Raw genomic sequence first — 72,089 nt, 5'->3', positions numbered from 1 at the left:
ATACATTAATACTTTTTCTGAAATTGATAGGCACATTGAGATCGAGGTTGAGCGTAAAAAAATGTTTAATCCTTCTAATGTGCTGCTTGTTACCCATGGGGTCAAACCCAAGGGAAACAAGCCTAATCGTGCAAACAATTTAAGAAAGGTCGGTGCCCCTTTTAAGCTAATGGACCTAAAGGTGGTGTGACCAAACAGCATAAGGCTAAGGCTCGTAAAGAAAAAAATGAAGTGCGTATGAAGCGCTATAACTCCGACAACAAGGGTCACTTCGCTTGTGATTGTTCTAAGTTGAAAATGGTACACTTATCTATTTTGTCTCTTGATTAATTTGTTTGTTACCATGCATTAGTTGCTAGTTCTTTTCTTAATTGGATTGTAGAAACGGGAGCAATCAAACATGTGGTTTAAGATCGAACTAGATTCGTGGACTATTATCGTGTCCCGATGGGTTCGCAAACTATTGTATTGGGCAACGACAGTAAAGAGGATGTCCTTAGAATCGAAACATAACAGATCAGACTACATTGAGGAAATACTTTATGTAACGGCCTCAGAAATTCAGAATGAAATATGTGTATTAAAAATGTCAAATGCGGAAGCGTAATAAAAATTTTGATTAACATCCCTTACACTAAAACAAAAAACGTGCTCAAAGTATAAAAAAACAAACTAACTAAAAGAGATACTCAAAAATAAGAACTGTAAGTATAACTACGGAGTCCTTAGGCGTCCCCTTTGCCGTCTTCCTGCGGAACGGGCTCGGGAACAACGTCTTCCTGATCTGAAATGGTTAAATAAGGAGTGAGCTACACCAGCCCAGTAAAGACATCACACTATCTCACCGCCACGGAAGTAAAGGTGGGTAGAAAACTCAAAAGACCAATGGAGCATAATTTATAGTAAACTCGTTTATTAACATAAAAACCTTTACTGTCCACTTACCTCGGTGAAGTTCATAAAACAACATGTGAAAGCAATAACATTATCATCATCATGAAATCATATGAACTGTATAACAAAATACTTACCACGCCTTTACATCTCAATCATTAAACAATACATTTTCCTCATTTACCACCCTACTAGTATCCATGGGGATCCATAGGGGTCCGCTACCCGTGAACCCTTAACATTTATAACCTGATTCCAGAGCCGTCCCCATACCCCGTCCGGTATGGGCGCCAAAACACATAAGGTCTCCATACCCCGTCCGGTATGAGAGACCACGCTCCCGGTAGGGTTCCCTACGGACTCGGTCCGTTCACCATCTCCCAGGATATCTAGTCAGGCTGTCTACATTATCCATTTATCAATTCACGTAACCTTTTATTCCCTTTTTCCTCAGTCACCATCATCAAATCACACACAAACATGCAAACCAATAGTTTATGCCAAACAAGACAACACACAACATCGGGTTCTCAGTCATTCAACCCATAATCAATAAAACAGTGATATATGCACACGAAACTATGAAATAAAAACATCAGACCTCATACTGTATTTAAAACTGTAAAATAGAACAAACAACAACTGACCGACAAATACACCAGACTCGGGCTCCATTAGCGACCTTAAACAATTTCACACATCTATTGATTCATGAAATACCGTTTTATCATTTATTGAACTTTAATAGTGTGATAGGAAATAGGGTGAGGGGTCCTTACTTGTTTCGGGGTCTGAATACGGCTCTACAGTGCGCCTACAGGCTGTCCCTAATTTTTTCTGAATTTTTTTCCCGGGGAGCTGAAACGCACTATTAGTACCTGCACGTGTCCCAAAAAATCCCACATTAAACCTAGGGCCCATTTCGACCAATATTGCAATTCCGGCACGGCGGCTCCACCGTGCTCCGGCGACGGCGCCGCCGCTTGCGGCGGCGATTTGCCTTGGGTTGGCTGTTTTTGGCCGTTTCCAGCCGAATTCGGCCACACTTGCATCGGTCCCTGCGATAAAACAACCCTGGGGCCCTCGGTGGGCCAAAAAATCACGAAAAACCGAAGCTTACCGGCGGCGGTGCTCTCAGATGCGGTGGCTCTCCGGCGTGAATCGTGTTTTGGTGATTTGGCTCCAATCAACCTGTAGAGAAAAGAACGGTGATCACAGTGGTATAAAATTTGCATCGAACGGAGGCCGGGAAGGGCCTCATCAGGGGAAAAATCGAGGAGGGACGCGGCGGCGCCGCTGGGTTTTGGCTGAGTTTTTCGGCCGTTTGACTGGTGGTTTGGCTCCAGTTTGACCATAGGCGGACTCAGCGTCGAAAAACGAGCAAGGGGGAGAAAAATTACCTCGATCTGCGGTCGAAAATTTCCCCAGTGCGGCGGCGGGTGGCGGCAGCCGGCTCCTCCGGTGACTGTTTCTTCTTCTCCGGCGAGCATTGGCGGATAGGGTTTCTTTGGTCAGGTGTGGGTGGGGGTATTTATACCCTTCGCCTTTTAATCTTGACCGTCCATCAAGATTGAATCTGGACCGTTCGATCGCGATTTAATTGGGATTAAATCTGGGTCGTTCATCGCGATGCAATCTGGGCCGTCCGTGCCTGATTGAATCTGGGCCGTCCGTGCGCGTGAATCTGGGCCGTCCGTGCGCACGTTTGATCTGGGCCATCCGTGTGTGCGGGAACGGATCTGGGCCGTCCGATCGCGCGCACGCGGATCGCCCTCGTGGCCCGTCCTTGCCACGCAGTGCATCCTGGTTGGCCGGGGCTGCTGACCGGGCCGCTGACGTGGCTGCTGACGTGGTGCTGACGTGGCACAACTTTTTTAAATTACGTTTTGACCCCCGGTTTTTGATTTTCTTTTCAAAAATACCCCCATAATCTAAATTTTCACCCCTTTTTCCCAAAATCAATTTCAATTAAATCCAAATAATATTTTTACCCAATTTTATCATTATTATTATCTTTATTTCCATTAAATTAAATTAAATTAAAAAAAATCAATTAAAATTTCAATAATTGCAAAATAAACTAAATAAAAGAAAATAAAAATTAATAATAATAATAATAATAATAATAATAATAATGGGCGTTACACTTTACTCCTTCATGATACTCTCTATGTACCCAGGGTGCGATGTTGTTTACTTTCAACTGTTTCCTTATTGAGATTGGGTTTTTCTTTTAATTTTAAGCCTAGTACTTTAGACATTTTATATTATAGCAATGTATTTGGTCATGAGTATTTAAGAAACAATTTCTTTGTTCTTGACTTTGATGATAGTATATATAATAATTCTATGTTTGCTTGTGTTTCTCACTTTGATTGTAATTCTAAATATGTTATATGACATGCTAGACTTGGCCATATTGGCAAAGATCGAATAAGTAGATTGGCTGAAGAAGGTCTTTTAAACCGGGTTACTAAGGTTAAATTGCCTAAATATGAGTCATGCTTAGCCGGTAAAGTAAGTAAGAAGCCTTTTGGTAAGGTTTCAAAGTCGTCAAGTCCCTTAAAATTAATCCATTCTAATATTTGCGGGCCTTTAAATATCAAAGCATGTCATGGTGCCGTATACTTTCTCACTTTTATAGATGACTATTCACTATATGGATATGTATACCTAATTTCTTACCGCTATGAAGCATTAGATATGTTCAAACATTTTTTAGGGAAAGTAAAATATTAAATGGATCGAAGAGTAAACACTCTTCGAATCGATTGTGGTCATTCTGATATGTTCAAAGAATATTGTGAGAAAAAAGGTATAAGTAGGCAACTTACAATTCCCCATACTCTGCAACAAAATGGTGTTGCAGGGCAAAATAATCGTATATTACTATACATGGTTAGATCAATGAAGGCACATGCCAACCTCTCTAATAATTTTTGGGGAGATGCGTTGGTTACAAAAACCTACATCCTTAACTGTGTACTAAGTAAAAGTGTACCCGTCACTCCATATGAGTTATGAAATAGTAAGAAACCCATTTTGGATCATTTACATCATTAGGAGTCGGTAGACTATGTGTATAACCCAACCCACAAGCACAAAAAACTAAGTTTGAGAAAAACTAAGATGATATTCATAAGATATCCCGAACATTCAAAATGATATGTAGTGTTTAGAGAACACCCAAATGGTGGCATGACCAAAGTTAACTCCTGAAATGTTGATTTCCTTGAGGATGAGTTCCCAAGCATTAGTGAAATAAAAAGGAATCTCGAACTATATGAGTTATAGGAGGACATGCAACTATCTATTGGTGAGAGGGAGGTATTGAGAACCTATCAAGTCACTAAAGATAGTGATTTTCCACCAAATGAAAGAGATAGTGGTAGTGATCGTACTATTCTAAATGGTGGAAACTTGCCTACAAATGATAACCACCAGAAAATGGTGTTAGTCCTCAAGATCTGAGCTTGGAACATGAGATTAGTCTTCAAATTCCAAATCTCACGCCAAGGGATAGTGGGAGAGATTTATCATCTAGTTAGGTAGGTGATGAAGGTCCTAGAATTTGAAGTAGTGAACGTGGAAAAATTCCACGACGATATCTCCAAATCGAAGTAGAAATTTTCATATGCACTCCTTCAGAACTTGAGGAACCCATCACCTTTAATGAGGCTATGAACTCACAAAATAGTGAAGAGTGGATTGATGTCATGAGGGATGAGATGGACTCAATGATAAGAAATAAGGTTTGGGAACTAGTTGATCTCCCTCCTCAATGTAAATCAATTGGAAACAAATGGATTTTAAGATAATATGTGGCGTGGATGGATCAATTGAAAAATTTAAGGTCTGAATAGTGGCAAAAAGTTTTACCCAAATTGAGGGTATAGACTATGAAGAGACTTTTTCTCCTATAATGAGAATTGTCTCTATTCGACTCCTTCTAGCCCTGGTTTCCCATTTGGATTTAGAGTTATTTCAAATGGATGTTAAAACTGTTTTCCTCAATGGTACATTTGAGGAAGAAATATATATAGATCAACCTATTGGGTTTGTCTCAAAAGGTCAAGAAAACAAAGTTTGTTATCTTAAAAGATTTGTATATGGTCTCAAGCAATCTTCCAGACAATGGTATTTCAAATTCCATGAAGCGATTATTTCGTTTGGCTTGTCCATGGTAGATGAAGACCATTGTGTGCATGTCAAGAAAACAACATGAGGGATTATATTTCTCTTCTTATACGTTGATGACATATTATTAGCTAGAAACAACATGAAGATGATCAATGCCACTAAGTAGTGGTTGTCCTCTGTTTTTTAGATTAAGGACATAGGTGAAGTCAGGTTTATCCTTGGTGTGGAAATAATGAGAGACCATCCTAAGAAGCTTATAGAACTATGACAAGAAGCATGGATTAAGAAAATATTGGAACGATTTCGGATGCATTACTCCAAATTTGTTATATTCTTCCTGAGAATGGTCTAACCTTAAGTTCTGATCAATGCCCAAAGACAGATGAAGAGAAAAAGAAAATGAGCAATCTTCCTTATGCTAGTGCAATAGGTAATTTGATGTATGTCATGTTGTGTACACATTCAGACATTTGTTTTGCAGTTGGTTTGGTAAGTCATTATCAAAGTAACCTGGACTTGCTCATTGATAAACAGTCAAGAGAATCTTGTGCTACCTTCGTGGTACAAGTGACCTAGTCCTCTGTTATCAAGGAACAGACTTAAGGTTGAAAGGATATTCAAATGTGGACTGGGGTAGTGACTGGGATGAGCCTAAGTCAACCTCAGGATATGTTTTTGCCTTGGTGGAGGTACCATCTCTTGGTGTAGTAAAAAACAAGAATGCATTACTTTATCTACAATGAAAGTGGAGTATGTTGCTAGTTGTCTTGTTGTACAAGAGACAATTTAGTTGAGAAACTTTCTGCAAGATCTCAACATCACCCCCTAAAGTTGATGAAGCTATAGAAATGCATTATGACAACACTACTGCTATCCAATATACTCGAGATCTAAAATTCCATAAGAAAATCAAGCATATTAAGAAGTGTTATCACTTCCTTCGATGGGCCATCAAAAAAGGGGAAGTTGTTATTAAGTATATATCCATTAGTAAAATGGTTGCTGATCCTTTGACTAAGCCCATACCTAGAGATGCTTTTTGGGGTCATGTGAAGAGTTTAAGTTCGTGTAGGCTTTAATTTTTGAGTAGGATTTGATACATAATGGACATATGTTTTTTGCATATTGATCATTTATGAAATAACACTTGAATAGCGGGTAGGATAGACTAACTCATATTGGCATTAAGTATGTACAATATAGACTATCTTTATACTTGTGTTGTATTAATGACAAAATATTAAAATTTTATACTCACTTTAATATATCTAATATGAGACACTAGAAAGTTGAGTATGAAATAAACTCGATTTCATACTAAAGCTTTAGAGCTGAATATCGAGTGTCAAGTCACACATTGAGTATGTTGATCAAGCGGCTCAAGTTAAATACTTGAGTAGTACCTGGACTTATGATTCGCACAACTGATGCGGAACCCCAAGACCCTTGTTTGAACCTTAAAACTTTATTTGTGTTTACATCATTTGAAATTTGCTTTAAGTCACGTTTTGATGCTCTTTGAGTATCTTGTGTTTTTTTAGTCTTGTTTGCATCATTCAACCTCCCCTCAAAAGGATTCGTCCTTAAATCAATTCCTACATCAATATCAAAAGGGGATAAATCAGATATGTTAAATATAAGCCGAAATACTATACTCACCTGGTAGGTCCACTTTGTAGGCATTTTCATTGATTTTGGGTATGATTTGAAATGGACCATCCCCACAAGCATCTAACTTAGATTTCTGTTTTGATGGAAATCGTTCCTTGCGCAAATGAACCCACACCCAATCTCCGGGTTCAAATGAAATCTTGCGCCTTCTTTTATTGACATGGGATGCTACTTGTTCATTTTTCTTTTCAATGTTCTGCCTTGCTTTTTCATGAATTGCTTTAACCATTTTTGTTTTCTTATGTCCATCCAAATTAGAAATGTCACTTATAGGAATAAACAACAAATCAAGTGGAATTAAGAGATTAAAACCATACACAATTTTAAAAGAAGAAAACCTAGTAGAAGAATGTATACTCTGATTATAAGCAAATTCAACAAATGGTAGCATATCTTCTCAAGTTTTAACATTCCTTCTAATTAAAGCACGTAATAATGTACCAAGTGTTCTATTTACTACTTCAGTTTGACCATCCGTTTGTGGATGTGAAGTAGTAAAAAATAAAAGTTTGGTCCCAAGTTTGGACCACAAAACTCGCCAAAAGTGGCTTAAAAACTTAACATCCCTATCGGACACAATGGTTTTAGGAATGCCATGCATTCTAACAACTTCGTAAAAAAACAAATCCGCTATGTGTGTGACATCATCTGTTTTGTAACATGGTATAAAGTGTGCCATTTTAGAAAAACGATCAACAACAACAAATATTGAGTCTCGATTTTTTCTAGTCCTAGGCAAACCTAACAAAAAGTTCATAGAAATATCAACCCAAGGATGTGTAAGAATGGGTAATGGCATATATAATCCATGTGGTTGAACTCTAGACTTAGCTTGTCAACATAAGATGCATTGTGCACAAATTTTCTCAACATATTTGCGCATATTAGGCCAAAAGAAATGTTCATGTAAAATGCTCAAAGTTTTGTCAATCCCAAAATGTCCCATTAAACCACCATTATGTGCTTCATGAACAAGCAACTCCCTAATAGAACTTTTAGGCACACATAATTTTCCTTTTTTAAATAGAAAACTATATGATTATAAAAGACTTGAAATGCCGCATGTTCGCAAGCCACATAAACATTTGAAAAATTACTATCATGCACATACAATTCTTTGAAATGTTCAAATCCCAACAACTTTGTAGAAAGAGTAGAGATAAGATTGTACTTTCTTGAAAGCGCATCAGCTATCACATTTTCTTTTCCTTGCTTATATTGGATCATATATGAGAAGGACTCTATGAATTCTACCCATTTTGCATGTCGTTTATTAAGCTTGCCTTACCCTTTCAAATGCTTCAAAGATTCATGATCGGTGTGAATCATAAATTCTTTTGGTAACAAATAATGCTGTCGTGTCTCTAATGCTCTTACCAAAGCATAAAACTCTTTGTCATAGGTGGAATAATTCAATTGTGCACCATTGAGCTTCTTATTGAAATAAGCAATGAGTCTTTTATCCTACATAAGAACAACACCTATCCCAAGCCCAGAAGCATCACATTCAATTTTAAAAGTTGAATCAAAATTAGATAATCTTAATAAAAGTACATTACATAACTTTTCTTTCAATAAGGAAAATGCATGTTCTTGTTCTTTTCCCCAAACAAACCCTTTATCTTTTTTCATGATTTCAGTTAAAGGGGCAGCAATGGTGCTAAAATCTTTTACAAATCTCCTATAGAAACTTGCTAAATTATGAAAACTATGCACCTCACTTACACTTTTAGGTGTCGGCCACTCTTGAATAGCCTTTACCTTTTCACTATCTACCTCGATTCCTTTTGCACTCATGACAAATCCTAAGAAAATGATGCGATCAATGGAAAATGTACATTTCTTCATGTTAGCATATTGTTGAAATTTGTACAATGTGTCAAACACTTGCCTCAAATGCACGACATGCTCATCAATAGATTTGCTATACATAAGAATGTCATCGAAGTAGACAACCATAAAATTTCCAATAAATTCACGTAAAACATGGTTCATTAAACGCATGAAAGTACTTGACGCATTAGTTAAGCCAAATGGCATAACCAACCACTCATATAACCCTTGTTTTGTTTTAAAAGTAGTTTTCCATTCATTTCATGATTTCATATTGTTGAAATTTGTACAATGTGTCAAACACTTACCTCAAATGCATGACACGTTCATCAATAGATTTGCTATACATAAGAATGTCATCGAAGTAGACAACCATAAACTTTCCAATAAATTCACGTAAAACATGGTTCATTAAACGCATGGAAGTACTTGGCGCATTAGTTAAGCCAAATGGCATAACCAACCACTCATATAACCCTTGTTTTGTTTTAAAAGTAGTTTTTCATTCATCTCCTGATTTCATATTGTTGAAATTTGTACAATGTGTCAAACACTTGCCTCAAATGCATGACATGCTCATCAATAGATTTACTATACATAAGAATGTCATTGAAGTAAACAACCATAAACTTTCCAATAAATTCACGTAAAACATGGTTCATTAAACGCATGAAAGTACTTGGTGCATTAGTTAAGCCAAATGGCATAACCAACCACTCATATAACCCTTGTTTTGTTTTAAAAGTAGTTTTTCATTCATCTCTTGATTTCATATTGTTGAAATTTGTACAATGTGTCAAACACTTGCCTCAAATGCATGACATGCTCATCAATAGATTTGTTATACATAAGAATGTCATCGAAGTAGAAAACCATAAACTTTCCAATAAATTCACGTAAAATATGGTTTATTAAACGCATGAAAGTACTTGGCGCATTAGTTAAGCCAAATGGCATAACCAACCACTCATATAATCCTTGTTTTGTTTTAAAAGTAGTTTTTCATTCATCTCCTGATTTCATTTTTATTTGGTGATAACCACTTTTAAGATCAATTTTAGAAAATACACAAGTACCATGCAACTTATCTAACATATCATCAAGTCGAGGTATTGGGTGTCGATATTTTATCGTTATTTTATTGACGGCTCTACAATCAACACACATACGCCAACTACCATAATTTCGACCTTCATTGACCAAAGTAGCTTGGCCATCAAATTCTTCATCCACTTCCTCATCAAAAGGTGGTGTTCTCACCCTCGGATTGGTTTGGGAAGCTTCTCCTCTCATGGAATTTAACTCACGTTGTTGTTTCTCTAGTTTCTCATTCATGTTGCCAATAACAAGTTGAATCCTCTCAAATTGTTGTTGCATTGCTCTGAGGATGAATTCTTGATCTTTTGATGTTCTTTCACTCCCTTGTGGCTCCATCTTCAAATCTGAAATTTTAATGACAAACAAAATAGATTGTAATCTCACAAATCACTCCCTCACGTGTTTACCCTTGTAGTATGGGCACTCGTGTTTCACTCAATTTTGATTTTTACCCTTTTTTGAGCTCACATTCTCTTATTTTTTACCACTGAAGCAATCTTCTATAACTTTATACAAAAGGACCAATTCAAATAACAACTAATTATCACTGTGTACTCAATTTTAATTAAAGATAACAAATAATTCCTAAAGAAACAAGATATACAAATTCAACTCTAGAAGCAAACTAGAATAATCTAAACAATGAAGAACACACACTTGATATAGAAATAAGTGTATGATGATTTTGATGTTAATTAGGCAACAATGAATCAATATTATTACCTCAAGATGTAATGAGAAGCAAATGGGCAGAAATATTAAATGAAAACTAAAGATGTAAGAAAGAAAAATGGTGAATATGAAATTTAATACACGAAAGTTGTAATTCTCTAATAGAACCACAAATTATCACCCAAAACACTCAAATTAAGTGAAACAAACAGTTTTGGATTAAAACAAACTCAATTAAGGTGAGTTGTTTCCAAACAGCTCCAAAAATTATACAAACAATCTCAACCAAACAAACAGCCTTGAAACAAGTTTTTCTTTTAAATTTTAAATGTATTTGAATGTTATATGAGATAAATAAAAGAAAAATAACAGTAGGTGTTTTAATTACATAAGGTCAAATTGATTGAAGTGTGTTTTGCACAATTAAGCAAATTAGGCTAATCTGATTTTTTTTTGGCTGAATATAAATTTGTCTCTTTTTTTTGCAAGAAATAATGAAAATAAAGACAACAAAATAAAGATAGACTAATTTACTTGGTGAACTAATGCTCTGATACCAAATGATGCGGAACCCCAAGACCCTTTCTTGAACTTTAAAACTCTATTTGTGTTTACGTCATTTGAAATTTGTTCCAAGTCACATTTTAATGCTCTTTAAGTATCTTGTATGTTTTTAGCCTTGTTTGCATCAATGATGTAAAAGAGTGACATGTCCAACTTAGTGGGAGGTATGTTGTGACATACATATCATACTCTATGTGCTATATGACGACTGATATAAGGGGTGACAAAATAATTCCTTACTTTGTCACTGTGTGAAACCTATGGACTCTTGTGTCCTCCTTGTATGATACCCTTTGACTTGGAGCTATCACATGAAATCAATATTTGATGTTGTTGCTTTAATATATTTCCAAGGGCCATGACTTATACGGTCTGGTGGAGCATGTTAAGAAAGCAGTCAAGTTGAAATGTATTGTCATAGTGTCCAAGGAAAAATCTTTTTGACATTATCACATAAGCCTGGACAGTTATAGTTTGAATAAAACCAAGTAATATAATTATAGCATAGAGAGATACTGTATGCTAACGGTGATATTTAAATAATCTAGGGTATTATAAATATAAAAGTGTTATATTAGTTAAGCGGTGACTTAATATAACACTACTTGTTGTTTTTAATCGCACACTCCATTTCCTATATGAAGCATGAGAGATATGTTGATATGGTAGTATATTGTTGTTACTGTGATTTGTGTGGCCGAGTGTGAGATGTTGTATAAAATTAGAAACGTCTACAATACCTTTTGTAAAAAGACACGACTCTTCATGAGTCTATAAGAGAGAAACTCTTGTTGTAAAAAGATATAACTCTTGGTGAGTATATAAGAGAAAAAAAATAGTTTCTATTTAATTAAGGAAGCAGATAACACCCAGAAAATACAGATTACTATTCTCTATCTCTCATTGAGTAAAACTATAAACAAACTTGGATTTTGGGGTGTAAAGATTATCCAAAACTCTAGTAGCATCCGGGAGAAAACATTCAAGAGTGTCAATAATTAAGAACTGTTCTCTGTGGGCAGGAAAAAAAGGATTTTTTCCTATCATTACAGCATCAAGGTTAGTCATAATTTTTCTAACAAATATCAATTGAGTTTTTGTGTTAACAAATAATGCATGACCTTAAAAAAGTAGAATAGTCTATAAAAGACCACAATAGTATTAACAACAAGAGAAACAAATTGAATAACAAAATGTAAATTGCTTTTACACTTGTTTATTTTCTATTTAAATTAGGTAACTCATTGTTGAAGGCTTAAAAAGATTTTTTTAAGAAAAGAATCTCCTTGAAAAATTTATTATTATTGTAAAATGAATTTTAAAGAGATAATTTTCTTAAAAATAATTTTTAAAATAAACTTTATATATGGAAGGAATTCTAAAGAAAATAAATTTATTCAAAAAAATTTAAATTTATGTGGTAGTATATGTGATTCTAAGAATCATGTTACTGAACATGTAGGATTTTGTCTTAAGTGGCTTTGTGTTATGAGAAGTGGTTTTGTATAATACTCTCAAAGTACACAAAAATGACACTTTAACGTTAAGGTGTTTTTCTCATATCACAACATGAACATATATTTTTTTTGTCAAAATATCTTTATAAACGTAAAAGTTATTAGAGAATGTGATTTCAATAAATTAGGTAAAAAATTATACTATTTATAAAAAAACTATTTTTTAAAGAAAAGTGTCATATAGGGCATGATCTACAAAATCATATCACCTGAAAATTCAAAATTTCTAAAAAAAATAAATTATAAATTTAGTGCAAAAGCAAAATAAATAATTAGAGTTTACATTCCTTACACAATAACTGAAAGTACCAAATAGGGCTTACGAGAATAACCCTTCTAAAAGAATAATTAATAACCAAGGAAATAAATTAAAAGTAAACGATTGAACGTCCTACTCGCAATTCTCTTGCGGATCGAGCTCTAGATCCTGGTCCTCTTGATCTGAAATGGTTAATGAAAGAATGAGGTACACTAGCTCAGTAAGAATATCACATTACTCACCGATACAGAAATGAAGGTTGGTAGAAATCATAAAAACAACTAATGGAGCTCTTAATTAAGAAAAATCGTTTATCATAATTAAAATAATTTACCGTTTACTTACTGTAGTGAGATTTTTTTAAAAATAATCTATAGAGACAATAACAGAGCACATATTGTTATTTCATATGCAATTGGCTGGAATAACAATTTACTCTTTTATCAGCCCACTGGTATCTATGGGGGTCCATAGGGATGTCCCCACAATGCGTACTAAACAGCAGACGTACTAAACCTCGATACCCCGTCCGGTATGAGGGTGAAACGGATCATCCCCACACCCCGTTCGGTATGAGTGTCAAATTACCAAATCTCGATACCTCGTCCGGTATGAGACAACGTTCACGGTAGGATTCTCTATGTACTCGATCCGTCCATCATCTCTCAGGATATCCAGTACGGCTATTGTTTCATCCATTCACTTAATCAAACAGTTTCACAACTTTCTTTAATTTTCAGTTTCTCAATTTAATCATAATCACATGAAGCAAGCAATATATGTATTCAAACTATAAGATCAATCAATCAAATATTATCATGCATCCTAACTGTAAAATAAATCAACAGAATCAACAATGAATAATTTTTTATTCTAGTTCTATTAGTGACCTGTAATTAATCATGAAAATTTTCTAAACTACCCAAAATACTGTATTATTATTATTAATTACACTTCAATTCCATAACAGAAAATAAGATAAGAGATTCTTACTTAAATTGATACCCGAAATGCTAAACTTGTTAGTTGTGCCTACTGGCAGTCCTCGGGTTCTCTAAATTTTCTTTTGGGGATTATATTTCAAGTACCTAGAAATATCCCAAAAAACCTAAAATTAGTGTTAGAACCCCTTTTTAGCAAATTTCAGAATTCTAACATGGCGGATCCGCAGTGCTCCGGCGACGGCACTACCACCCACAGTAGTGGTTTACCTCGAGTCGATTGTGTTCGATCGGTTTTGTATCAATTCCTGCAAGAAAACACATTAAGAGCCTTGGTTGGCCCAAAAAAAAAAAAATAGAAACTCACCGGCGACGGGGTTCTCCGATGCGACGGCTTCGACGGCTCACCTTTGCGGTTGAGACTTTTTCTTCGGTTAACCTATAGAGAAGAAAACGGTGATTACAATGGTGGAAGAATTACGCAAAATGGGAATCGGGAAGGGACTCATCGAAGGCATTTTTTGTGACGCTGTTTTTGGCCAATCCGCTGATCCTTTTGCTCCGATTTGGTTATGGGGGTGTTTAAAATCGAATTTTGTGTAAATTTTTTTTTTACTTCTTTTAGTGGTTAGAAATGGCTCTAGCACGGTGGTAGTAGCAATCGGCTTCCTTCCCGACGACTGGGTCTTCTTCTCTGGCGGGAGGGTCTGGCGGCTAGGGTTAGCATTTAGTGTGAAGAGGGTTATTTATATCCGTCACCCTTTAATCTGGGTCATCCATCGCGTTTGATCTGAACCATCCGATCGCGATTAAATAGGGAGTGAATCTGAACCGTTCATCGCGATTTAATCTGAACCGTCTAATCGCGTTTAAATAGGAATTGGATCTGGACTGTCCATGTGCGCAGGAATGAGTCTGAACCGTCCGATCGCGGACACGTAGATTGCCAGCATGGCCTCCCACGTGGCACCGCGTAAGCGTCCCTTGCCACGCGACGTACTCCGGTTCGTTGGGACTGCTGACTGGGCATCCTACGTGGCACAATTTCTTTAAATTACATTCTGACTCTCGATTTTCGATTTTTCTTTCAAAAACACCCCCAAAACTTAAATTTTCACCAATTTTTTTCAAAATTATTTTCAATTTCATCCTCCAATTAATTTTCTTTATTTTTTTATTAAAATAAAATCAAAAAAATTAAATAAAAATATATTTATATATTAATTTTAATTATATTAAAATTAATTAATTTAGGGTATTACAATAATCTGCAAAATCATATCACCCGAAAATCGTGCACTTTTGGGTAATGTGTTTTCAGCTTTTTTAAGGATTAGATCTAATTTTAGAAAACTTCTAATAGCTCTATTTGACTTTAGCACATACAATTACTTTCCTAAAGTAAATTTTCTAAAACTTTTTAAGAATCAAATTTGAAAATTAAAAAGAAAAATATCATTCCTTCTTTTTGAGTCTCCATTGAGTTCTAACTATGCTTTTCACTTGCAAAGTAACTATTTGAGAGAGAAAAATATAATATTTTTGTCTATATTATAGAGAATTATAAAAAAAGTTTGTGAAAATCTTTTGAGAGTTTTATTATTGAGGAAACACAAGCGATTTGTAAGACAGACATTAAAAATAATAACATATTATAAGAAAAGTTTGAGAGAATCTATAAGAGTTCTTATATTCTGCATAAGTAATTGGTGAATTAGTCACCAAGAACAACTAACATATTATAAGCTTTTTAAAAATACAATGAAAACTCAAGCAATTAATTTAAAAAAGAGAAAATATGTGCTAGTGGTGTAGATGAACCTTTATAAGAAAGGTTTGCATTATCTTCATTTTTCTTCTTCAATTTATTTTTGATATCCTATTCAATATACCTTATATTGCATCCTAACTCACGTTCCAAATACACACCCGACGATTTGTTTGCAAAGTAAAACACTTTATTGTTATCTGCTCACATCATTATTATTGTCCGGAGAACTTAATGAAAGAAGCACCAGATTGCATTTGATGTTCGAGCTTGAGGGCAACATAGCGGAAGAGAAAATTAGTTTTGTAACAAAAAAAAAAAAAAAAAATCAAGAGAGAAAGGAATCCAGAGAAATTGAACAGCTGGAGTAAGATGCTGGAGAAGAAATGGACGCTGAGCTTTTGAATACTGAAATAGACGGGAAAGAGGACTTGGAAAAGGAAAAATAGTGAGAAGAAAGAGAGGGAGTTGTATGCTAAAAAGGGAAGAAAGTAGAGGGATTTTCAGGTTTGAGGCAGAGGAAATTGGACAATATCCGATTCAAGTTTTCTTCATGAAGCAGTCAGTAATCCATGTGGGTGAATAAGTTTGGTTTTGTTCATATTTTGAGCTGGTGTGGTTGAATAATTTTTGGTTTCAAGTTCGTCTTGATGGAATATGTGAATGATGATGCTTCAACTAATTAATGAAGAACATATGTATGTATATTATTTATACTTCTTACGTAAAACTGATTAGCTTCAATTGATCTGGGTTGTGATTTTCAAGCACATGTGGTGAAGAGATACCAATTCGGTGGAACTTTTTATTATATTTACGTCATGAGATTCTACTTGCTATTTGGTTTAGAATAGAAATATGAATGCTTATTCTTTCTTTATATGTTAATCAATCGTAAGAGTTATTGTGATATATTCAATTGTTATTTTGCCTATAATTTGATAACTGTAAGGAGTATTTATGAGGACGTCCAAGCATTCCCATGACTTGTAAATAATTTTAATTACTTAACTAACTTATGAATGGATGACATTTTCACTTACTTATTACCTGTTTTTTGGGGCTACTTCGGAAAGAAGTCTAAAAGTAATATGAAGTTTCGTTAATTTATAAAAAATGTTAAATTTTTTTAGGTAATTAATTCTATAATTTTTGAAAGACATTTTAATTATAATAATTTTTAATTTTGAGTAGCCTTATGATTAGTTACAAATTCATTAAATTAGTGTCATATTGTTGGATTATTAAAATACAATTTATTATGGTAAAGTTGGCCAAAATGGAAGGAGACAACAATCCCACATTATAGAATCCATCAATGCTCTAATAATTCGAAGGATGAACAAAAATGGGTACAGGATGTAGTTAATGGAGCACACTTTGCGACTAAATTTGAAGAAGCTCACTACTCCCCTGCAACTACAACATTTCCGGTGGGACTGCAACACTATACTAACCAAGTCTTACTCCACCTTAACAGCCTGTAGACATATCGGGACAACCTCTTCTGTTTAGAATTATTGACCTTTACTATACAATTTTGTGCCCAAGTGGGAGCAAAAAGAAATGAAATGACAAAAAGCACCAATACTTATATCTTGTCATCGATGTAGGATTTCCAGCAAAATTTAAAGTACCAAATTTCACCAAATATGATGGGATTGAGTGCCCGTGACAACATTTTAAGTGGTACCAAGTTAAAATGACAGAGTACATATCGATGCAAGGTACTTTCACTAATTAGTGGATTTCATGGGAGCGACTGATATCATTGTCTACTCCAAGTAAGATGCAATGGAGGATAAGAAGTTCACCCTAAACAACACAGCTCAGGAGAATTGGAAGGAATTTGTTTCGATGATTTGAGGACAAATTTGATGGTGCAGTCTTCTTTTCGGAATTTTTTGAGCTTCCAGCTCTAGGTATTCCTACACAAGATTATGACAACCAATAATACCTTATAGTCTACACTCATCCTCTCCATTTATCCCCATTAAGGGGCAGAGTTCTAATCCAGATTCTCAAATTCTGAAACCTAACTTCCAGAATCCAGATGCCAATACCCAAAATTTTATAACAACTAGACTTAATCAGGCTCATTTATAAGCTAGTAAACAATGGACTCAGAACTTTTTGCAAGACAGAATCAAATATAACAATTAAAGCTCCCAGGAACTTTCTCATATCAGAAATTACCACTAGAATTGTATGCAGATAACAAACAGAAAGAAAATAAGGAAAGATCCAAATCACGCAATATGATGATCAAGAATAAAATGAAATGATATTATCAAGCTGTAAACAGGAAAACTGTATACCTAGAAAGAAAATTTTAAGCTGTATTTAGAAGGTACTAATTCTAAAACTAATGCAGAGAAAACAGATAGCAACTTTATTGGCTTCAATGAACTGGAAACTAACAAAGCAAACCATCTATATCTCAACATAGCATAATCCTTATAAAATTCATACCCAAAACGGAGACACATTATATAAGCTCATGTGACATATATGTTAAACTGCAAAAAACATGCTCCCTATTTACCAATTTACTATAATTGCTGTGGCGATACTCATTTTGTACGCTCCTCATCACTCAGTTCATCTTCGATTCCATAGCTATTCATTCTTGACGACGACGACTGCTTAGCCCATTTAACAATCTTTGCTGCCTCTTTGCTAATTTTTTCTTGCTCTTTCATTGCCTTCTTTAGCATCTTTTGCTGCTCCTTCACCGAAAAAACACTAATATCTGGTAAAAAGTCATCATTCAGGTCCCAATCAAAACCACTACCCAGCACCCTATTCTCGTTGCTCTTTTTCATGGAAGCTTTTTTCGGGGAGCACCAAAAGCACCCCGTGCTTCGCGGCGAAGAAGGTGAATCCAACGAACCCAATCGAGAAGGCACCGACCCAGACTTCAATTCCGATCTTGAATTCTTTTTCACTTTTGGGCTCTGTTCGGATGGCGAGAAAATTGCAGTTGGAGTCCAGGAGTTTGAAGAATCCGAGGTAGATGAAGCAGACCCGTGTTTGGGTTTCTGTTTAGAAGGCTTTTCCTGATCTAGATTTGCATTCGAACACAAGAAAACATCATTTTCCATTGAAGACTTTTCTACGTCCTTACCTCTCTGCTGTTTGGAATACGAGAAAATTCCAGCTTCCTCATCAGACAAACGTTGAGACCCGATTTTCCCATCTGCGTTCAGTGGGTTTCCTAACTCACTCTTTGAATGAGAGAGAGAGTGATCAATTGAGGATTTAGGGTTTTGTTTAGTGACAGGAAAGGATTTGAGTCTGCGGAATCGTGACTCTAAATCTTCGGGCAGGACTGAGTCAGTGAAGCCGGAGCAGTTGATGGCGGCCACTTGTTCCAGAACAGAGAGATCTTGTATTTGAGATATCAGGTCCTCTACAGCAGAATCATCTGGATCAGAAAAAACCCCAAAATCATCATTCATCGTTTAAGTGAGAGATTTTTGGTAGGTCTAGGGTCTGTCGGTGTTGATTTCTGGTTTACTGAGCTTTTTAGCAAGTAGAAGCACAACGGCTAACTCATGCTATTGGCGTTTTTAAATTCTCTATTTTTCGATCCCAAAGTTTCTCTCCTTCTACCACACCTAAAATAATAAAAAAGTTATATGTGTTTTTGGTGTGTCATATGAGAATTTAGCTACTTATCCAATATTCATGACTTGATCTCCATACTTTCCTCAATATATTAAATAATTAAATTTTTAATTTTTTTAATAAAATCTTATTAATAATTTATTTCTATATTTTTAAGTACAAAATTTTAACTACAAAATTACCAATTTAGTAGGATTTCAATTACATTTCAAAGTTTTAATTAACTTTTTTCCTGTTAAGTATGTCGAGTACTATAACTTGTTGTTTTATAATCTTTTGTTATTTTTTAATATAAAATATAAAATTACAATAATGATTGTATAATAATTACATTTATAAAAGTTATATCATTAAAACCTTGGAAAAACTTGGGTTTCAAAGCCAAAAACCCAATTCTTATTCCTATTTCCTCACATTACAATTACTTAGTGAAAAGATAAATATATCTTCTCTCCCCAACAAAAGTAAAACTTTCACATTTACCAATACTGCAACCAACCATCATTAACTCATTCACTCCTATATTATTATTATTGTTTTTCTTTTTTTTAAAAAAAATATTATCTCCAAATTAATCAAATTTAAAATTATTCATATAGTAATTTTTTAAAGTTTCCTTATATTATTTATCATCTTTGTTAATTTTTTCTCACATTATTTATCTATATTAATATAATATATAATGTGTCACAATATGTGTGTATTTATTTTTAATAAAAAAGACGTAAATTAAAAAGTCGGTTATAGACAATAGGACTGAGATGGTTGCACCACCCCCAATTGATAAGACTTTTTGGATCTTAGGAATCCCAAACAATTATGATTGTCTAATTCCTAACTCCATGCTCCTTCACCAACTTTTTGAATGCCACATCTTTTGCAATATTTTATTGTTAATTAAATCAATTAAGTGAATGATCCACTAATCTAGTATTTTATTTTTTCGTCTATTTATAACGATTGAAACCAACTTAAATGATACCTAAAATAATAGATAACCGTTATAAAGAAAAATGTACATTGATGGAGTGAGAACCTTAAAATAAATTATAAAGTTATTGTATTTTATGAATATTAATCTATAATAATATAAACGGTTATTAACACATTCAATTACCTTGAATGTACTTTGACATCTCATCTCATCTCATCCATAAAAGAAGTACAAATTCTCCTTTCAAGGTGTCTTCAATAATTAAAATTATAAAATTTTGTGCATAATAGTTAGATAGAGAGAAGAAGTGAGTCAGAAAATTAAGATCATCTCTAAGAGGTCTCTCAATCATGCTATGCCTGCATTATCTCAGAACGGTATGTAGTTCTAATTTTTTGCTGTCTTTCTTTTCTTAAGATGTGTTTAATTTAATAAAAAGATAATTTCTGCATAAAAGTTTCTTACATTTGGTATTGGTCAGTAAGGTTGAATCCACACATCTTAAAATTCTACTAACAGTTTATATTCATATATATATATATATATATGATACTAATAATTTATATTTATATATATTATTACTAACAGTTTTATATATATATTATTATACTAATATTATATATATTATACTAACAGTTTATATTTATATATATTATTATTAATAGTTTATAATATATTATTATATTAATATTATATATATATATTATTGCACTAACAATTTATATATATATATATAATTTTACACTAACCGTTTATATACATTATTACTCTAACAATTTATTTATATATTATTGTATTAACAGTTTATGTATATATTATTACACTAACAGTTTATATATATGTATATATTACATTAATAGTTTATATATATATGTTAAATTATAGTTAATTTCGTAAATATAAATAGATATGTATATTTTATACAAATTATGGTTTCATAATTTTATGACTTAAGATTTATTAATATGGCGAGTTACCAAAGTAATCCAGGTTGATGAGTCTTACGTCAGTTAAATTACATTAAAGAATTATGGGAGACTTATAAAGGAATAATATATATATTTTTTTATAATTATAAGATTGAGACTAAGCTAGAGGAGAGTCACTTTCTACTAATTATGAACTGATAGTTTATTTTGTGTTATTTAGATAGATACCCAAAAGTAATATATAAATGACATAAAATATTAAATATTTTAAGCTTCTTTAAGTGAACACTAGATATGCTAACATTTTATCCAAATGAAAAACTATAGTGATATCAATAGTTCATCATTTATATATTTAATATTATAAATATACTTGAGGCCTTATTTTGAGCATTGTTCTTTTTTTACAGTTCCCACTTTACTGTATTCTTTTGCATCTAGAATGATAACTTTTGATGGGTCAAATTTTGCAGAGTGGTATGAAAGAGTCCAATTCTCACTAGGGTTATTAGATCTTGATATGGTTTTGATAATTGAAAAATCTCCTGAAGCTACCGATGATAGTACTCTAGAGCGTAAGAAACAATTCAAAGCCTAGACAAGGTCAAACAAACTCAGTCTTATGTTTATGAGAATGACCATTAACGTCAAAACTTCCCTCTCTCAAATTGAGATAGCATCATAATTTCTGAAATATGTGGAAGAGTGTTTTAAACGCACGGATAAGTCTTTTGCAGGTACATTGATGGCTGAATTTACCATCATGAAATATAATGGTCATAAAGGAATTCAGCAACACATTTTGAACATAGTTAAAAAGGCTGCAAAACTTAAGGCACTAAGAATGAACATGGATGAGTCATTCTTAGTTCAATTTGTCCTTAACTCACTTCCTTCGCAGTTTGCTCCATTTAAAATTCACTATAATACTAATAATGAATAGTGGAATATGAATGAGCTTACTAGCAAGTGTATTTAACAGGAAATGAGATTAAAACAAGATGGACATAACTTTACCCTTGTAGTTACTCATGGAGTTATGAAGAATAAAGGCAAATCCAAAAAAATAAAGAACATTCCACCAAAAAAATAGAGTAGACCTGGGAAGAATAATCAGAGTCATGATGGAAAATTTACTCTGAGTTGTTACTTTTGTGGCAAGAAAGGTTATGTGAAAAAGGAGTGTAATAAGGTAAGGTTTGGTTCCAAAAGAGAGGTATGAATCTTTCTTTTGTATGTTATGAATAAAATCTTGCTGAAGTTCCTTCTTATATTTGGTGGATTGATTTTGGAGCCACAACCCATGTTATTAATTTAATACAGGGATTCCTTACAACCCGGAAACTGAAAGAAAGAGAAAAATTCCTCTATATGAGAAACTATCTCAAAGTAGAAGTGGTAGTTATAGGTACCTATTGCCTGTTATTAAAGACTAGTCATCAGATGGATCTTTTGAATATTTTTTATGTTCCTTCAATTTTTAGAAATTTAATTTTCTTATCTAAACTAAATGTTGTTGGATATTTAATTTATTTTAGTTGTAAAAAAATAAGTTTAGTGTTTAATTCAATGACAGTTGGTTCTGGTATTTTATATGATAGTTTATATAAAATTTACCTGAATAATAAATTTGCACAAGCTTTAGTTACCTTTCATTCAAATATTGGATCAAAACATGGTTTAATTAATGAAAATTCTCCATTCTTGTGGTATAAAAAGCTAGTGCATATCTCTAGAAAAATAATTGAGAGATTAGTGAATGATGAAATTTTACAAAATTTTAACTTCACTAATTTCCAAGTATGTATACATTGCATAAAAGGAAAGCAAACTAAACATACAAAGAAATGTGCCACAAGAAGTAATAAGCTTCTTAAAATAATTGATATGGACATTTGCGGACCACTCTCCATTCCTTGTTTCACTGGAGATAGATACTTTATCACCTTTATAGATGATTTATCTCGATATGGTTATGTATATCTAATGCATGAGAAGTCTCAAACATTGACATCTTTAAAGTGTACATTACACAGGTTGAGAGATAATTAGATAAAAATATTAAGATTGTGAGATTTAATCGAGGTGGTGAATTATATGGTAAATATGATGAGTTATGATAAAATCCTGGTCTATTTTCCAAATTCCTAGAAAAATATGGCATTTGTGCTCAATACACAATGTCAGGTACGCCACAGCAAAACGATATTGTTGAAAGGCGTAATCGTACTTTAATGGAAATGGTTTGGAGTATGATGAGTTACTCTTCTATACCTATTTTTTATGGGGTGAAACCTTAAAGACCACAATGTATATTTTGAACAGAGTTCCTAATAAGGCAATATCTGCAACTCCTTTCGAGTTGTGGACTGGTAGGAAACCAAGTTTAAGACATTTACATATATGGGGTTGTTCACTGGAGGCAAGAATATTTAATCCTTATGAGAAAAAGTTAGATTCAAGAACAATATTTGGATATTTTATTGGTTATCCAGATAAGTCCAAAGAGTGTAGATTTTATTGTCCTAAATATAGTACGGAAATAGTTGAAACCGGTAATGTCAAATTTTTAGAAAATGAAAAAATCAGTGGGAGTGAACCAAGAAAAGTAGATCTTGAGGTAATAAGAGTGGATATCCCACCACCATTTTTGCCTCAAGAGACAACTCTTACTCATCATTCTCAACAAGTTATAGAAAACGAGCTACATAATAGAAATGGTTCATTACCACAAGAAGATATCATCATTGAAAATATTATAGAACAACCTCAATCAATACCTTTAAGAAGATTTCAAACGGAAAGAAAATATGCTATATTAGATGATTATGTGGTTTATCTACAAGAATCTGATTTTGATATTGGGTTAAAAACATATTTGGTTACATTTTCACAAACCATGGAAAGTCATGATTTTAATAAATGGATAGAAGCTATAAAAGAAAAGTTGAAGTCTATAGACCATAATAATGTCTGGGATCTTATCGAATTGCTTGATAATTGTAAAAATGTCACTTGTAAATGGGTCTTCAAGACCAAACGCAATGCTAAAGGTAGTATCGAACAGTTTAAAGCCAAACTAGTGGCCAAATGTTTTACTCAAAAGGAATGTATGGATTACAGAGGTACCTTTTCTCCAATTTCTAAAAAGGATTCACTTAGAATCATTTTGGCACTTGTAACACATTTTGATTTAGAGTTACATCAAATGGATGTGAAAACTACTTTTTTGAATGGGAATTTGGATGAAAATATCTTTATGGATCAACTTGAAGGGTTTGTAAAGAAAGGAAAAGAACAATTAGTTTGCAAATTAAAGAAATCCATATATGGTCTTAAACAAGCTTCTAGACAATGGTATATAAAGTTTAATAATACCATTACATCTTTTGGATTTAAGGAAAACGTTGTTGAGCAGTGTATATATCTGAAAATTAGTGGGAGCAAGTTTATATTTCTGATACTATATGTGGATGATATTTTAGTAGCTAGTAGTGATTTTGGTTTGTTATACAAAACTAAGAAATATCTCTCTATAAACTTTCATGATACGGAACCCCAAGACCTTTATTTGAGCCTTAGAACTCTTCAATCAGTCTAGATTAGAATTTAGATCACAAATAAAAAGGAATCAAATTTGTTCAATCACCCAAATAGTAGAAGTTAAATAGAACCTAAGAAAGATATATGACATCCCTTGAACCCAATTTAAACAAACACAAAAAATAATTGAAATAGAAAATTAAAATTTAATGCAAGTGATAACAATTGTATTCCAAATCAACACCTTGTGTATAAAGTGAAAAGAAAGCCAAAACGCTCTTAATTCAATTATGAGATATTTGATTACAACACTTGATGTCTACAAAGAAGAGTTCCTTTGGTTTTTATAGCCAAAGAAATCAATGATAAGTTACAACACAATAACTATAATTGTAACTCCCACAATAAATAGGCTAATTATATAATAATTACAATTGTAACTCCAACAATAATTATGCTAATATAGGCATGTAATTGTTATGTAACTCTAATCTTTTTAACCAACACCACTAATTGTTTGTGGCACCATATAGTTATGAGCTCATTCTTGTAATAACACTAAGACAAGACTTAAGCCCAAATGAGTTACACTTGACTATATGGGCTTACTCAACTCAAACTAAAATAAAATAATCCAAAATACTTAAAACAACTCAACTAATCCGACCCATACACAAGACTTATTCACCCATTACCAATAAGACTCAAACAAGCCCAAATTATCTCAAATCATTTAAACCCAATTAAAGTTACGAAGTTAGACTATTCAAAAAGCTCATATTTGAACTTTCCACAATTGGTCAGCCCATCATCCATATGTTTTTGAGTGAAAACTTGGAGTAACTTTTTAAATTTCTTTGCCTTTGATCTTATTACTGGTCCGCTAAAACTTTCTAGGTTTGGAACTCTATTTATGTTCACGTTATTTGAAATTTGCTCCAAGTCACCTTTTGATTCTCTTTGAGTATCTTTGAATTTTTTAGCCTTATTTGCATCATTCCCCCTCCCCTCAAAAGGATTAGTCCTCGAATCAATGCCTTCTTGAAAGCGCATTAGCTACCACATTTTCTTTTCCTTACTTATATTGGATCACATATGGGAAGGACTTTATGAATTCTACCCATTTTGCATGTCATTTATTAAGCTTGTCTTACCCTTTCAAATGCCTCAAAGATTCATGATCGGTGTGAATCACAAATCTTTTGATAACAAATAATGTTGTAATATCTCTAATGCTCTTACCAAAGCATAAAACTCTTTGTCATAGGTGAAATAATTCAATTGTGCACCATTGAGCTTCTCACCTAAGCAATGAGTCTTTTATCCTGCGTAAGAACAACGCCTATCCGAAGCCGAGAGGCATCACATTCAATTTCAAAAGTTGAATCAAAATTATACAATCTTAATAAAGGTGCATTACATAACTTTTCTTTCAATAAGAAAAATGTATGTTCTTGTTCTTTTCAAAAAACAAACCCTTATCTTTTTCATGATTTCAGTTAAAAAGGCAGCAACGGGCTAAAATCTTTTACAAATTTCCTATAGAAACTTGTCAAACCATGAAAACTATGCACCTCCCTTATACTTTTAGGTGTCGGCCACTCTTGAATAGCCTTTACCTTTTCACTATCTACCTCGATTCCTTTTGTACTCACGACATATTCTAAAAAAAGGATGTGATCAATGCAAAATGTATATTTTTTCATGTTAGTACACAGTTGAAATTTACGCAATGTGTCAAACACTTGCCTCAAATGCATGACATACTCATCAATAGATTTGTTATAAACAAGAATGTCATCGAAGTAGACAACCACAAACTTTCTAATAAATTTACATAAAACACGGTTCATTAAACGCATGAAAGTACTTGGCGCATTAGTTAAGTCAAATGGCATAACCAACCACACATATAACCCTTGTTTTATTTTAAAAGCAGTTTTCCATTCATCTCCTAGTTTCATTCTTATTTGGTGATAACTACTTTTAAGATCAATTTTAGAAAATACACAAGTAACATGCAACTCATCTAACATATCATCAAGTCGAGGTATTAGGTGTCGATATTTTACCGTTATTTTGTTGACGACTCTACAATCAACACACATACGCCAACTACCATCAGTTTTGGGTACTAACAAGACGGGCACTGTGCATGGGCTTAAACTTTCTCGAATGTGCCCCTTTTGTAAGAGCTCCTTCACTTGCCTTTGAAACTCTTTAGTCTCCTCAGGATTGTTCCTATAGGCTTGTTTATTTGGTATGGTAGCCCTGTGAATGAAGTCAATTTGATGCTCAATCCCTCTCAAAGGTGGTAAACGTTAATATAGATCATCGGGAAAGACATCGTTAAATTTCTGCAAAACTTCAACCACAACACTTGGTAAAGAAAAGTCAAGTTCGTTAGTTGAGAAACAAACTTCCTTGTACATGAGTACACTCATTGGCTTGTTAGAAAATAAAACTTTTCTCACATCTCTCATTTTAGCATAAAAGCTCTTTTTTTTCCCTCATTCTTTTCTACAGTCGAATGCACCTCTCTTTCTTTTTCCTTTTGATCTTCATTTTTCTACTCTAATTTTATCTCACTCTCTTTTCTTTTCTCTTTTTCTTTTTCTTTTCTTTTTCTCTCGGCCTCTTTTTATGCGAGTTCATCATGGAACTTTTTAAGTTGCATTTGGTCTTAAAAAACTTGTTTAGGGGTTAAAGGAAGAAGAGTATACTTTTTACCCTCTTTTTCTACCATGTACCTATTGAGATACCCATCATGCATCCCTCTCCTATCCCATTGCCATGGTCTACCCAACAAAATATGACTAGCTTGCGTAGGAACTGCATCACATGTGACCTCATCACTATACTTATCAATAGTAAAAGGCACCCTCACTTGCTTATTAACTCTCACCTCCCCACTATTGTTAAGCCATTGCAGTTTATAAGATTTAGGATGTTTTGTAGTTTCCAAACCCAGTTTATCGACAAACAAGGTACTAGCCACATTTACACAACTACCCCAATCAATAATCATACTACACAATTTTTCACTCACTAGACATCTAGAATGAAAAATGTTCTCTCTTTGCAACTTAACCCCCTCATCATCATTCCTTACTTGCGTATTCAAAGCATGCCTAAAAACCAACAATCTACCTTCCATAGGTATTTTCTCATCACTACAATCCTCCAAATGAGGCATTTCATCGTCCACATCACTCTCATCATCCGTTTTAACACCATCACCACGCATCACCATTATCCTTTTATTTGGGCATTGAAATGCAATATGACCAAAACTCAAGCATCTAAAACACTTGATATCTCTATTCCTAGGAGTTTGAGAGTTAGAAATACCTTTGTTTTTATTATTATTAACATTTTATGGCTTCATTTTGTCATCTCTTTTGAATTGGACAGCCTTGTTAACTCCCCTCCAATTCGGCCTCCAATTAGAATTTTGGGCCGAATAAGTGTTGGCTTTCCTTGTGTTCCCCTTTTGCTTTGATTGTTTTTCAATCTTTATAGTCATGTGCACCATATCATCAATCTCCACATAATGTTGAAGCTCTACAATGTTGGCTATGTCTTTGTTAAGGCCATTTAAGAACCTTGCCATAGTAGCTTCCCTACCCTCTTCAATATCAGCTTTTATCATGGCTATCTCCATCTCTTTGTAGTAGTCTTCTACACTCTTATTCCCTTGTATAAGGCCTTGCAATTTTTTATGTAAGTCCCTATAATAGTGAGAAGGAATAAAGCGCCTTCATTTCGGCCTAAGTGGAAATAAGTCTCTCTCCATTTCTCCTTTTACTTGTGATGAGTTGATCCCACCACACAATGACATACTCTCCAAACTCCACGGTCGCAAGCTTTATCTTTTTCTCCTCTGAATAATTGTGGCACTCAAAATAAACTCCACCTTGCACTCCCTTTCAAGATAAGCATTCAAATAATTTTTTCCTAGAAACGATGGGATTTTCATTTTGATGCTCCCAGTGTTTTTATCACGATCGTTTCGACCCCTACCATAATTTCGACCTTCATTGACCAAAATAGCTTAGTCATCAAATTCTTCCTCCACTTCCTCATCAAAAGGTGGTGTTGGAAGTCTTCTTGCCCTTGGATTGGTTTGGGAAGCTTCCCCTCTCATGGAATTTAACTCACTTTGTTGTTTGTCTAGTTTCTCATTCATGTTTCCAGTAGCTAGTTGAATCCTCTCAAATTGTTGTTGCCTTGCTTTGAGGATGAAGTCTTGATCTTTTAATGTTCTTTCACTCCCTTGTGGCTCCATCTTCAAATTTGAAATTTTAATAAAGAAAATAGATTACAACCTCACAAATCACTCCCTCACGTGTTTACTTTCGTAGTATGGACACTCATGTTTCACTCAATTTTGGTTTTTACCCTTTTTTGAGCTCACACTCTCTTGCTTTTTACCACTAAAGCAATCTTTTATAACTTTATACGAAAGGGTCAATTCAAATAACAATTAATTATCACTATGTACTCAATTTTAATTAGAGATAACAAAGAATTCATAAAGAAACAAGATACATGAATTCAACTTTAGAAGCAAACTAGAACAATCTAAACAATGAAGAACACACACTTGATATAGAATTAAGTGTATGATGATTTTTATGTTAATTAGGCAACAACGAATCAATATTATTACTTCAAGATGTAATAAGAAGCAAATAGGCATAAATATTAAATGAAAACTAAAGATGCAAAAAAATTGTGAATCTGAAATTTAATGTACGAGACTTATAATTCTCTAATAGAACCACAAATTATCACCCAAAACACTCAAATTAAGTGAAACAAACAATTTTGGATGAAAACAAACTCAATTGAGGTGAGTTATTTCCAAACAGTCCCAAAATTTACACAAACAATCTCAACCAAATAAACAACTTTAAAAAGAGTTTTCCTTTTAAATTTTAAATGTATTTGAATGTTATATGAGATAAATAAAAAGAAAATAACAGCAGGTGTTTCAATTACACAATGTAAAATTGGTTGAAGTGTGTTTTGCACAATTAAGCAAATTAGGCTTATCTGATTTTTTTTTTTCTGAATGCAAAGTTGTCACTTTTTTTTTAGCAAGAAATAATGAAAATAAAGACAATAAAATAAGGATAAAATAATTCACTTAGTGAACCTGGCTCTGATACCAAATGATGCAGAACCCTAAAAATTACACAAATAATCTCAACCAAACAAACAGCTTTGAAATGAATTTATCTTTTAAATTTTAAATGTATTTGAATGTTATATGAGATAAATAAAAGGGAAATAACAGCAAGTATTTCAATTACACAAGGTAAAATTAGTTGCAGTGTGTTTTGCACAATTAAGTAAATTAGGCTAATCTCTTTTTTTTTTTTGCTAAATGCAAAGTTGTCTTTTTTTTTTAGCAAGAAATAATGAAAATAAAGATAACAAAATAAGGATAGAATAATTTACTTGGTGAACCTGGCTCTGATACCAAATGATGCGGAACCCCAATACCCTTGCTTGAATCTTAGAACTCTTCAATTTATTTAGAACAAAATTTAGATTATAAGTAAAAATAAATCAAAGTTGTTCAATCACCCAATTGGTAGAAGTTAAATATAACCCAAGAGAGATAAATGACATCTCTTGAAGCCAATCCAAACAAGCACCAAGAACAATTGAAATAGGAAATCAAAATTTAATACAAGTGATAACAATTGTATTCCAAATCAACACCTTGTGCATAAAGTGAAAAGAAAGCCAAAATGCTCTTAACTCAATTATGAGATATTTGATTACAACACTTGATGTCTACAAAGAAGAGTTCCTTTAGTTTTTATAGCCAAAGAAATCAATGATAAGTTACAACACAATAACTACAATTGTAACTCTTACAATAACTGGGCTAATTATATGATAATTACAATTGTAACTCCAACAATAACTAGGCTAATTATAGGCATGTAATTGTTGTGTAACGCCTTATAACTCCAATCTTCTTAACCAACACCACTAATTGTTTGTGGCACCATATAGTTATGAGATCATTCTTATAATAACACTAAGATAAAACTTAAACCCAAATGAGTTACACTTGACTATATGGGCTTACTCAACTCAAACTAAAATAAAACAATTTAAAATACTTAAAACAACTCAACTAATCCAGCCCATACATAATGCTTATTCATCTATTACCAATAAGACTCAAACAAGCTAAAATTATCCCAAATTATTTAAATACAATTAAAGTTACGAATTTGGGCTGTTCAAAAAGCTCATATTTGAACTTTTCACAATTGGCCAGCCCATCATCCACATGTTTTTGAGTGAAAACTTGGAGCAAATCTTTAAGTTTCTTTGCTTTCGACTGAAACTTTTCAATTTTGGAACTTTATTTGTATTCACGTCATTTGAAATTTGCTCCAAGTCACCTTTTGATACTCTTTGAGTATCTTGAGTGTTTTTAGCCTTCTTTGCATCATTTCAGATAGTTGATATAGATGAAACAACTTATGTTATTGAAATAGAAATCTTCAGAGATTGTTCTCGGGGATTGTTAGGTTTATTTAAGAAATGATATATTAACCGAGTTTTGGAGAGATTTAATATGTAGTTATGTTCAGCCAGTGTTGCACCCATTCTTAAGGGTGATAAATTAAGTAAAAGTCAGTGCCTAAGAAATGACTTAGAAAGGGAATGGATGAAGAACATTCCTTATGCATCTTCTGTGGGAAGTTTAATGTGTGTACTAGACTAGATATCAGCTATGTTGTTGGTATGTTGGGAAGATATCAAAGTGATCCAAGAATTGAACACTGGAAAGCGGTAAAGAAGGTTATGAGGTATCTTCAAGGGACAAAAGATTATATGTTCACATATAAAAGATCAGAACAATTAGAGGTGATCGGATACTCAGACTCAGATTATGGTGGTTATCGTGATAGCGTAAAGTCTGCTATAGGTTTTGTCTTTATGCTAACAAATGGAAGAATTTCATGGAAGAGTGTAAAATAGTCTACTACTGCCTCGTAGAGTTTATACTATGTTTTTGAAGCCTCAAGTCATGCTTTGTGGTCACAAAATTTGATTTCAGGACTTGGTGGTGTTGACTCTATTGCCAAGCTGCTGAGAATATTTTGTGACAATACTGCAGCTATTTTCTACTTTAAGAATGACAAATATTCTAGTGGATCCAAACACATAAACTTAAAGTATTTAGTTGTTAGAGAAAGATTCTAGAAACAACAAGTGTCGATTAAAAATATTAGTACCACACTTATGATTGTTGATCCATTGACTAAAGGGTCACCTCCAAAGATATATGCAGAACATGTAAGGTTAGGTCTTTTGAGTAATTTATAATATGAGAATAGATATTTTAGTGGTTGAATAATTGATATTTTACTCGTTGAAGTCTGTTTTTGTTATTTTTTGTTTTTTATTATGGGTGCACAATTTAGTATTTAATCAATAAAGAATGTTTTGACAAGACAAATTGTAGAGGCTATTTTCACATTATAGACTGAATTAGTAAAAGTTATTAGTGTGTGGTGCATGGAAGGAAATGTGACATTGAAATCATATTACTGCTATGATTCACATTTATAATTTAAATTATTTCAGTATTATGGTATAGTAATTTTAAACTTATTAGCTGATTTTATTGTAATTACGTATCAAATTTATTTTACTAATAAATATATTTTATTACAATATATATATATATATATACTATAATATTCATAATCGATTTTGTGGGTCAAGTGGGAGAATGTTAATTTAAGTAATTAAGTAGATGATCTACTAACTTAGTATTTTATTTTTTTATCTACTTATAATGGTTGAAGCCAACTTAAAGGACACCCAAAATAATAGATAACCGTTATAAATAAAAAAGGTACTTTGATAGAGTTGGTAGTCTTAAAATAAATTATAGAATTATTGTATTTTATGAGTATTAATCTACAATAATAGAAACTGTTATCAACACATTCAATTACCTTGAATGTGTTTTGTCATCTCATCTCATCTATAAGAAGAACATAAATTCTCATTTCAAGTTGTCTTCCATCAACTAAAATTATAAAATTTTGTGCATAATAGTTAGATAAAAAAAAGAAGTAAATCAGAGAATTAAAGTCATTTCCAAAGGATCTCTCAATTACGCTATGACTACGTTATCTTAGAACGATATATAGCTCTAACTTTCTGCTGTTTTAATTATCTTAAAATATATTGAATTCAATAAAAAGATGACTTCCGTATAAATTTTTTTTACATCTGTGGCTCCTTCACTTTATCTTCATTTCTCTCTTTATTATTATCATAAAAAATTGAAATTAGAAATCAACTTATATATATATATATATATAGAGAGAGAGAGAGAGAGAGAGGGGAGAGAGTAAGAAGAATCACAAAAAGAAAAATGGATAAATTTCTAGTGAGAGATTCGTTGGTATGTAACATGATTTGAATTTGAAAAGAAAAATGGATTCTATATATAATTATATACATGTAAATTGCAAATTAATAGGCTTCTTAAAATGAGAAGACAACATCAAAAAGTGGTTTGTAACTTATGATGCAATGTATTAATTTATTTAAATTAATTCATTAACTAAAAATATCAAAATTAATTAATTAATTGATTTATTGATATTATTATTTAAAAAATATTGATGTGGACAATGATGCGTTTGACATGGCGCCGACGTCAATAAATTTAATGAATACAGCAGGAATTTTAAACAAAGAAATCGTATAGAGGGAAATTTCAAACATTTTCCGTATACTACAAAACGGAAACTCTAAATCAATATTTCCCATATTGATCTTTTTTTTTTTATTGTTTATTAAAAATCATTTCCAAACCACATTTTTTTCTTTCTTCATACTTTTAAAGATATTTTCTTCTTTTTCTTCTCTTCTAAATGTATGTCCAAAATTTTCTAGAAATCCCAAAAGTAAACCCATGTTTCGACTTTCCTCAAAATATCCATTTCTTATGGCAACTAAACATATGTTTCCTAAACTAAACATGTATGGGTCTGTTCCTTACTAATTTCTTTCTTTTAAAATCTACGTTCTTTTTTAGGATGTTCTTATCTCTTGACTTTTTTGTTGTGTTAATTTACTAACTAAATCATTAATATGATATTAATACCGTGTGTAAATTAATTCTTATAAATCGCTTAGTTTCAAGAACTTATGGTAATAACTTTTAAGAATGAGAATATTTATTATGTTCATATATATATATTTTTTTTTGTAGACAGATGGTTAGATTATCAAAGATGATGAATTATGTTTTACTACGATTAATCCTTTTCTTTTTTTGTCACTAATTGATTTTATTTTTAAAAAAAAATCAAAAAAATTATATGAAAACCTCCCTCCATATTACTCTAAAAGATTAAGTAATAACTGATAAATACATTAGTAACTTGATCATAGTTTTCCATTATGATAATAAAGATAATTAGGTTTTTTTGAATTATAAAGGATTACATGTAAAAAACAAGTTTTATATATAATTAAAAAATTGTTATAGTTATTATATACTAAATACTTATAATGAAATACTTTATGCATTTGTTAGATCACGATTAAGATCAATAACATTGTTTATATACACATGAAATTAATTAACTTGATTTAATATCACAATTAATAACAGAGGATACACTCAATCAATTAGGTTTATAAAGTAAAATCAACCTTTATTTTTATCACATAATGACACTTAGTAAAACTTAACTTAGAATACCTAACAAATGCTTAACATCACTCCAACATATCCTCCTCAAAAGTATATTAAGACATGTTCCTCTATGCATCGATCATGGTAGATTATTTACACTACTGGTGCAAGCAAATAAAGCATGTAAACATTCATCTATAGTTTATACATTATATCAGTCAAGTTAAAGTTATTTATATATACCAACAACAGATATAGAGGACTCGACCTCATTCAACGAACTTCATATTTGACTCGAGACAAATTGCAGTACTTATATGTGCCTTCAATATTGACTGAGATTGTTATATGTTCTGCATAATGCTCCAGAGTCAAATCACTCCATACCTCCATTTTGTTAGCTCATATGCCCTGGTTGGAATAAGCCATTCTTGACAGTGTTTGGGATGACATTTGATCAAGCAAAAATAATCTTTATCTATATATATATATATATATATATATATAGAGCCACATATCTATTATGAGCTACCTTGTGGTTCCCCTTTTGAGTGAAGTAATATACAAACAGACTCATTCTAATTAGTGTTGGTTTTTTTGTACAAATAGATCAAAATGAATTAGTTGGAAGAGTTCTCATATGGGCTCTCCCATTAGGCCTAAAGAACCTCTCTATTGTAATACCCTTTTGAATTAATAAATATCTTACTTTGTCTCAAAAGAAAAACAAAAAAAAATAATATTTGCTTTAATTACTCAAGAAGAAAGAGAAAATCCGATTGAGAGAAGAATTTTGAGGAAGTACTTTACCAACTTTTCACCAATTTTATTTTACCACTGGAGGATTTACATAAAAGGCAAGGGATTGCTTGCAACAAAGCATTTTTGGAGTCTAGTTGGCCTTTTCAAGACCATTAGGATTTCCATGCCATAATGAAGGTTGACTATTAATCCTAAATATTCAAATCAAGACAAAAGAGATAATTCTCTTCTCTTTTTCTTTGCTAATTTATTGTTTTCTTCTAAATTGTCTTGTATATTTTTTTTCTTAATAATTTCTTACAAGAATGGTACCATCTCGCACTGTCTCAAAAGGAATTAAAAATAAAAAACAATAGAAATAAAAATATCTGTGTACATAGCAATTAAAATTAAGGATAGGAGCAAAAGGCTTCGTTTTTGATACAAAGAAATAATCTCTCATACGCTAAAGCCATTTTGTTGGCCGTAAACATAGAAACCGCATACCTGCGGCAGGCCTTCCCTCTCTCTGCAAGTCTTGCCGTCCCATCTCTCACAACCTCCCCTAAAGCCTCCATTAACGACTTTACGTTAGGAGAAAACATGTATCCGAACTCATCATCAACCACAATACTGCCCTTTATGCTTGGAAACCTTGATGCCATCACTGGCTTTCCACTCATCATCGCCTCCATTAGCGTCAGATCCAAGCCTTGTGGCCTGAGCGTCGGGTTGACGAAGATGTCAATCGCATTGTAGAATGCTTTCAGTTGAGATGGAGATACAGAACCCAACACCACAACCTGCGGACCTAGATCTCTGTATCTCTGCTGCCATGGCCCTGACCCCGCAACAATCAAGAACACATCATCATACTTCCTTAGCAACTTGGAGAAAGCTTCGTAAAGCAACGGGTGTCCTTTGTCTTTCACCAATCTTCCGGCGATCCCAAGAACTAAGCTTGTATTCTTCGAGATACCAAGCTTGGATCTGAAGTCGCGTCCTAACTTTTTATCTTCTGCAAACTCGTTTTCGTCGACTCCGTTGAGGATTACATGGACCCTTTTGACCGGGATCTGGTAGACGTCTCTTAACATCTCGCCGCAGCTATCGCTTATTGCCACATGATGTGCATAGTTGTTGAAAAACCTTATCTCGTTCAACACTTTTGGTACAGCTCCATATAAGCTCTTGTTGAATTCTGGGGAGATGGTTTCATCTGGATTTCGAGCCAGGTCCTGGTAAATACTCGAGTGTAAACTCTCAAGGGCTATTCCATGCCACGAAACCGCAAGATTGGCGACATTACGGGCTACCCAGTGAGGAAGAGCAACACTTTCTGAGTGGACCACATCAAATGGTTGCCGTTGGTTTTCTTCCCCGAATTGCTCCCAGGCTTTGTTATATCTCCACTTACCCAATTCACCTTGGTGGAAATGAAGCCGTGGATAGGGATTATTGGCAGGAGAAATGGATGATGGGGATTCGATTTCATCGACAGGGGAAGTAAAGACATGAATCCGATGTCCTCTGCGAGCTAAAGCTGTGTGCAAGGTGTAAGCGTGGCGCTCCATGCCACCAGGACTGGTGGTGAGGGGCCATTTTCTGGAGAATACAGCGATTTTGAGCGAGATGGGCGGGTGTGTTTGGGGAAAACTTAGACGATTCCATGCGAAATGGGCATGGCGGAGATCTCCTGACCACAATTTATGGAGAAGAGGTTTGGTGAAAGTTGTGGAGATGGAGATGGGAGTATGGAGGAGGAAGAAAGCAGGTATGGTGAAGAGGGTGATGAAGAACAGAGTGGTGCAGAGGTTAATGGAGTTTTGTTTCTTGGGTTTGTTGTTGAAAGCCATTGGGGTTTATTTTTTTTCTCGTTTGATTTTTGATGGTTTGATTTTTGTAAAAGGAAAAAGTTAGGTTAGCAGGCTGGCTTTTGGAGTTTCTTTTTCTTAGTGCGTTTCTCACGCTTCCATGTTCACTTTATTTAATATAAAACTAACTCAACTTTTATTTGGTTTGTCAACTTTAGGCCAGATAGAATAGAGTTTTAAGTTTCTCTCTTTTATTTTATACCTATTTTTTTTTTTAAAATTCTGCAGATAAAAATTTTCTTCAAAATGATTATAAATTTTGTTATAATTGTAAACTCAACTCATTCTATTTATTGGTGTGTTTTGAATTTGGGAATATTTCAGATTTATCCTGTGGAATTTGTAAAGGATATTTTGGATTTAAAAATAAAATAATATTATAAGTGGGGAATAAGTTATTGTACGTATGTTTAAAAAATATAAAGAGATACATGTGTGGTTGACTAAGCTAAGCCATTGTTGATGCTGTTTACCCCAACTTAAAACGCACATAAAGTTTCCATTTCTTTTCTATCTATATTTTTTATTAAATTAAAATATTTTTTTTTAAAAAATACAATTCAAATAGAATACTTGGAGCTTCAGCAACTGCTCGCTGGCCACAACCTTATCGTTCATCTTTCTTTAATTTACGATGAATTTTAATTTGACATTAACTTTTTCTTCTTGAAGAAAATTGCAGATATATTTAAATTATAATTAAGATTTGAAATAAAATCCATTTTTATTTTAGAATAAATATCAAACTATGTTTATATGTTTAGCATCATTAATTGAGATTGCGAAGATTAAATTTCGGTATCGTGGTATTGATTTCTGAAAGCAAATTTCAAATTAAAAAAAATTCTTTAAATATATCTTTTAAAAGAGAGTTTTGGGTCCTTCATGCAAATTTCTTTGAAGTGCTTATTTCTCACTAACCACCCCTCTCTCGTAAAGCGTGTTAGTAGCACACACTTAATTCAAAATAATATAATTTTTATTAATGTAAAAGTATGTTGGAGCATTATATTCTTTATATATATATATATAATTGTTAGGTACAATATGAAACTCTAAATCTTTTTTTCTTCTACAATACAAAACAAAATACAAAATTTAAACCTCGAATATAATATCTAACTTTTAAAATATCATTCTGTATCACTACTACTCTGCAGCAGTATCTTCAGTATCTATAAGGTGATACAATGAGTGAGATTTATCATTTTATTAAGCAGATATTACGACATTATAGAATAATACATGCAATATATATATGTATATTATTTTACATACATTAAAATCACATATATTGTATAGAATTCAGAGATCAAATTCACAAATAAGATATGTTGCACTGCATTATTACAATGAGCTACACTTTATCATTATTATGGAGGTTGATCACTCACTCTTCCCACTACATAATGCATAAGCACACTCTTATCACTCATATTGATTCCCAATATGCGAAATATAGAAATGTCATGTAGGGGCACACTGATTCCCCCTTAAACATAGAAATGGTGGGACACACCACACCTTTCTAGCATAATGTTGATGGGAATGGAATAAATCTCTCCCATAGTGAATGCTAAACATATACCAAAAACACATTGCATAATTATACTTAATTCAAAACAAATCTTTTGTCAAACCACATGTTTAGTAAATTCACAAATTCGTAATATACTTCAATAAAATAAAATATATCAAAAATACAAAGTATTAATGATATTATAACATATATTTACATCAATTTCTAAGTAATTAGACCTTTATTCATTACTATCAACTTAACAATTGTCTTGGATAGAGTCCTCTCTCATAATTTCTCTTAATTTTTTTGTTCGCTCAGGCAGAGTTTTCCTTTATATTTTCTCCAATTTCTTTGTTCACTCAAGCAGTCTTTGATGTGAGCATGACCAAACCAAGAGACATCCCAAAAATATAAATAGAGTTGGGAGGGAAATAACCTGCAATTTGGGAGAATCTCACAGAAAATAAAGAACTTGTGAGCTAGTGGCAGCTTGCAAGAATGTTGCTCGCATGTATAAGGTAGCATGAGAAAGGGGTATTGCGCACACAGGGCACGTTCATACAGGCCAGCGCACACTACGCGCATGCATGCAGGCTAGCACACATGCGCATCTACGCACGCAACAACCACATGAAGAAGAGTCCTAATGCTTGTGGGAACCCGCATGATGCGATGATGCGGGAGGGTATAGGGCTGATCGAATAAACTCTTATAAACTTCACCAATGCATGCAATATAGAAACTTAACCACCTAAATAACCCCTCCCTCTACTTGAATCTACAATCAAAATATGGTATGTAAAAACAAGAAATAGGAAAATAAAAACGAGAAAAAGAAAAATACCACTGACTGACCCGATAAATTGATCCCAACTCTTCAGCTCCACAAGACTTCAAAAAGGTCACTACCTTTGAAGAACTGAAGATGCTAAAAGAAATTAGCAAAACTAATTCTTGAAGAAAGTAAAAGCTTCAATTTTATTCTTCTCAAATGTAACTTTATAGCCTATGGGCAAACCTTTATATAGACTTTGGGATAGTTTCAATTGAATACAAATGCCTGAAAAATAATAAAATAAATACAAGATAAATTTTTTATCTCAATCTATAATTCAAAATAATAATTAAATAATTTTAATGGATAGATTTATATTAAGATAATAATAAATAAAAAATAATAAAATAATTACAACAATTATTGCATGTGATTTTAGATAAAATCATATAAGCAATTTAAAGAAACAAGGTTGGAAATTCGGATAAGCTTGCTGCAATTTTAAGCCACACATGTGACATGTGCGGCTGACATAAATGGCATGCATAAACAAAAAAAGGAAAATAAAAATTAAAAAAAGAAAGATGCCACGAATTTACTCGATAAGTCGATCCCAACTCCTCAGCTTTACAAGACTTCAGAAAGCTCCCTAACTTTCAAGAACTTGAAGATGCTAAAAGAAATTAGCAAATCTAATTCTTGAAGAAAGCAAAAACTTTAATTTTATTATTCTCGAATGTATGTTTACAACCTATAGGTAAAAACTTTTATATAAGCTTTTTCTGAAATAGTTATAAACAAATACAAACACTTGAAAGATAAAATTCTATCCTAAAAGAAATAATAAAATATTAATCTATCCCAATCTAAAATTTAAATCAATAATTAAATAATCTTAAAGGATAGATTTTATATTAAAATATTAATAAGAATAATATTTAAAAAAAGTAAGAAATTATCCCATGTGTTTTTCATGAAAAACACATAGGGAATTGAAGAGGGAAAGTCCAAAAAGTACACAAGGTGCGAGCTTGCCAAACCAGGCACGCGGGTTAGCCCGTGGAATATGCGCGAGTTATAGGGAGTGGGCGCGCGGTTTGCTCCGGATAAGGCATGCGGGTTGCATACATGGACTGTTCCTTCTAGGTCATTCGGTTCGTTGTACAGGTTGGCATGTTCGCACACACACAGATCGTATGTCCTCGCCGTGCTTGGCGTGCTGTTGGGCTATCGAAACGAACTGGACGCTGACGTGCGCCTGGTTTGCTGCATTGTGACATCCCGTTACCTAATGGATAAAGGAGTTCAATAACAGAATAAATATGAGTGCAAAATAAATTATGCAACAGAAGAAAATCATCAATTACAAAATATTTGATGTTCAAATACACTTGAGGCCAAGAAGATGAATGACAAAAATATACACAATATTATTCGAGCCACTTTTCTCATTACATAAAGAATAGTTATCAGAGTATAGTTATCCAAATGCAATGAAAAATCCATTATAGATCCATGAATGGATAAACCAAGCTTCAAGGGGCAGCTCAGGAGGTAATTTCTCACTATCATCATTGTCTAGGGGGAAATGTATTGGGATACTCAATAAGAAAAATAGTATTCAAACTACACTACTAAAGTTTTAAAAGTTATTTATTTCAAAATCATGTCATTAGAAACAAGTGACTTATCTCTTGGACTTGTCGTAGAATATATTCATTTGAAATATTTACAAAACATTTACTTTTTTTTTTAAACTAAATCAGAAACATCCGGCTTCAAGTTACAATTAAAAGAAGTAAAGACAAAGTAGTGCACAACAAAAGAGTCAATGCTACAGTAGGGTAATATAATAGAAACTAGTTAAACAAACTAAACATGACATGACATGTCAGAACAGTGAGCAACATAATGAAAACCAGTTGAATTAACTAAAAAGCATGACAATGTCATGATAGAATCATGAGAAACATATTCTATTCAAGGAAACTATCAAAACATGAGAAATCAATAAATTATTCTAGCTATATCATCAAATGGTTTTAATTCATTTACGGCTTTTAGAGATATACGCATGGAATTGTTTTAACTTATATCAACAGAGGGTAGAAGAGATCCCCGACTACCACGGTGAATGGAAAACAGTTCAATTCGATATATAGTATAACAGTTGAAAACTAATAATCACGGTCGTATTTCGCCACTGTGGTCCCTACAATTAGTCACAATTCCACTCTTATTAGAGGAAATGCTAATACCATTCACAGGGAATGGTTCACCAACAGTCAATAGTAGTCAATTTGGTAATCCCTCAGTGATAACAGTCAAATGAATTTTCAATCTTTCCACTTTTCTTATCAATTCAAATAATCATTTATCTTTATCGTCTCGACTCGATGGGGGTCCACAATCTAATCTTGACCCAATAAAGAACCATATACCCAGATTAGACCATCAGGTTACCCTCCAAGTTAAGGCCCCAAATGAGTAACCCTCTAAACCATTGCTTCTGAAGCGAAGTTGAGGGTCTAACCTATACACATGGCATATTATATAAAACAATCTCAATAGGGAATTCATGTCTATACACTATACGAAAGTAAGAATTCTAAAATCATGTGATTTACAATCTTTAGCATACATTACCAATTCATGCAAGAATAACAACCAAGAATTCATACATTTTGTCATTCCTTAAATGTTCTCTTTATCTAGAAAATATATTCAAAAGAGTACATAAAAATACTAAGATCCCTTACCAAAGTTCAAGCTTTTGGTTTTCCCACAACAAGATTGTTTATATATTTTGAAGGAGATGAAAAGGTCGTTTGACAACCATGGGTTTTAGAAGAGATTTTTGAAAGTTTAAGGTAAAGAGAATCAAAGAATGAGTTGTTAGAAATTTTAGTGAAGAAACAAAATCAAGAAAAGGAGGCTTACCGTGCATATGGGAAAGTTTTCTTGATTTTCTTTGGCTTTGTCTCTTTCTACTCTCTCTCTCAAGTGGAAAGGAAGGAGGAAATATAAAAAATGGGAGAAGAGAGGTGGAAGAGTGATTTAAATAGGCCAACAAGGGGCCTCGCATGCGCACAATGTGGCAGCTTCATGGCGGCCAGCTCGGCGAACAATGCATGAACGCAACACACAGGATGAGTCTGTTCGTGAGGCATATAGGTGGCTGTATATAGGCGGCTGACAGATGCGACGGGCTGCTATGCTGGGTGGCTATAGGTGGGTGCGTGGCTAACACGATTGATGAGACGCCCATGTGGGCTGCAACAGGTGGGTTGGTGACGAGTGGCAGCCACATGGTTAGGTGACAGAATAGACGAGACAGCTTTTGTGTTCGCAAGCATGCTGTAGGTGCATGACTGAGGTGCGGTAGGTGACGGGATAGTGATGGGACAACTGTTGTGCGTGCAGGTGCATAGGCAAGCAGTCATACAGGTGCGCAAGCGTGTTCGTAGATAGTCTTTCCATGAAGCTTGCTCGCGAGTTTTCTCCCTCTTCTTCTTTTTTTTGTACTTGTTTAATAGTTTCCAAAAATTTAGAAAAAGTTAAATTACTTTTATAATCATTTGAATATCAATGTAGAATTTAAACAAAACAAAGTAACATTGTAATTTAAACATTAAATTAAAATTTGAACATAAATAAACATCATGCTCGAAAATAAAGTAGTTTTAAGGGTGTCACATCCGCCCCTTACAAAAATTTGGTTCTGAAAATTTGAAAAAGATTAAAATAATTTGGGATGCTTATTTTGTATTTCTTCTTCGAGTTCTCACATGGCTTCATCAGGGATGTGGTGTTGCCATAACACCTTGACCATCGAAATCCTTCTGTTTCTCAGAACTTTCTCCTCTTGATCAAAGATCTAGACAGGATACTCTGCATAGGTCATCACTAAATTAACTGGGAGTTAGTGGTATGGAATGATGTGAGAAAGATTACAGTGGTATATCCTGAGCATGGAGACATAGAAGACATCGTGTAAACCCATGAATTCAAGTGGCAAAACAACACGGTAAGCCACAAGGCCAACACATTCTAACATCTCAAAAGGTCCAACAAAATGTGGACTTAGTTTTTCTTTCTTCTCATACTGTAATTTTCCCTTATACGAAAAGACCTTGAGGAAAAAATGTTCGCCTACAGCAAATTCCAAGTCCTTCCTCTAATTGTTTGTGTAGCTCTTTTATCGACTCCGAGTGGTGATGAGATTCTTGTGGATAGTGGCGACCTTGTCTATGGTTTCTTGGATGACATCCGTTCCCTAAAGATGTCTGTTCTCAATTTCATTCCAACAAGTAGGTGATCGACATGGCCTACCATAGAGAGCTTCATATGGAGTCATACCAATACTGAAGTGATAACTGTTATTGTAAGCAAATTTTGCTACAGGTAGATGTTGGTCCCAACTATTGCCAAAATCCAGTACATAGGCTTGTAGCATATTCTCCAGCGTCTAAATGAATCGTTCAGATTGGCTATCAGTTTATGGATGATACGTAGTGTTAAAGTAAAGACTACAGCCTAGAGCTTCTTGGAAGCTTTTTAAAAAACTAGAAGTAAAACAAGGATCCCTGTCGGACACAATGGGAAGTTGAAACACAACAGAGCCTAACAATCTCCTCAAGGTACAAATGAGCTAACTATTGACTACAAGAAAGTGAGCTGATCTAGTCAGTCTGTCGATAATAACCCAAATAGCATTGCGAGATGAACTAGTCCTAGGCAATCTTGTGACAAAGTCCATAATCACATGCTCCCATTTCCATTCCAGGATAGGGAGACACTGTAGAAGACTACTAGGTCTCTAATAATGTGCCTTGACATGTTGGTAAGTGAGATATCTAGAGATAAAGTCGACTATATCCTTCTTCATACCTGGCCACCAAAATTGCTGTTGCAAATCCCAATACATCTTCGTTCTTCCTAAGTGTATAGACAACCTAGATGCATGGGCTTCTTTCAGAATGTCCAACCTAACTTCGGGGTCATTAGGCACCCATACTCAAATCTCGGAATCAGAAGAGCCCATCGTTGGTCATCCTAAAGTCACGAGGTTCCTCTGACCTAAACTCGTCTATTTTCTTCAAAATCTCGGGATCTGTAGACTGGGATTCCCAAATTCTCATGAAGAGAGTGAGCTGGATTTGAATTTTGGCGAGGTATACGCCTTTGCCATAATGATTTAAGTGGAGGTTCTGAATTGTCTCAAGTATCCTCCAACGAGAAACCACCATCTATGTCAATAGGGCTCAGTCCTTCCTGCTAAAAGCATTTACAACTACATTACCCCCTACCTGGGTGGTATAGGATCCTGCAGTCATAATCCTTCAGGAGGTTCATCCAATGTCTATTTCTCATGTTCAATTCTTTATGAGAAAATAATTACTTTAAACCCTTATTATTGATATAAATCTCAAAAGTCTGACCGTATAGGTAGTGATGTCATATCTTAAAGACAAAGACTATGACGACAAGCTCAAGGTCGTGAGTGGTATAGTTTCGTTCATGCGGTTTCAACTGCCTGAAATCATAAGTGATTATTCGACCATGTTGCATGAGCACACATCCAATACCAACATATGATGCATCACAATACACCTGAAACTGACCAGTATTGTCAGGAAGAATCAATACCGGAGCAATGGGAAGTCGACGCTTGAGTTCGATAAAACTTTCATCACAATTGTGGTCCTAGTAGAAAACAACATTCTTTCTAGTGAGACGAGTTAAAAGGGCGGCAATGCGTAAAAAACCTTCGATGAAGTGATGATAATATCCTGTAAAACCCAAAAAGCTATGGACCTTAGTGACTTTGGTTGGTTGACTACAATTTATCACTATCTCGACCTTTAAGGGATCCACAAAAACAACATCACCATAAATGATACAAACAAGGTTCAAAACACTCAAGATACTCAAAAAACATCAAAAGGTGACTTGAAGCAAATTTCAAATGACGTAAACACAAATAGAGTTCCAAACGTAGAAAATTTTAGCAGACTAGTAATAAGATCAAAGACAAAAAAGTTTAAAGAGTTGCTTTAAATTTTCACTCAAAAACATGTGGATGATGGGCTTGCCAATTATGGAAAGTTCAAATATGAACTTTTTGAATAGCTCAAATTCGTAACTTTAATTGGGTTTAAATGATTTGGGATAATTTGGTATTGTTTAAGTCTTATTAATAATGGGTGAATAAACTTTGTGTATGGCCTGGATTAATTGAGTTGTTTGAAATATTTTGGATTGTTTTATTTTAGTTTGAGTTAATTAAGCCCATATAGTCAAGTGTAACTCATTTGGGTTTAAGTATTGTATTAGTGTTATTACAAGAATGAGCTCATAACTATATGGTGTCACAAACAATTAGTGGTATTGGTTAAGAAGATTGGAGTTACATAACAATTACATACCTATAATTAGCCTGTTTATTGTTGAAGTTACAAATATAATTATCACGTAATTAGCCTAACTATTGTGGGAGTTACAATTGTATTTATTGTGTTGTAACTTATCATTGATTTATTTGGCTATAAATACCAAAGGAACTTTTCTTTGTGGACATCAAGAGTGGTAATCAAATATTTCAGGATTGAGTTAAGAGTGTTTTGATTCTCTTTTCACTTTATGCACAAGGTGTTGATTTGGAATACAATTGTTATCACTTGTATTCAATTTTGATTTCCTATTTCAATTGTTCTTGGTGCTTGTTTAAATTGAGTTCAAGGGATATCATTTATCTTTTTTGGATTCTATTTAACTTTTACCATTTGGGTGATTGAACAAATTTGCTTCGTTTTTACTTGAGATCTAAATTCTATTCTAAACCAATTGATGAGTTCTAAGATTCAAGCAAAGGTCTTGGGGTTCCGCATCATTTGGTATCAGAGCCAAGTTCACCAAGAAAATTAGTCTATCCTCATTTTGTTGTCTTTATTTTCATTATTTGTTACTATAAAAAAAAGGCAAATTTGCATTCAGTAAAAAAAAAAAAGATTAGTCTAATTTGCTTAATTGTGCAAAACATACTTTAATCAATTCTACCTTGTGTAATTGAAACACCTACTGTTATTTCCCTTTTATTTATCTCATATAACATTCAAATACATTTAAAATTTAAAAGGAAAACTCGTTTCAAGGCTGTTTGTTTGGTTGAGATTGTTTGTGTAAGTTTTGGGGCAGTTTAGAAACGACTCACCTCATTGAGTTTGTTTTCATCCAAAACTGTTTGTTTCACTTAATTTGAGTGCTTTGGGTGATAATGTGTGATTCTATTAGAGACTTATAAGTCTCGTGCATTAAATTTCAAATTCACCATTTTTTTTCTTGCATATTTAGTTTTCATTTAATATTTCTTTTCATTTGCTTCTTATTACATCTTGAGGTAATAATATTGATTCATTGTTGCCTGATTAATATAAAAATCATCATACACTTATTTCTATATCAAGTGTGTGCTCTTCATTATTTAGAATGTTCTAGTTTGCTTCTAGAGTTGAATGCATGTATCTTGTTTTTTCAGAAATTTTTTGTTATCTCTAATTAAAATTGAGTACATAATGATAATTAATTGTTGTTTGAATTGACTCTTTTGTATAAAGTTATAAAAGATTGCTTGAGTGGTAAAAAACAAGAGAATGTGAGCTCAAAAGAGGGTAAAAATCAAAATTGAGTGAAACACGAGTGCCCAGACTACGAGAGTAAACACGTGAGGGAGTGATTTGTGAGGTTGCAATCTATTTTGTTTGTCATTAAAATTTCATATTTGAAGATGGAGCCACAAGGGAGTGAAAGAACATTAAAAGATTAAGAATTCATTCTCAAAGTAATGCAACAACAATTTGAGAGGATTTAACTAGCTATTGGCAACATGAATGAGAAACTTGAGAAATAATAAAGTGAGTTAAATTCCATGAAAGGGGAAGCTTCCCAAACCAATCCAAGGGCAAGAAGACTTCCAACACCACCTTTTGATGAGGAAGTGGATGAAGAATTTGATGACCAAGCTACTTTGGTCAATGAATGTCGAAATTATAGTAGGGATCGAAATGATCTTGATAAAAATATTGGGAGCATCAAAATGAAAATTCCATCGTTTCTAGGCAAGAATGATCCGAATGCTTATCTTGAATGGGAGCGCAAGGTGGAGCTTATTTTTGAGTGTCACAATTATTCGAAGGAGAAAAAGATAAAGCTTGCGGCCGTGGAGTTTGGAGAGTATGCCGTTATGTGGTGGGATCAACTCATCACAAGTAAAAGGAGAAATGGAGAGACTTATTTCCACTTGGGCCGAAATGAAGGTTATCATGAGAAGGCGTTTTGTTCCTACTCACTACTATAGGGACTTACATCAAAAATTGCAAGTCCTTATACAAGGGAACAAGAGTGTAGAAGACTACTACAAAGAGATGGAGATAGCCATGATAAAAGCTGATATTGAAGAGGGTAGGGAAGCTACTATGGCAAGGTTCTTAAATGGCCTTAACAAAGACATAGCCAACATTGTAGAGATTCAACATTATGTGGAGATTGATGATATGGTGTACATGGCTATAAAGATTGAAAGACAATTAAAGTGAATAGGGAACACAAGGCAAGCCAATACTTATTCGACCCAAAATTCTAATTGGAGGCCGAATTGGAGGGGAGATAACAAGGCTGTCCAATTCAAAAGAGATGACAAAACAAAGCCAAAAGATGCTAATGATAATAAAAACAAAGGTATTTTTAACTCCCAAACTCCTAGGAATAGAGATATCAAATGTTTTAGATGCTTGGGTTTTGGTCATATTGCATCTCAATGCCCAAATAAAAGGATAATGATGATGCGTGGTAATAGTGTTAAAACGCATGATGAGAGTGATGTGGATGATGAAATGCCTGCTTTTGAGGATTGTAGTGATGGGAAAACGCCTATGAAAGGTAGATTGTTAGTTTATAGGCGGGCGTGCTTTGAATATGCAAGTAAGGAATGATAATGAGGGGGTTAAGTTGCAAAGAGAGAACATTTTTCATTCTAGATGTCTAGTGAATGGAAAATTGTGTAGCATGATTATTGATGGGGGTAGTTATGTAAATGTGGCTAGTACCTCGTTTGTTGATAAACTGCCTTTGGAAATTATAAAACATTTTAAACCTTATAAACTGCAATGACTTAACAACAGTGGGGAGGTGAGAGTTAATAAGCAAGTGATGGTGCCTTTTACTATTGGAAAGTATAGTGATGAGATGACAAGTGATGTAGTTCCTATGCAAGCTAGTCATATTTTGTTGGGTAGACCATGGCAATGGGATAGGAGAGCGATGCATGATGGGTATCTCAATAGGTACATGGTAGAAAAAGAGGGCAAAAAGTATATTTTTCTTTCTTTAACCCCCTAAACAAGTTTTTAAAGACCAAATGCAACTTGAAAAGTCCCATGATGAATTCGCACAAAGAGAGGCTGAGAGAAAAAGAAAAGAAAAAGAAAAAAAGAAAAGAAAAGAGAGTGAGAGAAAATTAGAGGAGAAAAATGAAGATCAAAAGGAAAAAAAGAGAGATGTGCATTCGACCATAGAAAAGAATGAGAGAAAGAAAATAAGCTTTTATGCTAAAATGAAAGATGTGAGAAAAACTTTATTTTCTAACAAGCCAATGATTGTACTCATGTACAAGGAAGCTTGTTTCTCAACTAACAAACTTGACCATTCTTTACCAAGTATTGTGGTTGAAGTTTTGCAGGAATTTAACGATGTCTTTCCCGATGATCTACCTCAATATTTACCATCTTTGAGAGAGATTGAGCATCAAATTAACTTCATTCCCGGGGCTGCCATGCCAAATAGACCAGCCTATAGGAACAATCCTGAGGAGACCAAAGAGCTTCAAAGGTAAGAGGAGGAGCTCTTACAAAAGGGGCACATTCGAGAAAGTTTAAGCCCATGCGCTGTGTCCGTCTTATTAGTACCCAAAAAAGATGGTAGTTGGCATATGTGTGTTGATTGTAGAGCCATCAACAAAATAATGGCAAAATATCGACACCCAATACCTCGACTTGATGATATGTTAGATGAGTTGCATGGTGCTTGTGTATTTTCTAAAATTGATCTTAAAATTGATTATCATCAAATAAGAATGAAACCAGGAGATGAATGAAAAACTGCTTTTAAAACAACACAAGGGTTATATGAGTGGTTGGTTATGCCATTTGACTTAACTAGTGCGCCAAGTACTTTAATTCGTTTAATGAATCATGTTTTACGTGAATTTATTGAAAAGTTTGTGGTTGTCTACTTCGATGACATTCTTGTGTATAGCAAATCTATTGATTAAGCATGTCATGCATTTGAGGCAAGTGTTTGACACATTGCGCAAATTTCAACTATATGCTAACATAAAGAAATGTACATTTTGTATTGATCGCATCATTTTCTTAGGATATGTCTTGAGTGCAAAAGGAATCGAGATGGATAGTGAAAATGTAAAGGCTATTCAAGAGTGGCCGACACCTAAAAGTATAAGTGAGGTTCGTAGTTTTCATAGTTTAGCAAATTTCTATAAGAGATTTGTAAAAGATTTTAGCACCGTTGCTGCCCCTTTAATTGAAATCATAAAAAAAGATAAGGGGTTTGTTTGGGGAAAAGAACAAGAACATGCGTTTTCCTTATTGAAAGAAAAGTTATGTAATGCACTTTTATTAAAATTGTCTAATTTTGATTCAACTTTTGAAATTAAATGTGATGCATCTGGGCTTGGGATAGGTGTTGTTCTTATGCAGGATAAAAGACCCATTGCTTACTTCAGTGAGAAGCTCAATGGTGCACATTTGAATTATTCCACCTATGCCAAAAAATTTTATACTTTGGTAAGAGCATTAGAGACATGACAGCATTATTTGTTACTAAAAGAATTTGTGATTCACACCGATCATGAATTTTTGAGGCATTTGAAATGGTAAGGCAAACTTAATAAACGACATGCAAAATAGGTGGAATTCATAGAATCGTTCCCATATGTGATCCAATATAAGCAAGGAAAAGAAAATGTGGTAGCTGATGCGCTTTCAAGAAGGTATAGTCTTATCTCTACTCTTTCTACAAAGTTGTTGGGATTTGAGCATTTCAAAGAATTGTATGTGCATGATAGTGATTTTTCAAATGTTTATGTGGCTTGTGAACATAGATCATTTCAAGACTTTTATAGACATGATGGTTTTCTATTTAAAAATAAAAAATTATGTGTGCCTAATAGTTCTATTAGGGAGTTGCTTGTTCGTGAAACAGATAGTGGTGGTTATGGGACATTTTGGGATTGATAAAACTTTGAACATTTACATGAACATTTCTTTTGGCCTAATATGCGCAAACATGTTGAGAAAATTTATGCGCAGTACATCTCATGTAGGCAAACTAAGTCTAGAGTTCAACCACATGGATTATATATGTCACTACCCATTCCTACACATCCTTAAATTGATATTTTTATGGATTTTTTGTTGGGTTTGTGTAGGACTAGAAAAGGCCGAAACTCAATATTTGTTGTTATTGATCGTTTTTTCAAAATGACACACTTAATACCATATCACAAAACAGATGATGCCACACACAGTGGATTTATTTTTCCGCGAAATTGTTAGAATGCATGGCATTTCTAAAACCATTGTGTCCGATAGGGATGTTAAGTTTTTAAGCCGCTTTTGGTGAGTTTTGTGGTCCAAACTTGGGATCAAACTTTTATTTTTTACTTCTTCACATCCACAAATAGATGATCAAACTGAAGTAATAAATAGAACACTTGGTACATTATTATGTGCTTTAATTGGAAGGAATGTTAAAACTTGGGAAGATATGCTACAATTTGTTGAATTTACTTATAATCGGAGTATACATTCTTCTACTGGGTTTTCTCCTTTTTAAATTGTGTATGGTTTTAATCCCTTAACTCCACTTGATTTGTTGCCTATTCCTATAAGTGACATTTCTAATTTGGATGGACATAAGCAAGCAAAAATGGTTAAAGCAATTCATGAAAAAATAAGGTAGAACATTAAAAAGAAAAATGAACAAGTAGTATCCCATGTCAATAAAGGAAGGATTAGGTGTGGGTTCATTTGTGCAAGGAACGATTTCCATCAAAACAAAGATCTAAGTTGGATGCTCGTGGGGATGATCCATTTCAAATCATACCCAAAATCAATGAAAATGCCTACAAAGTGGACCTACCAGGTGAGTATAGTGTTTCGGCTTACATTTAACACATCTGATTTATCTTCTTTTGATATTGATGCAGGAATTGATTCGAGAACAAATCCTTTTGAGGGGAGGGGAAATGATGTAAACAAGGAAAAAAATACTCAAGATATTTAAAGAGTATCAAAATGTGACTTGGAACAAATTTCAAATGACGAAAACACAAATAGAGTTCTAAACCTGAAAATTTCAACGGACCAGTAACAAGATTAAAGGCAAAGAAGCTTAAAGTCACTCTTGGAGAAGATTGATGCACCCTGTAATTGGTTGAACAGGTCATCAATATGGGGCAAATGATACTTGTTTTTGATTATCACCTAGTTGAGCTCCCTGTAATCAATATAAAACCCGAGAGTTCCATCATTTTTCTTGACAAATAAGACTGGATCACCCCATAGAGAATGACTTAGTCTGATAAACCTTTTTTTCTCTCAGTGCTACAAGCTGGCATCGCAAATCCCAAAGTTCAGTTTGGTCCATCTGATAAGTGGCCTTGGAAATAGGTTGTCCCTTAAACTAGGTCGATGGAGAACTCAATCTTCCATTTGGGTGGCAGACTTGGAAGCTCTTTAAGAAAAATATATGATGCCATAAATGATAGGGATTTTCTGTATTGAATTTTTAGGATCCATACGCCTAAGCATCAAAGACATTAGAAAAACATGCAATTTATATCTTAAGAATCTTTGTCATGTATTTCACTAAAATGTTAAACATACTTGATTTAAAATATTTAATTTCATTTACAAAATAAATGTTTAAATTAACAAAATTTTCTTTTTAACTAGGTATTAGGGTTTTTCCTTTTCAGGGGGATGGACGGTTACAGTTTTATCACCACAATTAATTATGGCATGATAGGCCTCTAGCCAATCTATGCTTAAATAATGTCCAAACCAGGAAAATCTAGGAGTATAAGATCTACAGTAAATTCTCTTTCTGAAACCTTCACTTTATAAGCTTTATATACTACATGGGCTTCTAAAAGTCCTCTAGATGGTGTTTCCACAATCAATTATTATCCTAAAGGTTTACTCTCAACTGTTAAATTCCTAACAAATTTATAAAATGCAAAAGAGTGGGTGCCACTAGTATCAATTAAAACATGAGCAATGAAATTATGAATAGAAAGTATATCGTGGATGATAGCCAACATCACCACGGCACCAGACTCTTCCTCTGATAACGGGTCTAGCAGCATCCCTAGGCTTTTGGGAACAATCTTTCACGAAATATAGAGTACTCCCGCACTTGTAGTAGGCATTATTTAGTTTGTAGCATGGTCAGTTACCATGGTCTCTACCACAGTGCTGACATACTTGAGTAGATGGATTACCAATAAGTGGAGTTGGGCAGCAACTGCAGTAGGGAGCGTTCTAGGTCGCTTATCAACTCGCCTTGTCATTCTGCTTCATCTTCTATTGATGTTGGATTCAGACATTATGGATGTGCTAGTAATGGACAACACAGAGTTCTTTCGCCAATTTGGCATGCTCAAGGGCTCGACATAGGTGTTTGGTCTCATCATGGCCACTCGATTGAAGATGTTGGCTCTTAGACCCTTGAGAAACTTTCGGGCTTTCTTGCTCTTTGTAGCAATAATCCCTGGGGCAAATGTAGACAACTGAATAAATGTAGAAGCATACTTGCTCACTGTCATACTTCTCTGGTGCAAGTCCTGAGATTCTTCTTTTTTCTTCTCTTAGACGTAGACTAGAAATAAGCTCATGAGAAACACATCAATAAAATGGTCCCAAGTGGTTGGTGTGGGTAGGGTATCCTTCTTAAGACGCCACCAGCGCTTGACTTTTCTCGTAAAAATAACAGCAACAAGGGAACCTTTTGCTCTTCAGTGAGCTTGAGAATGGAGAAATTTTTTTTCCATGTACATGATCCATGCTTCGACAACCATGGGGTCAGGTCCACCATCAAAAGTAGGAGGGTTAAATCTTTTGAACTCTGAGATATTGTGGGAGATAGCACGACCATTAGGACAATGGTCATTCGAAGGAAGTGGCTGGCTGGCATTATGGGCAAAGTTCTAACCCACAGCGGTCAAACCTTGAATTGCCTGAAAAAACTTAGTGACCTCTACTCGGGTTGGAGCATCATGGGCATTGGGTCTTTCTACAGAAGGTCTCTCCCAAGTCATAATTTCCTACAAAATGGAGATGAAGGTTTAGAAACAAAGTAGTTCCCTAGGGTGCAAAGATTATTTCCACTTCTAAGAAATTTCTAGTTTTCTAAACCTAAACCCTAAACATAAGTGTAAGCTAGCCTTCTGGGCAATGCGGCGGAGTTGCTGGGTTTTGCCTGTGAGCAGACCTTGCAATGCACATGTGCATGTCGCGTGCATGTGGGCTGCGCACGCTTGATTCCCGTGGGCCATCTTCCTTAGGTGAGGGCTTTCTTACAATTTTTCAAGCACATTAATCTTATTTGGGCCTTAAGTTTTTCGGCTTGAATAAACTTGGCTCATCTTTTAGAATAATCTCAATTAACAAAGTAGTTAAGGATGAAATTGTTTTTCAGTTCTGATCGTTCCCGTTTAGAAAACTTGAACTTACTTTTTTGTTTGAATAAGGACCTGCCAGATTCCTGCTTGATGCAAATTGACATCCTTGACACTAAATTTCGACTATACAATATCATATCACAATCTTAACACAAAATCCATAAAGATGTCTTCCCATGGGGCTATAGGTACAAGTAATAAAGTATATAGGGCATGACGCAACACTTGAGATGTACTTCCTGACAAGCAATAAACTAGCCACCACATATGCATATGACATTTCTCTTCATGTTGGACCAATATAAGTGTTCTTGTAATATATCTAAAGTTTTGGCTACCCCGAAATGTCTCATAAGTCGCCCACTACATGTTTTTCGTATTAACAATTCTCTAATTGAACAACTTGGTACATATAACTGATTTTTCCTTAGAAGGAACCCATCGCCCATCTGGTTTTTCTGGAACACGTAATGCTTACAAGCTTAGTAAATAGAGGAAAAATATTTATCATCGATGTACATCTCCTTTATATGTTCAAAACCTAAAAACTTGGTACTTAAGGTGGAGAATAAAATGTATCTTCGAGATAACGTATCAGCGATGATAATATCTTTCCCTTGCTTATATTTGATCACATAGGGGAATATTTTTATGAATTCCACTCACTTACTATGTCTACGGTTGAGCTTACCTTGGCCCTTTAAGGGTTTAAGGGACTCGTGATTGATGTGAATCAAAAGTTCCTTCAGTAACAGATAGTGTTGGCATACCTCCAAGGACCTGACCAAGGCATATAACCCCTTATCATAGGTTGAGTAGTTAAGTGGTACGCCACTAGCTTTTCACTTAAGTAGGCTATTGGATTTCCTTGCTCAACACAGCTCCTATACTTATTCCTGAAGCGTCACATTTAAGTTCAAATGTTTTATTAAAATAAGATGAAACAAGTATAGGACCAAAGCATAATTTCTCCTTTAACAAGGTAAAGGTGGATTCTTGTTTATCAATCCATATGAATTTGACATCTTCATTTACCAATTCATTTAAGGGTGTCGCAATGGAGCTAAAGTCTTTGACAAACCGCGATAAAAGCTAGCTAACCCATAGAAGCTTCTCACCTCACTCGCAGTTGTCAGTGTAGGCCATTCCTTAATGCATTTTACCTTTTCTTCATCAACCTCAATACGACGAACACTTACTAGGAATCCTAAGATATTAATTTATCACTACAGAATGTGCATTTCTTCACACTAGCATACAATCGTTCTTTCTGGATAACCTCGAGGACTGAACGAATATGTGGATGTGGTCGTCTAGATTCTTGTTGTAGATTAGAATATCGTCAAAATATACAACTATGAACTTTCCTAAGAATGGACGTAGAACATGGTTCATAAGTCTAATGAAGGTACTAGGGATATTCGAAAGGCTGAAAGGTATTACGAGTCATTCGTAGAGGCCATATTTGATTTTGAAGGTCGTTTTTCATTCATCTCTAGGGTTCATCCTAATTTAGTGGTACCCACTTTTGAGATCAATTTTGATGAGAATAATGGCCCCACTAAGTTCATCTAGCATGTATCTAATCAGGGAATGAAGTGCCTATATTTGACCATCATTTTGTTAACGGCCTGGTAGTCGACACGTATTCTCCACAAACCATCCTTCTTGGGTTCTAGTAGGACAGGGACAACACAATGACTCAAACTTTCACTAACATGTCCCTTTGCCAACAACTCTTTTAGTTGGTGATGGAGGTCCTTGGTTTCCTTCGAGTTACTCCTATAAGCAGGCTCGTTAAGGATGGTAGCTCTGTGGGACAAAGTTAATTTGGTGTTCAATTCGTCGCAGTGGTGGAAGTTGGTCCAAAATTTCCTCTGGTAAGATGTCCTTAAATTCCTATAGAAGGGAAACAATACCATGAGATAAGGATGGGTCAAGGTCGAACAGGTTTAAGTAAACCTCCTTATATCGCAATACCACGAGGCTTTTTTTTTTTCACAAACTACTTGTCTTACCTGTCTTCCTCTCACATAAGGCCTCTTGACTCCCCCTTTTTCCTCTCTCTAGGTATTCCTCAAAAGCCCTTTTGACTTTTACTTGATCCTTGTATACCTCTCATGGGGAGAGAGGTTTGAGGACATGGGTTAAGTCATCCTTTTGTAAAGAGTAGTGATTGGCCCGACCATGGTGTTGACTTGCCTATCAAATTGTCAACGCCTGCCAAGTATCACATGGTTGGCATGCATAGGAACAACATTATAAAATACCTCACCTTTGTATTTACTGATGGAGAAGGGTGTCATGACCTACTTGGTTACCTTAACTTCGCCACTCTTGTTCATCCACTGCAACCAGTAGAGATTAAGATGGGCAGTGCATGTTAGTCCCAATCTTTCAATGAGCCGGGTGCTTGCTTTATTGGAGCAGCTACCTCCATCGACGATCATCCTACACACTGTGTTGTTGACCAGGCACCGGATGTGGAAGATGTTCTGCCATTATTCGTGGTCCTCACCCTTGATTCGCAAGTTGAGGGCTCTGTGCATAACAAGGTTACTAATTGAGAGATCTTGCAATGTTATGAGATATCTCGACATTCCTGTAAAAAAAGGTTAGTGAAAGCAATAACTCTCCCGTACCTTCACTCGTGTTTATTTCGCAATCTCTTAATTCACAGCTTCTTCTATTGAGTTAAGCGTTCGGAATTGGAATCACTTAGATCAGATCTATAGTTTACTCCTTATGACACAATAAAGAACCCTGAGAGTTCCTGATTTTTATTGGAGCTCAGCAACAAGCACACATAAGGAATGATGTATTCCTTCTGGTTAAGCAACTAGTAACAATTAATCATTTGATCCTTATAATTGAACAAAAACATAATAAAGGATGAAACATAGATAACGAAAAATGCAATTAAAAAATTAGAAAGTGTGTAGGGATCCGATCAATTCTAATGGACATAATCGGAAGGTGTATCTTTTATACTACCCGTAATTTTCGATTACGCTCTATAACCGGTTAAGTTTCTTTATGCAAAGTTGATGCAAAATTATATAATGCAATTTGAAAATTAAACGTAAATTGTATGATGGTATGAAAGAAAAGTAAAAGTTTTCACCTGCACTTAGTTAGGTGAAATACTCTACCTTTGACTTTTCAATGAGTATGTTCTTCGATTGGGCAATAGAAAAAATCTTCGGAAATAATGTTTGAGATTACCACCCTCCAGCCACTCATCAGTCCAAATTTTGATTTTATTACCTTTCCCCAACTTCTATTGTGAGCATAGGCTGAATTGAGGCCATTGAGTTAAGTTCTTCTGCCATAAGCCTCTACCATGCGAGATAAAGAAACTACTTCTCGAGGTCATATTAAGGTCACTCCAACGAGCTCCACAATCCTCCTCCATAGCCTGTTATCCTCATTCATGTACTTCCACAACCATTTGACAAAGAGGGCATCGTTCATTTTCATCATAGATTTAATGCCAAGTCTACCCAGACAGTTAGGCATTTTAATGTCTTCCCATTTTACCAAATTGTACTTGTGTTTCCCATCATCATCCCCTAGAGGAAGCGACATTGAATTGATCCTATTATCTTAGCCACCTTTATCGGTATTGTTAGGGTAGAAAGATCATAGATGAGAAGGTTAGTCAAAGTACTTTTGATTAAGTATATCTACCACCCTTTGAAAGGAAGTTACGCTTCCACCCAACAAGCTTCCTCTCAAAGAATTCTACTATTGGCTCCCAAGAGGAGTGTTTTTATATTTAGCCCCCAAAGGTATACCCAAATACTTCATGGGGAACCTAACTGCTTTGCACCCTAGCACCCCAGCAAACAAATTAGTCTCCCCATTCCCTCCAATCCTGACCATTCCAAACTTATCAAGATTAATTTTTAAACCAAATACAGTCTGACAGCAAATGGGTACACATCTCAAATTCAGCAAGCACCTCACATCCAGTTGACAAAATATGAGTGTATCATCTGCAAAGAATAGATGAGATACCTGAACCTAATAAGTTTTTTTACCCACCATGATCCCCTTCACATGTTGAAGGTCAATAGTCCAGTTTAAAAGGTCATTTAGAGCATCCATGACAATAATAAACAATAATGGTGATAGGGGATCACCCTGTCTTAAACTTCTGGATGCACCAAATAATTTGGATGGTCCACCATTGATGAGCACTACAAACAAAGAGGTGGATATGTAATGTTTCATCCAGCCTTGCCATCTTTGCCCGAACCCTAACTTATTAAACATGTAACCCACAAAGTTCCAATGGACGTGGTCATATGCTTTCTCCATATCTAATTTACACAATAGATCGTCCTTACCCCTAACCATAAGATCATTCACAAATTCGTTAGCAAACATTACGGTATCTAGAATTTGTTTGTTTTCCACAAAGGCGTGCTGACACTCTCTAATCATCTTGCCAAGCACTCTAAACAATCTTCTTGCAAACACTTTAGCAATCAATTTATAGATGCATCCCACTAAACTTATTGGTCTAAAATCTTTAGACTCTTTGCGATTCCTTTTCTTTGGAATGAAGACAGTGAATGTGGAATTAGATATCTAACAAATTTTTCAATTCTATAGAAATCCTTAAAAACACTCATCACATCATCTTTTAGTAAATACCAAAAGGTTTGAAGGAATTTCATATTGAAACCATCAGGACTGGAAGCCTCGTTGCAATCACAAAATTTTAAGCATCCCTCCACTTCTTCTAGAGAGAATTCCTCCTCTAGCATATTAGAGCTATCTTCAGAGATTCTTTTGAACTTCAAGCCATCAAGGGTAGGCCGAACACAAGCCTCCTCATTGTAGAGCATCAATAAGTGTTGCCTAGCCACCTCCCTTAACTCCTCATTACCCAAGATCATCTTATTCCCATACCAGATTTCATCAATGAAATTACAACCTCTTTTAGGGGTGGCTAGAGCGTGAAAATACTTTGTATTACGGTCACCCTTAGCGATCCACCTCTCCTTGGATTTCTGTCTTCACGAGATTTCCTTGTTTTTCAAAGAAGAGGTCATCTGTAACTTTACATCTACCCTCTTCTCGCGCTCAACATCATTAAGCCCACCACTCTCCTCTTTTAAGTCAAGCTAATTGATCTCAACCAAAATAGAATAAGACTTAGTCGCTTCCTTTTCCCTCTCAATCTTAGACCAACCTTTGATATAATATTTCAATTCTCTCAACTTAGAAGCAATCTTGAAACTTGCACACCCCCTAAAATCATAACTTTTCCATTTTTCTTTACCATAAATCAAACAAAATCGTTCCCTAACCACTTATTGTCAAATCTAAAGGAGACAAGACCCCATTGGACACCATCAACAATCAAACATATAAGGAAATGATCAGAGGTTTGTGGGGTAAATTTTTTTAAGGACCACAACAAGTTTTGTCATAAAACCAGCTGACACCAAAAATCTATCAATCCTCAAGCTGCTCATTCGATCGGACCAGGTCCACTGACCTCTAAATAAAGAGAGATCAATAACCTCTAGCATGTACACCTCATCTTTAAATTATTCCATCTCAGAAGTCAAGATGTTGTTTCCACTACATTCCCCCTTCCTTAAGACCATGTTAAAGTCACTGACGACAATCTAGTTATCACCCCATTTCATTTTACACTTGTCTAGTTCTTTCCAAATGATATCATTTTTCTTCCTACTTCCTTTGCAATAAACACCCGTGAACACCCAAGTAAGTCCACCTCTATAATTCTTGAATAGGCAAGAGACTGAGCATTCCTCTTTTAATGACATCCTCGCAGTTCACAAAGTCTTCATTCTACAAGATGATGATAATACTAGTCGAACCCTTTGCAGGAATGACATGTCATCCCAAATTTTTAATGCCCCAAAGCCCCTTAACCAATTTTTTAATGTAGTTATCAATTTTTGTTTCCTGTAAACAGACAACTGAAGGATTCCATTTTTGAAAACAACCTCTAAGGACAAGTCTCTTACATTGGTTGTTTATGCCCCTAACATTCTAAGATACTATCTTTCCAATCATTGACATAACAAATTCAATTCTTCACCCATCCCATCCTCCTTCCTTTTACCATTATAGTTAATAGAGGATTTCAATCTCTTTAACTCTCTAGAGATATAACCACACTGTTTTTTCTTCTCTTTTAAGCTGGATTCACCCTTCTTTTATTTTATGACTTTCATTTTTTCAACTTCAGAGAAAAATAGCAAGGAAATAGGTTTCATACCTTCAAGAAAAATTCCCATTATTTTACCGAGCTTCTGAATGTTTTGTAATACCCAAACAGAGCAGCCTTCTTCGACTCCATCCACCACATTTATCCCTTCTAGATTTAATTTCAGAATCTCTTCAATTTTTGCATTAGTGAATGTAGCTAAAACTTGATCATCCTCTTTAACCAACACCATCTCCATATCCTTATCCAGAAAGTCGTCATCAAGGGGGTTAGATACGTAAAAATCATCAAAGCTCATCTCTTCTTTTAATGATGCTACATACCAAAAATCATCATCTTCACACTCCTCCAGTCTCTCTTTACCGATTTCATTGTCCGATTCACCAACATTTTCTGCCTTCTCGGTCTGGTCGCATAAAATCAAGCCATCATCAATCCGATCGGGAGAAACAGACGCGTTGGGACCTGATTTCATACCTGACAATTCTCCTCGAGTTGGGTTAAAAGCACCTCGCTCCGAACCATTAGATGAACTCGGCCCTAAAACAACTTCCTCTCTTCTTATCGGGTCAACAAGGCATTTTTTCTTTTTCTTCCAAGTAACATTTCTCTTCTTTATCGGCCACTTCTTTTGTATTTTTCTGTTTTCTCTTGGCCTAGAAACACTGGGTTTTCCTTTCCTACAAGCCTAACTTTACTGACCATATTATTAGGTCTAAAAATCCTTTTATGCCCCCACCCCCTTTTCTACGAGTCTGAGCAGCTGGGTTAGAGCCGCTTGTTTTTAAATTAGGATCCATCTGCCCTACCCGAAACCTTTTTCGCCCCCACAGAGCGCAAAGCAGCCGCATAGGACTAGAAGTTCCTGAATCTAACATTGAACTGGATCAAGGTAGCACAGTGAGGACAATTGTTAGTGACATTTCAAGAGGAATTCGAGTGTTTTGCGTTTGGCACAGGAGTTGAGTATTCTGATTTCGTGTTTCGGGGTTCATTTTTTGACAGTTTAATCGATTTATTTGCGAGTTCATTTGCAGCCACCACCAGCTTCCACCATCCTTTCCATTGGACTCCAGGCGAAAAGAGAATCCACTTCGTGTTCCGACCGCTCTAAGCAGTCAATGCAAGATAATCACCTCTTATGTTCCTTTCGTGCGCAAGCCACAGCTCATAGTTGTTCTTCACTAGGTGTTTCGCCCAAGTTCCCGGCTTTCTGCTCCACCAAAACTCGTTAAGACCTTCGAGGAACCATCTAAACTCATCTCATTCAAAAAATATTGATCTTCTAAAACCTCTCCCATTTTCGCAAATCTGCAAGCATCTGTGTTCCTTCCTTCACAAATCAAGTTGAAAGATTTATTCTCGATGTAGATATATCGTCTACCGAGCGAGCTCATAACAGTAGACCCACTTGATCAGTTGAAATCGGCCTGAAATAGTCGTTATAGGCAGAGGATTTAGAGAGAGTTTAGAGAAAGAAAGAGTTTTTTTTTTGGTTGAGTTCGGTTTAAAATATGTAAAGATTGATCATTTTGTATATAGAGTAAATCAAATAAAAATCATTAGCAAAACATATAAGGTATCTTACAACCAAAAGAATTAAATTAGGAAAGTCCTTCAGCAACAGCCACTAAAGCAAGGTCATTTTTTTAGGAAGCAAATGCATAGAAAAATATCTGGCATTAGGATTCATAGATATTAATTATCCACGAAATCTACAGTTTCTAATTTGCTTGCATGGAATAACTACATAATAAATTAACTGAAATATTAATTGAGACAATTGAATGAAAAGAAAAAAGCAAACCTTATAACACCTCTTTTTTCTTTATTTTGACAAACTATAGGTATGTTACGCTTAGCCCAAAACTCTAAACTCTAAGCCTAAGTCTTGAGTCCTTACAAACCCTAAGACCTAAGTCTTAAACCTTTAAACTATAAAGAATTGTTTCAATAAACTACCATAGCAAAGTTTATACATCTTTTAGAAAATCAATAATCATCACATGCAATCTAAAATAACGAAAAGGAAGCAAAAAAATATTATTGATTTGAATATTTTTATAAATTTTTTTGACATCACTAACCTATTCAGAAAGGATGTAAAGCTTGAATCTTAAAAACTTTAAGGAGTGATGGTAGGAAAAACGATCTCTATAAAAATATTAAAATGAAAATATAATAGTTGTTGAATATGCAACTTAATCAATTGTGTTAAAAAAAAAGAAAAATTTTATATTTAGCTTCATCATACAACAAATATTTTGTTAAATCATCAATGACAAAACAAAAGGAAAAGAAGCATATATTTTGTTTTTTATCACTAAACATATAATTTAAGCACATGCACTTATAAAAAAAATAAATTATAAAAATCTAAAAATGGGAGTGGATACTGTGAATAACAAAAGAGTAAGTTAAAATATTTAAACACTGATTATTTTGTAAATAGAACAAACCACAAAAATCATTTGCAAGACATACAAGGTGCCCTACTAAGAGAACCAAATCAGGAAAGTCCTTCACCAACTACTACTAAAACAAAGTTTTGTTTTAGTAAGCAAATGCACAAAAGAATACTTGGTATTAGGATGCACAAAAATTATTCATGAAATCCACAACTTCCAAGTTGTTTACATGGATTAACTGTAGAATAAAATAACTAGAAGATTAACTGAGAACATTAGATGAAGAGAAAAATAAATAAATAATATAACGCCTCATCTTTTTTCTTTCCTCAAACTGTAGATATGTTACCCTAAACCCTAATAAGCTTAATAAGCCTTAAGCTCTAAGCCCTAAGCCTAAACTCTAACTTTTAAGCATTAATAAGCTCTAATAAGCCCAAAGCCCTTAGTCCTAAGCCCTAATAAGCCCTAAGCACTACTGAGCTCTAATAGACCTTATTAAAATAAAAGTCTGTAAGCCTTAAACTCTAAACCCTAAACCCTAAACATTAAGTTCAATGCCGTAAGCCTATGCCTAAGATTAAGTCATAAGCCTTAATAAGCTCTAAACTCTAACCCTAAACCCTAATAAGCCCAAAAAGCCTTAATAATTCATAAGGCTTAAGCAATAAGCCATAATAAACCCTAATAACCCATAAGCACTAGGTCCTAATCCCTAAGCTTTAAGCCATAAACCCTAATCCCTAATAATCCCTAATAAGCGCCAAGCCCTAATAAGCTCTAAACTTTAAACCTAAATCCTAAGCCTTAATAAGACCTAATAAGTCAAAATAAGCTCTAATAAGCCATAAGCCCGATAAATTCTAATAAGCCCTAATAAGTCCTAAGAACAAAGCTTTAATAAGCCCAAATTTAAATAAGCTCTAATAAGTTATAATAAGCTCCAATACCTAAATCCTAAGCCTTGAATCCTAAACTTTAAGTCTCAAACCCTAAGCATATAATTTAAGCACATGTACTTACCAAAAAAAATTATAAACATCTAAAGATGGGAATAAATAATATTAATAGCAAAAGAACAAGTTAAAATATTTAAATATTGATCATTTGGCAAGACATACTAGGGGCCCCACAACCAAAAGAACCAAATCAGGAAAGTCCTTCACCAACAGAACCTAAAGGAAGGTCTTTTTTTAATAAGCAAATGTATAAAAGAATATCTACCATCGAGATTCATGGATAGAAATTATCCACAAAATCTACAGTTTCCAAACTGCTTACATGGAAAGTTTGGATGAAGAGAAAAACACAAACATTATAACTCATCCATTTTTGTCTTTTATCAAAGATTACGTATATAATACCCTTAGTACTAAGCCCTAAGCCCTAAGCCCTAAGTTATAAACCCTAAGTCCTAATAAGCCCTAAACCTTAAGCCCTAAGAACACTGTAAGAACGCCCTAAGTTCAAAACTCTAAACCCTAATCCCTAAGACCAAAGTCTTAAGCCCAATGCCCTAAAGAGATAATCTAAAGAGTTGTTTTAATGATCTAGCAGAGCTAAGTTGAGACATTTTTCAAAAACTCATAATCATCAAATGCAATCCGAAGTAATAAAAAGGAAGCAATAAAATATTATTGATTTGAATATCTCTACAATTTTTTTAAGTATCACTTACCTGTTCAGAAAGAAAGCAAGGCTTGAGTCTTAAAACCCTTAAAGAGTGATGTTATGTAACATAACATCTACAAAAACATTAAATAAAAATATAAAAATTCGTGAACATGTAAGTTAATCAATTGTGTAAAAGAAGAAAAGAAAAGCATCATATTTAGCTTCATGATATAACAAATAATTAATTGAATCACCAATGACAAAATAAAAATCATGAGAAAAAAATTATATATTCCATTTTTTATCACTATGCATATAATTTAAGCACATATACTTACAAAAAGAATAAATTACAGAAATCTAAAGATGGAAGTAGATAATATGAATAGCAAAAGAATATATTAAAATTTAAACACTGATTATTTTTTGAATAAAGTTAGCCAAATGAAAATCATAGGCAATACATTAAGGTGCCCTACCAAGAGAACCAAATCAAGAAAGTCATTCACCAATATCCACTAAAATAAGGTCTTTTTTTTAGTAAGCATATGCATAAAAGAATATTTGACATCATGATTAATTAAAAAAATTATCCATGAAATCTATAGCTTTTAAGCTATTTGCAAGAAATAATTGCATAACAAAATAACTGGATAATTAACTGAGAAGATTTGATTAAAAAAAGAAAATGAACATTATAATACTTTTTTTTTTCTTTTCTCAAATTATAGGTATATTACTTTAAATTTTAAACTCTAAACTCTAATCCTGAAACCCTAATAAGCTGATGGCCTTAATAAGCCCTAATAAACCCTAATTCATGAGCCTAAACCCTAATAAGTGCTAAGCCCAAATAAACCCTAAGCCCTAATCTTAAACTTAAGCTGTAATAAGCCCTAATAGACACTAATAAGTCCTAAGCCCAAATCCCTAAGTTCTAATAAACACTAAGCCTTAAGCTCTAATAAGTCATAATCTCTAAACCCTAAACCTTAAGCCTTAATAAGAACTAATTTAAATAAATCCTAATAAATCATAATAAGCCTTAAACCTTAAACCCTAAATCCTAATCCCTAAACTTAAGCACTAAGCCCTAAAAAGTTATATATAAAGAGTTGTTTTAATTAATGATCTATAAGAGTTAAGTTGAGACATCTTTTAGGAAACTCATAACTATCACATGCAATACATAGTAACCAAAAGAAGCAATAAAATATTACTGATTTGAATCTCTGAAAAATTTTTGGGCATCACTAACCTATCCAAAAAGAGCGCAAGGCTTGACTCTTTGAACCTTCAAGAAGTGATGACATGTAACACGATCTCTGCAAAAATATTACATAAAAATGTAATAATTCTTCAACATACAACTTAATCAATTGTTTTAAAAAAATAAGGATTTGCGTGTGCAAATGTTAAATCACATATATGTATATGCTTTAAGTAAATTAGTTCAATCCTCTTTGTTTTTCCCAAAGAAATTACCCTTTATCCTTTTATTAGAATACTAATTGAAGTTTACTGCTCAGAGTCTTAAAATCCTCACCACTAGAATTGATTTACACTATATCACAAAACCTTGCACGTGCTTCGTGATTTCTGTACTTACCAAAGACTAAAGCATATGTTTATTATGAGTATGCAATAGTTTCTATCACTAGCATAATGAGTCACCAGGTCTAGTTTCAGATATTTATGCCTCTTACTTATTGTTTTTCACATTTCAGCGTCAAAATTTACGTATATAATCTACAAAAAAATTGCTTTCATAATTTTTGTATCCAGAGAAAAGAAATGCTTTTTTAAATATATAATACCACAAATAGCAAATTACCTTTCATGGCAGGAGCCTTGGTAACAACCTTTGAGTCATCATGTGCATTCTGCACTCAAGTTTTGCAATAATTAACTTCACTTAACCAAATATAGGTGAGGCCTTTCTATTAAGGAATGGCGCTTACTAATCAATCTGAAACTAAAGTCATATTTGCACCTTCACAACTTAAAATGTAATTTACCTCATGAGGTGAATCAAAGAAACAAGAAATATGAATGTAACTAAAGATTCAGTATAATTTTCGCCACAACATGAAATAACAAAACTTTTCACACATAACTCAAGTATTCCACATTTGAGTCCTACCACCACCCAAATCACAATATTTTTAAAAGAACCAAACCTTCCAACATATGCCTTAAAAGGCTAGGAAAAGGAAATGAGAAAAGAAATAATCAAGATAAATAGTACCTGGAGTTTTTTAAGTAGTGTGTTCAGTTTCTCATTTTGTTTCTTAATCTCTTGAACTAGCATACCATATTTAAGCATATGTACTTACAAAAAGAATACATTACAAAAATCTAAATATGGGAGTGTATAATATGAAGAGCGAAAGAAAAGGTTAAAATATTTAAACACTAATAATTTTTTAGATAGAGTTAACCAAATAAAAATCATTAACAATACATACAAAGTGTCCTACAACCATGAGAACAAAATCAGGAAAGTTCTTCACCAATAGCCACTAAAGCAAGGTCGTTTTTTCAGTAAGCAAATGCATAAAAGAGAAGCTGGCATCAAGATTCATAAATAAAAATTATCCATAAAATCTACAGCTTTAAAAAAGCTTACATGAAATAACTGCAAAACAAAATAATTTGATGATTAATTGAGAAGAATAGATGATGAGAAAAAAGAAAACATTATAACACTAAAACCCTAAGCTCTAATTCTTAAACCCTAAGCATTAAGTCTTAAGCCTAAAAAAACACTAATAAGTTCTAATAAGCCCTAAATCCTAAGCACTAATAGGCCTTAAGCCCGTAAGCTCTAAGCACATAAGCTCTAACCACTAAGCTCTAAGCACTAAGCCTAAGCCTAAGCTTGAGCCTATGCCCTAAACCCCCCTAATAAGCCCTAATAAGTCCTAATAAGTCCTAAACCCTAAGCCCTATAATACTAGTAAGCCCATATAAGCCTTAATAAGTCAAAAGTCATAAGTCATAAACAATAAGTCCTATTAAGCCCTAAGTACTAAGTCGTATGCTTTAAACCCTAAGCTCTAATCTCTAATAAGCCTTAAACCTTAAACTCTAAGTACAAATAAGCCATAATAACACCAAATAAGCCCTAACATTGACCATTTTGTAAATAGAATTAATAAAATAAAAATCATTAACAAGACATATAAGGTGCCCTATAACCAGAGAACCAAATCAGAAAAGTCCTTCACTAACCACCACTAAACCAAGATCATTTTCTTAGTAAACAAATGCATAAAAAAAATACCTAACATCAGGATTCATAGACATAAATTATCCACAAAATCTTCAGTTTCCAATTTGTTTACATGGAACAACTAATAACAAAATAACTGGAAGATTAAATGAGAAGATTGGATAAAGAGAAAAAAATAAACATTATAACATCTTTTTTTTTTCCTCAAGTTGTCAGTATGTCATGCTAAGTTCTAAACCCTAAACTCTAAATTTAATAAACCCTAAGCACTAAGCCCTAATAAGCCCTAAGCCCTAAACTCTAATCCTTAACCTCTAAGCCCTAAGTCCTAAGCCTCTGAGCCCTAATAAGTCATAAGTCTTGATAAGCCCTAAATAAGCACTTAGTCCTAATAAGCACTAAGCCCTAATAAGCCCTAAGCCTTAATAAGGCTTAAGCTCTAACCTCTAGCCCTAATAAGTCATAAGTACTACACCCTAATAAGCCCTAATTCTTAAGCTCTAATAAGCACTAAACCCTAAATCCTAATAATCTCTAAGCCGTAAGCCTTAGGCCCTAAGACTAAAGCACCAAAACCCTAAGACCTAATAAGCCCTAAGTACTAATTTTTAAACCCTAAACTCTACACCCTAAACTCTAATTCCTAAATCTTAAACCCGAAATAAGCCATAAATCGTAAGTTCTAAGTTGCAAGCCCTAATAAACCATAAGTTCTAAGTCCTTATAATCCCGAAGCCTAAGTTCTAAACCCTAAACCCTAAGACCTAAGCCTTAATAAGACTTACGTCTTAAAGCCTAAGTCCTAAATTCCAAATCTTAAGCCCTAAGCTCTAATAAACCCAAAGTCTTAAGTTTTAAGCTCTAAGCCCTAAGTCCTAATCCTTTAGCTCGCCCTATGCCCTAAGCCTTAAGACCTAATAAAAACCAAGACCTAAGCCATAAACTCTAAACTCTAAATCCGAAGCTCTTAACCCTAAACCCTAAGTCTTATGCCCTCAGTCCTAACTCCTAACTCCTGTGCCTTAAGCCCTAAATTTTAAGTCATATTCCCTGAGCTCTAAGCTCTATGCATACCCTAAACCCAAACCGTTATGCCCTAAGCCCTAAAAAGTTATATCTAAAGAGTTGTCTTAATGACCTACCAAAGCCAAGTTAAGACATCTTCCAGAAAATCCATAATCATCACATGCAATTCAAAGTAACAAACAAGAAGCAATAAAATATTATTAATTTTAATATCTTTAGAAATATTTTAGACAACACTAACCTATTCAGAAAGGGTACGAGGTTTAAGTCTTATAACCTTCAAGGAGTGATGACATGTAACACAACATCTGCAAAAATATTAAATAAAAATATAATTATTCTTGGGCATACAAATTAGTCAATGTGTTAAAAAAATTTATATTTAGCTTCATCATACAACAAATATTTTGTTGAATCGCCAATGACAAAACAGAAATCATGAGAAAAAAAGTATATATTCCGTTTTTATCACTAAGTATATAATTTAACTGCAACTACTTACAAAAATAATAAATTACAAAAATTTAAATATAGGAATGAATAATATGAAATGCAAAATAATAAATTAAAATATTTAAACAACAATCATTTTGTAAAGAAAGTAAACCAAATAAAAATCAATAGTAAGACTTAAAAGCTACCTACAATCAAGAGAACTAAATCAAGAAAGTCCTTCAAAAACAATTACTAAAGCAAGGTCCATTTTTTAGTAATCAAGAGCATATAAGAATACCTGACATTAGGATTCGTAAATAGAAAATTATTCACGAAATCTATAGTTTCTAATATGCTTACATGGAATAATTACAAAACAAATTAATTGGAAGATTAACTAAGAAGATTAGATAAAGACAAAAAGCAAACATTACAACATTTCTTTTTTTTTTTTATTTTCTCAAACTGTAAGTATGTTACCCTAAATCATAAGCTCTAAACCTTGAGCATAATAAGCTGTAAACCCTAAGCCCAACCCTTAAACCCTAAATCCTAAAGAGTTTATATGTAAAGAGTTGTATCAATAATCTACAAGAGTCAAGTTGATACATTTTTTAGAAAATCAATAATCATCACATGATATCCAAAATAACAAAAAGGAAGCAATAAAATATTATTGATTTCAATATCCTTAGAAATTTTTGGGATACACTAACCAATTTAAAAAGGGTGCAAGGCTTGACTCTTAGAACCTTCAATGAATGATGGTATGTAACACGACCTTTAGAAAAACATTAAATAAAAATGCAATATTTTTGAATATGCAACTTTATCAATTGTGTAACGAAAAAAAACTCATTATTTAACTTCATCATACAATAAATATTTAACTAAATTGCCAGTCACAAAACAGCAATTATGAATAGTAAAAAAATAATTAAAATAAACACTGTTCATTTTGTTTATAGAGTTAATAAAATAAAAATCATTAACAAGACATACAAAGTGCCTTACGACCAAGAGAACCAAATCAGAAAAATCGTTTACTAACAGCCACTAAACCAAGATCCCTTTTTAATAAGTAAATGCATAAAATAATACTTAACATCAGGATTTATAAATAGAAATTATCCACAAAATCTACAGCTTTCAATCTGCTTACATGAAATAACTGCGTAACAAAATAACTGAAAAATTAACTAAGAAGATTGGATAAAGAGAAAAAAAAGAAAAATTATAAAACCGTTTTTTTTATTTATTTTCTCAAACTGTAGGTATATTATCCTAAATTTTAAACTCTAAACTCAAATTCCTAAACTCTAAACCCTAATAAATGTCGTAAGTCATAAGCCCTAACCCCAAAACCTTAATCCTTAATAAGCCCTAAGCACTAAGCTATAATAAGACTGAAGCCTAAAACTCTAAGTCTTAGCCGCTAAACTCTAATCCCTAAGCCCTAAATCCAAAGCTCTTATAAGCACTAAGTCCTAATAAGCCCTTAACCCTAATAAGCTCTAAGCTTTAATAAGGATTAAGCCCTAAGCTTTAAACTCTAATAAGCTCTAAGCTTTAAACTCTAATAAGCCCTAAGACTTAAAAAGTTATAAGTCGTAAGCCCTAGACTCTAAGTCCTATCCCCTAACTCCTAAGCCCTAAATCCAAATAAGCCCTAAGCCGTAAGTCCCCATAAGCCATAAGCCCTAAGTCTTAATAAACCCAAGACCCTAAGTCCTAAATCCTAAACTCTAAGTCTTAAGCCCTAATAAACTCTAAACCTTAAACCATAAGCCCTAATAATACCTAAGTCTTAAGCTTTAAACCCTAAACCTAAGTCCTAATCTTTAACCCCCCACCCTAAGCCCTAAGTCCTAAACCCTAAGCCCTAATGAGGCATAAGTCCTAAAACCTAATAAGCTCTAAGCCCTAAATAAAAGCTCTAAACCCTAAGTTCTAAGTCTTTAATCCTAAGTCGTAATAAGCCCTAAGTCATAAACCCTAAGCCTTAAATTCTAAACCGTAAACTGTAAACCATAAACCCTAAGTTCTAAAAAGTTATAGCTAAAGAGTTGTTTCAATGATCTACCAAAACCAAGTTGAGACATTTTCTAGAAAATCCATAATCATCACATGCAATTCAAAGTAACGAATAAGAGACAATAAAATATTATTGATTTTAATATCTCCAAAAAAAAAAAGGGCAACACTAACGTGTTCAGAAAGGTCACGAGGCTTGAGTATTAGAACCTTCAGGGAGTGATGGCATGTAATACGACCTCTGCAAAAATATTAAATAAAAATAAAATTATTCTTGAATATACAAATTAATCAATTGTGTTAAAAAAAAAAATTCATTTTTAGCTTCATCATATGACAAATTTTTTGTTGAATCATTAATGATAAAACAGAAATCATGAGAAAAAATATATATTTCGTTCTTTATCACTAAGTATATAACTTAATTGCAAGTACTTACAAAAATAAAAAATCACAAAAATTTAAAGATGGGAGTGGTTAATATGAAATGTAAACGAATAGGTTAAAATATTTAAACAGTGTTATTTTATATATACAGTAAACCAAATAAAAATCAATAATAAGACATATAAGCTGCCCACAATCAAAAGAACCAAATCAGGAAAGTCTTTCAGCAACAATCACTAAAGCAAAGTCATTTGTTAGTAACAAAATGCAAATAAGAATACCTGGCATCAGGATTCGTAAATAGAAATTATTCACGAAATCTACAGCTTCCAATATGCTTACATGGTATAATTACATAACAAATGAACTAGAAGATTAATTTAGAAAATTGGATGAAGAGAAAAAAGCAAACATTACAACACCCTTCTTCTTTCTTTTCTCAAATTGTATGTAAAGAGTTATATGTAAACCCTAAACCCTAACCCTTGAACCCAAAATTCTAAAGAGTTGTTTCAATGATCTACCAGAATCAAGTTGATACATCTTTCAGAAAATCAACAATCATCACATGAAATCCAAAATAACAAAAATGAAACAATAAAATATTATTGATTTGAATATTTCTAGATATTTTTTTTAGCAAACTAACATTTTCAAAAAGAGTTTAAGGCATGAGTCTTAGAAACTTCAAGGAGTGATCGCAGGTAACACGATAATATTTCTAGAAAGTTTTTAGACATCACTAACTTATTCAAAAAGGGTTTAAGACTTGAGTTTTAGAAACTTTAAGGAGTGATGGTAGGTAACACGATCTTTGTAAAAATATTAAATAAAAATGTAATAATTCTTGAACATGCAAATTAATCAATTGTGTTAAAAAAAAGAAAAACTTCATATTTAGCTTCATTATACAATAAATATTTTGTTGAATCGCCAATGACCAAACAAAAATCATGAAGAAAAGAAGTATATA

General features: G+C 33.7%; 3 protein-coding genes and 1 long non-coding RNA gene across 4 annotated transcripts; all 4 read right to left on the bottom strand.

The window, feature by feature from the left end:
* Nucleotides 1-17,619: 17,619 nt before the first annotated feature.
* Nucleotides 17,620-19,002, bottom strand: LOC110825993 (uncharacterized). Its single transcript, XM_022056561.2, has one exon. The coding sequence runs from the start codon at nucleotides 18,816-18,818 to the stop codon at nucleotides 17,931-17,933; it is 888 nt and encodes a 295-aa protein (XP_021912253.2). The 5' UTR covers nucleotides 18,819-19,002; the 3' UTR covers nucleotides 17,620-17,930.
* Nucleotides 19,003-35,210: 16,208 nt separating this feature from the next.
* On the bottom strand, nucleotides 35,211-36,785 carry LOC110825994 (UDP-Glycosyltransferase superfamily protein). Its single transcript, XM_022056562.2, has one exon. It carries the CDS (start codon nucleotides 36,688-36,690, stop codon nucleotides 35,245-35,247), a length of 1,446 nt encoding a protein of 481 aa, XP_021912254.1. The 5' UTR covers nucleotides 36,691-36,785; the 3' UTR covers nucleotides 35,211-35,244.
* A 2,916-nt stretch (nucleotides 36,786-39,701) lies between these two features.
* On the bottom strand, nucleotides 39,702-42,435 carry LOC148266766 (uncharacterized). Its single transcript, XR_015817489.1, has 2 exons — nucleotides 41,946-42,435; nucleotides 39,702-40,293 (listed from the first exon to the last, which is right to left on the bottom strand). It is a non-coding gene; the product is annotated as an uncharacterized LOC148266766 (long non-coding RNA).
* A 14,700-nt stretch (nucleotides 42,436-57,135) lies between these two features.
* On the bottom strand, nucleotides 57,136-58,670 carry LOC148266765 (uncharacterized). The gene is made up of 4 exons (XM_088216058.1): nucleotides 58,426-58,670; nucleotides 57,811-58,117; nucleotides 57,561-57,687; nucleotides 57,136-57,335 (listed from the first exon to the last, which is right to left on the bottom strand). Exons 1-4 carry the CDS (start codon nucleotides 58,668-58,670, stop codon nucleotides 57,136-57,138), a joined length of 879 nt encoding a protein of 292 aa, XP_088072184.1.
* Between the last annotated feature and the right edge of the window lie 13,419 nt (nucleotides 58,671-72,089).

This window comes from Carica papaya, chromosome 3, assembly GCF_054855325.1.
Source record: "Carica papaya isolate Zhongbai chromosome 3, ASM5485532v1, whole genome shotgun sequence".
Lineage (NCBI taxonomy): Eukaryota > Viridiplantae > Streptophyta > Magnoliopsida > Brassicales > Caricaceae > Carica > Carica papaya.
Note: the sequence above shows the minus strand (reverse complement) of the source record. Positions and strands in the feature narration are given on the sequence as shown.

Coding starts and splice junctions, on each gene's coding strand:
- LOC148266765 (XM_088216058.1), bottom strand. CDS start 58,670: ATGATCTTGGGTAATGAGGAGTTAAGGGAGGTGGCTAGGCAACACTTA. Junction 57,688..57,810: donor AACATGTGAAGGGGATCATG/GTGGGTAAAAAA, acceptor ATTTGCTGTCAG/ACTGTATTTGGTTTAAAAAT. Junction 57,336..57,560: donor GTTCCCCATGAAGTATTTGG/GTATACCTTTGG, acceptor CGCTTCCTCTAG/GGGATGATGATGGGAAACAC.
- LOC110825993 (XM_022056561.2), bottom strand. CDS start 18,818: ATGAATGATGATTTTGGGGTTTTTTCTGATCCAGATGATTCTGCTGTA.
- LOC110825994 (XM_022056562.2), bottom strand. CDS start 36,690: ATGGCTTTCAACAACAAACCCAAGAAACAAAACTCCATTAACCTCTGC.